The sequence below is a fragment of the Castanea sativa genome, chromosome 1 (assembly GCF_040712315.1).
Source record: "Castanea sativa cultivar Marrone di Chiusa Pesio chromosome 1, ASM4071231v1".
Lineage (NCBI taxonomy): Eukaryota > Viridiplantae > Streptophyta > Magnoliopsida > Fagales > Fagaceae > Castanea > Castanea sativa.
This window is the reverse complement of record NC_134013.1, coordinates 28,584,338-28,656,426: the sequence shown is the minus strand read 5'-3', so window position 1 is coordinate 28,656,426 and position 72,089 is coordinate 28,584,338. Positions and strand designations below refer to the sequence as shown.

General features: G+C 37.8%; 4 protein-coding genes and 1 pseudogene across 4 annotated transcripts; 4 read left to right on the top strand and 1 right to left on the bottom strand.

Annotated features, from left to right (window-relative positions):
* Positions 1 to 4,266: 4,266 nt before the first annotated feature.
* On the bottom strand, positions 4,267 to 5,047 carry LOC142624266 (uncharacterized). Its single transcript, XM_075797795.1, has 2 exons — positions 5,033 to 5,047; positions 4,267 to 4,902 (listed from the first exon to the last, which is right to left on the bottom strand). The coding sequence occupies exons 1-2, from the start codon at positions 5,045 to 5,047 to the stop codon at positions 4,267 to 4,269; spliced, it is 651 nt and encodes a 216-aa protein (XP_075653910.1).
* Positions 5,048 to 40,994: 35,947 nt separating this feature from the next.
* LOC142638151 (uncharacterized) lies at positions 40,995 to 44,854 on the top strand. The gene is made up of 7 exons (XM_075812159.1): positions 40,995 to 41,304; positions 41,992 to 42,138; positions 42,332 to 42,430; positions 42,612 to 42,803; positions 42,927 to 43,046; positions 43,556 to 43,627; positions 44,314 to 44,854. The coding sequence occupies exons 1-7, from the start codon at positions 41,047 to 41,049 to the stop codon at positions 44,536 to 44,538; spliced, it is 1,113 nt and encodes a 370-aa protein (XP_075668274.1). The 5' UTR covers positions 40,995 to 41,046; the 3' UTR covers positions 44,539 to 44,854.
* Positions 44,855 to 48,360: 3,506 nt separating this feature from the next.
* LOC142628364 (uncharacterized) lies at positions 48,361 to 49,797 on the top strand. Its single transcript, XM_075802480.1, has one exon. It carries the CDS (start codon positions 48,470 to 48,472, stop codon positions 49,574 to 49,576), a length of 1,107 nt encoding a protein of 368 aa, XP_075658595.1. The 5' UTR covers positions 48,361 to 48,469; the 3' UTR covers positions 49,577 to 49,797.
* A 6,889-nt stretch (positions 49,798 to 56,686) lies between these two features.
* On the top strand, positions 56,687 to 65,610 carry LOC142638924 (uncharacterized; annotated as a pseudogene).
* Positions 65,611 to 68,914: 3,304 nt separating this feature from the next.
* On the top strand, positions 68,915 to 70,728 carry LOC142609921 (uncharacterized). The gene is made up of 2 exons (XM_075781648.1): positions 68,915 to 69,509; positions 70,253 to 70,728. The coding sequence occupies exons 1-2, from the start codon at positions 69,048 to 69,050 to the stop codon at positions 70,577 to 70,579; spliced, it is 789 nt and encodes a 262-aa protein (XP_075637763.1). The 5' UTR covers positions 68,915 to 69,047; the 3' UTR covers positions 70,580 to 70,728.
* The last annotated feature ends 1,361 nt before the right edge of the window (positions 70,729 to 72,089 follow it).

Below are 72,089 nucleotides of genomic sequence, written 5' to 3'. Positions count from 1 at the left end.
AAATGAAACTCCTCCGACTGGAAGTGTTTATGGGAGGACAAAGTCTAAGAAAGAGTATGGTGTTGGCAGCAGTAAGAAAGATAAATCCAAGTCTTCGGTGATTGTGCTGCATGATTCTCTGGTTAGGGACACAAGTCTTGCTCTCACAACTCCAGCGGTAGAGGCTGTTAGGCCTTCATCAGTGTCAATTGTTGAAATTGTTCCTTTCTTGAGCCCAGATTTTAAGGTAAAGACATATAGGAGAAAAAGCACTGCTCATAAGGTGAAAACTGTTGGACCTGATGTTGGGAGCTCCTCCGGTGAGGTAAATACTTAACCATTAAACTCCTTTTTTTTTATACTAACACTTTTTTTTACGCTGTTAGTTGCCCTATCAGCCTAGTGACAGTGAGATGACCCAATCAGAAGAGCGTGGGGGTGACTTTACGGACACCACCGTGGATTCTGGTAACCTTCTACCACTCGTCTCCTTATCATCCTATGTTTCTGCTGCTGCTAATGGCATTTCTATCGCAGGTAAAGTTGTTGATTCCTCAATGGTGGGCAAGGAAACCATGGAAATTGGTGAGATTAGGGATGTTGATGACCATTTGCTGGCGCCTAGCATGGTTGTTGATGCTAGTGCAGCTGAAGGAGAGGTTGATGTGCCTCCGTTAGTCCTTGAGGAAGTTGCTGGAGGTGGTGCAGCTGGAAGGGGTGTTGCTGATCCTTTGCTGCTACATGAAGGAGTTGCTTGTGTTGGTGCGGTTGGAGAAGGTATTATTAATGAACCTACCATGCCCACCTTTGACCTTGATCCTTCTAAGAGCAGAAAAACCACAGGTACAACTTCTGTTGCCCACACTTCAATAATGTATAAAGATTTACCTTGAGTTTACCTCATAAAGAAAAAGCTTCCTTTTTGTTTCTTTGTCAAATAAATTAATTCCACCAATCTTGTTTGAAAGTTATGAAGGAAGAGTCATCGGGTGTTGCATTTCATAGGGTTAATGTTCAAGATTTCATGGAGATGTTTAATCAAGAAGGGGAGAACGACAAATCTACTGAGGATTTTTATACACTTTCCGGAGTCACAGTGAAATTCCAGCGGTTTGATGTTCCTGTTGAGGGTCTGCCACTGCTGGAGAAAATTCTATTAAAGCATCCGGGTTTTATGTTTAGATGCACATATGGTAATGCTATGAGGAAGGTGATGTTCCAATCCTTAGTTGCAGTTTTGCTTAACATGGAGCGCACACCTCTTAAGAGTCTCAACTTGCACAAAGTACTTGAGTGGAAGAATGTACTTAGTGAGTTACAATCCATGAAGTTTGTTGTTGAGTTCTTTCTTGATTGGCTCAAAACTACTGCTGCATCATGCATCATTCGCGATGGCGAGATAAAGTTGGTCGAGCTTGCGGTGAAAATTGCAGATTTAGAGAAAGAAATTGCAGCAAAGTCAACGGAACTATCTTCTTTGACATATCATAGGAATTCCATCATGCTGTCCTCCTCCACCAGCGGTGGCTCCTCCTTCACGGAAACCTTTGGCGAAGGCTTGTTGGATTAGGCTACTTATGCTTTAGTTTATATTACTAGTGTTTTGTGGGTAACTCTGTTGGGATGTAATATGTATCTAATTTGTTACTATATGTTTTAAGACTCTCTAGTTATAAAGACATTTTTTTTTTCATGTAATAGGAGGAAAAACTCTTCCAGTGGTAAGCGTTTTTACTATTTATGTATGTGAACTTGTTCAGCTATAGAAAAACTTAATTAGTTGTGACTTGTTCAGTTATAAGTGTTGTTATTATTTGCAAAAAGAAACTTAGTCAGTTATGAGTGTTGTCATTTTTTGTGCAAAAGGTCATTCAATTGTAGGTACCAATATTACATGTAAATAAAAAAAGGCTACTTAACTTTGGACATTGTTTGTAAAAAAAATTCATGCCTAAAAGAATTTTTTTTTTTGGGTATAAAAACGGTTGTTCATTGTCATTATTTCATGTATATATGTGTCTTTCCTAACTGTTAACATGAAGATATCGCATTGTTCATGGCAGAGGACATCTCCAGCTGTAGCCACTGTGTTCCTTTTTTTTTTTTCTGCAAAAACCATTTTTAAGCCAAAAAGAAAGGAAAAAAGAAGAAGATGTTTTGTGACAAAATAGTGTCTATTCATATATATATATATATACACACACACATGTATACAAACGTACGTATATGCATTATTATTATTATTATTATTTTTGCTATTTAGGTGTAAACATTGTACTTTTCATGGAAGAGGACACCTCCAACCGTAGCTACTGTGTTCCCCTTTTTTCTGCAAAAATCATTTTTTGAGCCAAAAGAAAGGGAAGAAAAAAAGTTTTGTGATTTCGAAAGAAATAAAATAGTGTCCATTCATCTACACATGTATACAAACATACGTATATGCATTATTATTATTATTATTATTATTATTTTGACTATTCATGTGCAAATATTGTACAATTCATGGAAGAGGACACCTCTAACCGTAGCTACTGTTTTTTTTTTTTTTTTTTTTTTTGCAAAAAACCATTTTTAACCTTAAATTTTTTTTTTTGGTTATTTCGGAAGAGAGAAAATAGAGTGTTCACTCATATATATATATATATATATATATATATATATATAGAACAACTATGATTAAAAAAAGAAAAAAAACTTAGTACTTTTCAAAAACATGCATGACTATGGCAAAGACAATGCTTACTTCTTTATTTAGTAGTAGTTGTGATCTTACAAAGGAGTGGCAAAAGACCACATAGTACAAGCATGGTAGATTAAGCATAATACAACTTAAGCCATTTGCCGTTAATAGGTTCCGCGAGGACTTCGCCATCCGCTGTAGCTAAACGATAATAACCACTATCATTGGCTTCCCTTACAAAGTATAGCCCCTCCCAACTTAGGGCAAATTTAGAGGGGGCAGAGAGGTTTCTTCTCACATGGTCCGTTGCCTTCAAAACCATTTGCCCATTAACAAAAGTTCTAGCCTTCATGACCTTGTAATAGGCATTGGCCATTTGTTGTTGGTACTGCTAGATACTGCTAAGGGCCAAATTCCTTGCTTCCTCTAAGGTTTCAAGGTCGGAGACCTTACATTTTGCATAGGTGGCTGCATTCATTTCAATTTCTTGACCATGAATCACCCTAGGGGTAGGAACTAATAGCTCGACCAGTGATATAGCCTTGGTGCCATACACAAGAGAAAATGGAGAAAAGCCAGTAGCGGTCTTTGCTGAACTTCAGTAGGCCCATAAGGTTTCCAACAAATGTTCACTCCATCCTCCCTCATATTCGTGGACCATCTTGCTGAGAATTCTCAATAATACCCGATTAGTTGCCTCTGCTTGGCCATTGCCTTGGGGATAGTAAGGAGTAGACTTTCTATGCTTGATATGCCGATGGTCAAGTAGTTTACAGACATCTTTGTTGACAAAGGGAGTACCATTATCGCTAATGATTTTATGGGGAATGCCAAATCTACAAATTATATGCTCACGGATGAAATTTGCAATTGCTGGACCAGTAGCTTTCTTCAAAGGGATTGCCTCAACCCATTTCGTGAAATACTCCGTAGCTAATAATATCCAAATGTAGCCATTTGATGGTGGATTGATTGGCCCTATCAAGTTTAGCCCCCCAATGTGGAATGGCCATGGTGTTGTCATGTTTTGGAGACTAGTGGGGTGAGTATGGATCAAGTTCCCATGGACTTGGCAAGTGTCACAAGTCTTCACATGCTTGGCTGTGTCTTGCTTCATGGTTGGCCAAAAATATCCAAGGTTGAGCAGCTGCTGGAGAAGTCGCTTCTTACCTTAATGGTCCCCACATTCACCCGCATGAACTTCTTGCATGACAGATTGTGCTTCGGGGGTCCCTAAACATCTTAAGGGCTTTCCATTGAATCCTCTTCTGAAAAGGAGGTCTCCTTCCATAAAGTGGCAAGTTGCCATCCTTTTTAATCGATATGCCTCATCTTGGTTGTCAGGCAAAATGCCTTCTATGAGATATTCAAGAAATGGGATTCCCAATCATTGGAGGTGAATATAGCATACGATTCTTCATAGTTGGGGATGTGTTGAAATTTTTCACACTGACTTTGGATGTTGGCAGCTTGCTTGTCCAAGTCTAGCCAATAATACCCTAACCGGTGGAGGCGCCTGTAGAGGCTTACTGTACTGCTGGAGCCGTATGATTTCTCATGGACTTCTCTTATTCACTTGCTAGACTTACTCAGGCCTAGGCACCTTGCTAAGACTCCTCCCGGAAATTTTCTGTATAACTCCCTACCACCAAAGTGTAATCTTTGAAGCATTTCAATTGCTCTTTTCTAGATGAAGATAATAGTGCTTCTTTGATGGGTGACCGCCAATCTGCTTGGTCTAGTGGTTGACCAAAAAACTCCTCTTTCAACACTTGTATGATTGGAACAGGTTTCTTTATGATTGTAAGTTCAGTAGTCGTGCCTTCAAAACTAATTTTAGCCCCCAAAATGGCTAAAGCATCAGCGAAACGGTTGTCAGACCTTTGAGAGTGTTGGATGTCAAAGTCTTCAAATGAATCTTCCAACATTTGAGCCATCGCTCTATATGGTGCCAACGATAGTTCTTTAAGTGCAAAATCTCCCTTAGCTTGACAAATAACTAGGTTCGAATCTCCAATCATCCTAAGGCATTTGATTCCTATTTCACGTGCTACCGCCAAACTCGTGAGGTATGCTTCATACTCAACCGTATTATTGGTACAAGAAAAGTCAAGTTTGAAAGACATGGCTACTGCTTCCCTTGTTTCTTTAATTGGAACAATTACAACTCCTTCTTCAGCAGCAGTGGAGGATCCATCAAATCTAAGAACCCATCTAACTCCTGCTGCCTCGACAGTTGAAACCTTTGGTAAATCTCCAGGAACTTCATCAGTAACATCCTAACTTTCTTCTCCTAGGAACCATGCTAGTAAGTCAGCTATAGCTTGCCCCTTTACAGTTGTAGGGGTGATAGGGATAATTTCAAATTCAGACAATTGCAAAAGCCATTGTGCTAGCCTTTCGAAAAGAATGGGACGCTGCAAAAGTGAGCGTATAGGGTGAGATTTCGTTATGAGGTAAACTGTATGAGCCAAAAAATAATGTCGTAGTTGTTGTGCAGCATATATGAGAGAGAGGCAAGCCTTTTCAACTCTTGAATGGGGAATTTCAGTATCCTTCAACATCCAACTGACATAGTAAATTGGCTGATCATCCCCCTTTTGATCTTCTTGGGCTATTAATGCTCCGACTGCCTCATTGTTGGTGGCCAAATAGAGCTAAAGGGGCTTTCTTGATGTGGGTGCACATATGGTTGGCAGCTTGGTCATGAGTTGCTGCAACAGAGAGAAAGCTTGTTGGCATCTCTGATTCCAGCGGTAAGGCCTTCCCTTCTTCAGTAGGGGGTGAAGCAGCGGTAAGAGCGGCTAGACCGAGAATGAACCTCCAGATGTCGGAAAGCTTACCAAGGAAACTTTTAAGCTCCTTGACTGTGACAGGCGGCTTCATGGTGGCTATAGCTTGTGGCTTGCTAGGATCAACATCTATCCCCCATTGGTGAACAAGAAAACCCAAAAACTTTCCAGCGAAAACACCAAAAGCACACTTAAAGGGATTCATATGAAGCTTGTAAAGGCGGCATATTTCAAAGACTTTCTTTAGGACATCAAAATGGTTTTCTCTTGCTTTTGACTTCACCACAATGTCATCTCCATAGTCTTCAATTTCTTTGTGCATCATATCATGAAAGATTGCGGTCATGGCCATCTGGTAAGTAGCACCGGCGTTCTTGAGGCCAAAGGGCATAATGGTATAGTAGAAATTCCCAATGGGGGTTCGAAAGGTAGTCTTGGCTGCGTCCTTAGGTGACATCCTAATTTGGTTGTAGCCACTAAAACCATTCATAAAAGATAACAAAGTATGCCCGACAGCCGAGTCTATTAGCATGTCCATGTTTGGAAGTGGAAATTCATCTTTTCCGCACGCTTTCTTAAGATTTCAAAAATCAACGCAAAACCTTATTTGCCCATTCTTTTTCTTGACAGGCACTATATTTGACAGCCACTTCGGGTGCTCAATGGGCCTAATGAAACCAGCTGCAAGGAGTTTCTGCACTTCCTTCATGATATGAGCTTCAATATTTGGATGGAAAGTTCGCATGGGCTGTTTTTATCGGCTTCACACCCGATTCAACATTAAGAGCATGTGCCACTAAATTGGGATCCAAACCAGGCATTTCATTGTATTCCCAAGTGAAGACATCAGCATATTCCTTCAAATGTGCAATGAGTTGGGTTTTCTTTAGCTGTGACAGATTTGCATTAATTGAGGTTGTTCGTGGAACATTAGGGTCGTCACTAAGATCAACAATTTCTAGCTCCATATTAGCTGGCAAGGACAAATGGGGTGTCGGTAATAACTTTTCACACAGTTCAGCAATGTTGTTAAAAGAATGCTCTGCTGGAGCTACTGTTTTAGCAATGTGGTTAAGAGAATGCTCCGCTAGAGCTGCTGTTTCTTGAGTGTAGCAGCAAGTTAGTGTTGTATTGGCATCATTCAGTCTGGGACCTTTTTGTTTGAGACAGCTAGGCCCTGCGTACCGTCATAATCGGTAACCAAGACGCCTATCTGGTAGTTGGACTTGCACACACCTTAGTTGTGACCCGCTGCTAGATGCTTCCTTAAGCTCTCTTTTCTTTTTCTTTTGATCAAGGATCCCTTTCAGATCTACCTCAGGTTCTTCCTCAATAACCTCCCAATCAGGCAACAGGGTCCCAATAGGCTTTGATGTGGCATCTTCCCCACATGGAGTGAACTCATCATAGAAATTTGCTTCAAAATGGTGGGCTTCAGACAAGTCAAATGGAGTATGGTTGGTGGGGATGCGTATGGGCTTGCCGTTGAACCTTCCTTTAACACATTGGTGATATGTGGATGGGACCAATTTGTGTCTATAGAGCCAAGACCGCCCAAGCAAGGCATGGTATGACATGGCTGAATCGATCATAAGAAACTGTAGGAAAAATACATGTTTGTATTGCATACTAAACATATGCAGCGGAAAAATTAACAGATCTACTTCATTCGCAATTGATAACATGTACTATGTAAGTTTCAGAATTTGAGAATAAGAAAGCGTACCTTAGTATGGTGAAATTCAAAACAATTTGAATATAAATACTTAGAAACACTCTTAATCTTCACTCCAATTTTACTTGATGCCCAAGAAGTATGGTCTCTCAATCAGTTTTCAAGGAGAGAATAAGAGAGTGTCCAACACTCACATACGAACCAGTTCATTTCTTGTATGATCTTTATGAAAACCCTCATGAAAACTCTTATGAAAACCTTAATAAAATTCTGTATGTTTCTTTCCTTATATATAATTGATTATCTAATTGGGCTAGCCTTTTGGGCTATTCCAATTGGGTTCTAGTATGTGGCTTGGAGTGGGACTAAAAGGGACTAATAAGACACTAGCTCCAATGGAGCTTGGGCTTTTCTGTCAACTCTTGACAAGTCCAAAGTTATCATTAACTATATTTAATACCACTATATAAATATAGTTGCACTCTAGGCCTTATCTATAAATTATATCCCAAGACTATATTATACATGCAATTCCTTCATTAAAATATTCGTAGTAATACAAAGTCATGAATATAGACTGCCACTTTGAAGATTACTACATCTTAATCTTTGAGGACCCGGTTTAATCCTTTATGTTATTCATCATATATTTATGAAGTCCAATTTCATAAATATATACTTTAGTAATTCCTTACTAAAGTGGTTGGGCTCAACACTCTGAATAACCAAACCCATTAAACTTATCTCAAAGAAATATTTTATATCTCCGTTAAGAGATTATGAATTCTATCTTGAGAATATATGTTCCATCAACACTAAATGCGGCTGCCCAACATACTGAGGTTTTGACCGTAACTAATAGATCTCACTCCTGATATATCAAAACAACCTGTATCTCATGATCAGATCCATTATCCTCTCAGGATTTAGAGTTGATGTAAATAGAAGTCGTGAGATTTATTATTCATTTGACAGTCATTAAGAGAATAATAAATCTCACAGCGGTCCAGTTTAATATATCTTAACTCTTAAAACATATCAACATACCAACTAGAAGTCTCAACTTCCATGATCAAGACAAACCATCTTAGTTGATATGCTATAGTCTTCGCAGATGAAACGCCCAATTTCATCATCGACTACGAACTACATTTTGAGTTTACAAGAAACTTGTGATTTACATCTGTGACTAAATCACATAAATCACATACAATGCATCTTATGGACTAAGATAATGTCTCATTAGTTCATTTATAGATAGTCTCATATAATTAAACAATTTAATTATTTATGACATGCCAATAAATTGAATTTTAGGGCATAAACCCCAACAGAAACCTCGTAAGTGCCATAATAAGTCCCACTTAAGGACAAGTTGTATGCTCCCAATGGTATGCTTTTGCATTCTAGCGAAACCAGCAACTTCTATAGGAGTGCCTGTGACTCAACTAAGAGAAATTTCAGCTACTTTGAGTGTGCTAGTTGGGATGAGATTCAAGGATGCACAGGTATCAACTAGTGCTCTTCGTATGTGGACATTGTTGATAGGGGTCTGCTATGGTTAGGGTGCTGCACTTCCATGTCTTCATCAGTGAAGGTGGTGGCATTAGTAGTTTCTAAAAAAGTTCTGCTGGCATGGGCTTCAGGGTTAAGGTAGTATGTACAAGAGTTAGAGGCAATGGATCCTAGTGCTTCGGTTGCTGCCTTCCATGCTTCTTCATTGAATTCGAGCTGGTTGAACAAGGCACAAAAGGCTGGGCTCCTCTGAAGTGCTGAGACAGCTACGGGTGGCAGTTCCCCGCTGTTACTCACATCATCCTCGATGTTCCCTACATGAATTAACACTGCTGTTGTGGCCTTCCCTTTATTGTATAGCGGCAGTGGGTTCTGCTAGACCTCCTGTTCTTGGGTTAAGTCAAGGGTTCCATCTGTGATCTTTTATGAAACATCCTCTGAAGAGCCCTACAATCTCTGGTCTTATGATGCATATACTGGTGATATTGACAATAATAAGGACTTTGCTTATCTTCCTTAGTAGGCTCTCGGCTTGGCTTGATGACTCTAAGGACTCTATTAGCTACCCACTTCTCAACTATCACCTTAATTTCTTCGTCAGTACATGCAATGGGAGACAGCTTTTATTGTTCTGTACCATCATCCCTCTTGTGCTTTACCCCTGCTGCCAGTTCACCGCTGGAGATGGCAAGAGCTTAAGGAGGGCTTCTTTTTTCTGTTCTAGGCTTGTCAACAACAGATGTCTTGACTGATAGGGTTGTCTTGCGAGCTTTTTGGAGTAGTTGGGCAAATTGATGAATGTCAAGGTTCTCTAAGTGTGCTCGATATTTCGGGAACATGTTGTTGATAAAAATCTCCACTAGCTCTTGTTCTTTATATTGTCCATAACAATCAAGGGCAGTATCTCTAAATCGCCGGATAAAATCAAGGAGTCCTTTGGAAGGCTTTTGTTTTGTATTATGAAGAGTGATGATGGTGACCTTCTCCTTGCCATGGAAATACTTTGTATAGAAACTTTCCATCATATCTTCCCACATGGGAATGGAATTAGGTTGAAGAGTAGAGTACCATGTGTAAGCACGATTAGTGAGGGATTTTGAGAACTCCCTTAGACAAAGCTCCTGTTTTCCAGCAAATGGACCCATGGAATCCATAAATTTGCTAACATGCTCCATCGCATTCCCTTTCCTCCCATCATAAAGGGCAAAGGTAGGTGTTTCATACTTCTCCGGATATGGTTTGCTAAGTAGCTCTGCTGGATATGGGGGTTTGCAAATATAATGCCTAGGCTCCTTCTGCTACCTGCCTCTTTTTCTCTCCAACAGAGAAGTAAGATTAGATAAAGTGACAAACTTCTGTGTAGGAGTGTCCTGTTCACCAAACTGATGATTTCCAGTTACTGATCCCTTTTCTTGTTACGTGTGAGGGTCTGGTTCTTCATGTGGTGATTGGACACCTTGACCTTAAGCCTCTTTTAGAACTCTAACAGATTCGACTAATTCAAATTGAGCTTGTTGCATTCCTTGAAACATTTCAAGGAGAAAAGCGAATCAATTATCAGAATTCTCTTGGTTGACTTCAGGCTGCTCGGATTGGTCATTTTGTGCAACTCGACCATGGTGGCTTTATGCCGCTGGATGAACATTATCTTGACTTGCTTCTTGTCGCCTATTACGCAACCTTGGAGGCATGATAGACTTTCACTTATTGATTGGCTCCATAGTGGAGTCGCCAAAATGTTGAGGGGGAAATTGATGCCTCTAAATAAAATATTGGGAAGCCAAGTTGAAACTCAACTATGGGCTCTTGAGATGATGGTCAAAGGCTTTCGGTGTGGTGATAAGCCTATCCAAGCAAGAAATAAAGGCTGCACTTGACAAAAAAGCAACAAAAGCCAAATAAAAAATACTTTGAAATACTTAATTAATACGTTAATGGTCCTATCCTGATAGTGCAAGAAAAATAAATTCTCGAGTGATAGGGGTGAAATTACACTTAAAGTCCAGCAGTTAATGATCAAATAAATTTAAGAAAGTGTTCACTCCTAAGGGTCCTTGTGTGTCTTGGTTAGGGAAATTTATTGTACTTTCAGCCATCATTACATCAATATGAGGGAAGAATTTCATTGTTACAAATACATTATATCCTTCAGTAGTAAAACAAAAAGTTAAAGTTAAAGGTTCCATGGGAAGAAGAAAGGGTTAATTGGCAAGGTGTGAAGGGAGAGAGAGATTCTAGCTCAGTGCAGCAAATGTTGAACTAAGATTTTAGGGAATACGTATGCATGGCATGAATGGGTTAGTGTGGCTATATTAAGTGAGTGGGTTTTTAGGCTTGTGGTGGTGTGATGGAATTAATGCTGGGGTTAAGGCTTTAGTGAGTAAGGAGTTGTTTGTGACTGATTAGAAGGCATTTACGGGCCGTGAATATGCAGAAGAGGAAAATGAATGTCTGGGGCTAAGTGAGTGTGGGCTAAGGGGAATGAGTTGTGAGCTTGAGGAGAGCTAAACCACAAGCAAAATGGCAAGCAAATCAAAAGTTTTAGAGGGAGTAGCTGTGTGTTTGTGGGCTGGGGTGCTTATGCTTTTATAGTAGAGTTTAAGGAAGCATTAATTAACAAAAGCCCAAAAACGTAGGATTGATCAGGGGCAGAGCATTAGGCTTAATCATCCTAGGATTTGGCCAGAAGTGGGAGATTTGCTTTTGGGGTTGCCTTGCTTCTTGGGTAATATGACACATTGTGGGTTTTTGGGGTATTTTGCATTAAATGTCAAGATTTCTAAAGCTGAGTTTAACTAATAAGATTAAGTCAAGTATCAAGGAGGAATTCTAATGCTGCAACTGAGATTTGGACCCCAAGAAGTAGGATTCAACATCCCAAGCCAGGTGTCAAAGTTTAAGCCCACTTTAGGGGGTTTCGCTGGAGATCCCTTTATGCCCTCCAAACCACATGTTCTCAATTTTTCCCCTTTAGGATTCATGGGCTTGGCACATGAACCATGTCTTGAACGTTTTTAACATTTATAGCATTGATTTGTTGAGATTTAGATAACTTTATTTCATCTCCCCTTTCGCTAGAGATATAGTCTTGAGGAAAATAATGGGGTTCCATCACTCATTAGACTTTAGCTGATATCACAACCTTTGGGCACTATTTACATTAGGTAGAGGGTGACAGAAAGTTGATGGGACAACCCCTAATTCATCTTCAAAGACTTGGTTCTCTTGTAGAGGCCTCCAACTGTACCTCGGTCAAGGATGAACAGGAGCTGGTTGTCTATTTTTAGTCCTCTGCCTCTTGCTGGAGCTCTTTGGACCGGGCTTGCTCATGTGGGCTGGTCCCTTTGGGCTGGGTTGTTCATCCTACAAAATGGACATCAACAACACATGTTGCCATGGGTTTTCATCTATCATGGAATTTTATTATTAGTATATATTTTGGGTTTTCATAGATATTTGTAATGGGTCTTTGGGCAATGAGTTGTAATATTTGAGATAATAGGATAAGTTTCAAAATGCCTTTGTGAATAACATTTACTATTTTTGAAAAATGATGAATTCAATATCATAAGTAGTGTTCATGATTTCTAATAATCACATCATAATTTAAATGGTGAGTTTGTGGGATTGAATAGTTACCCTGAGCTTTGAAGATAAATATCATGGATGTTCTGATGTAAATGATGACCACACGTTTTATGGGTTTATAATATGAGATGAATATCATAATTTTCAAGATAACTTCCCATGAGCTTTTATAAAACGATTGTCATGGTTTTTACCATAGTAATGTTTAATAAACAATGTTCATCTTTTAAATGAAATAATTCTAACATAATACTTTTTGCCAAGCGTTAATAATCTTGGGCTTTTGATAGAATATCACCAACATTGGGCTTTTGATATTGCTAGTGAGAACTGGGCTTTTTGAGGTTGCTAATGAGAACTGGGCCTTTTGACATTCATAGTGAGAACTGGGCTTTTTGATATTCGTAGTGAAAACTGGGCTTTTCGATGTTGCCAACAAGAACTAGGCTTTTGATGTTGCCAATGAAAATTGGGGTTTTTGATATTGCCAGCGAGAACTAGGCTTTTGATGTTGCCAATGAAAATTAGGCTTTTTGATAAATAATTTGCTATGGGTTTGAATCATGGGGTTGAATCCCATTGATAAAATAGTATTGTCATGAATTTGAATCATAGGCTTTAATTATGGGGTTGAATCCCATTGATAAAGTAGTATTGCCATGAATTTGAATTATGGGTTTTTTTTCAAATATTGCTAAGCATAAAAATACTTGGGCTTTAAAGATCTTAACTCACTCAATAAATAATTTAGGCTTTACAAAAATATTGGGTTTTATAGTGTTTTACATTTGTAGCCCAATTTTGTGATGGAAAGAAGAACGGTTGTGGGCTAGCATAGTAATAGTCAAAATATATTTAGGTATGCCCAATAATTTTTTTGTGGCGTTTGAAAAATAAATAGGTGTTATTTAAATAATATTAGGTGTAAAAAAAAATGTACCCTAACAACCCCCTACCATCCATTTTGCTATTATAAATAACTAATAAGTTGCCCATGCACGGATAATTTTGTGATATTTTATGCAAAAATAACTTTGAATAATGTTGTACATAAATTACAAAGAAAAAGTAAACTAAATTGGAGTGAAGAAACATATACATTTTGAGATATTAAAAATTGGTTTAGTAGCTTCACTGCATATTTGTAGCCTTCTTAAGGTAAGGTTATTATTTTTTTTAAATCATGAAACCAAAAATAAATGCAAAAGAGTAACGGGACCATGAAAATAAACTAATTTGTGTTGTGTTCATATATATCATACTATGAAATAAAAGTATGCCCAACTCTCTGACTGTCTTTCACTCATCGATAGTGTGACATTAAGACATGGTGTGGACAAGTGTGTATGCATGTGTCTTATAGATGATTTAAAATTAAACCATGGTAGAATATGACTTTACATTGTGTACCAAATATTCTCTCTACTTATATACCAAAAACAAAAACTAACTAAATCACCTATACCTAAATCATATTTAAGCCATTAATTTAAAAAGGAAAAAAGATTACCCGTAAGGGTTTCGGTGTCTTGATGGTGGTGGGAGGCCAGCATAACGGAGGTGGTGACCCCTCAGATTCCTCTTTCTCTTTCTTTCAAATGTTTTGTTAGTCTCGGGTCTTTTATTTTGGTAATATATAGTGAAATAGTGTCTTTTATATAACAATCCACAACATTTTTGTCCCTCTCTCTCTATCTCTCTCTTGAGTCTTATCTCGTTAGTTATTACTATTAGTCTTTACTTTTTTTTAAAAACAAAAATACTAAAATAGTGGTTATGCTAAAAGACATGAAGAATAGTGAAAGGTGTGGTGTAAGCTTAGACAATTAACGAGATATTAATGAGATAACAATAAAATAAAATAATGTGAACTTTTGGGTAACAATAAAAAAAACTTAATGAAAGAGGTAAAAAAAAGGCTAAATGCAAAATTAGAGTGTCACTTGGCAAGACCTCATGCACTCTCGCATGAGGTCTCTGAGAGAGAGACATTTTGTAACAACTTTTATTCTACAATATTCCTCAAAAAAAAAAAAATTTACTCATTCCTTGAACTAAATAATTATATTGGTTATGTGTGTGCAATTTATAATTGTTGTTTCACTGCATATTTATAGCCTTCTCAAGGTAAGATTAATTTTTTTTTTTGAATCATGAAACCAAAAATAAATGCAAAAGAGTAATGGGCCCATGAAAATCAAATAATTTGTGTTGTGTTCACATATTTAACACTATGAAATAAAAGTATGTCTAACTCTCTTACTGTCTTCCACTCATTGATAGTGCGATATTCAAACATGGTGTGGGCAAGTGTGTATGCACATGTCTTATAGATAATTTAAAACTATTGTAAAATATGGCTTTACATTGCGTACTAAATATTCTTTCTACTTATATACCCAAAACAAAAACTATCCAACCAGATTACCCAAACCTAAATCATAATTAATCCCTAATTAAAAAGAAAAAAAAATACCCATAAGGATTTGAGCGTCTTGATGGTGGTGGGAGGCCAATATGACGAAGGCGGCGACCCCTCAAATTTCTCTTTCTCTCTCTTTCAAATGTTTTGTCAGTCTCAGATCTTTTATAGTGAAACAATGCGTTTTGATTTTGTAGTGAAACAATGCATTTTATTTAACAATCCACAACATTTTTGTGTCTCTCTATTTCTCTCCAAGGCCTTATCTGGTTAGTTATTACTATTAATCTATAATTCTTATTTTTTTTCTTTTTTTAAAATATTAAAATGGTGGCTATGCTAAAAGACATGAAAAAGAGAAAAATGTGTGATGTAAGTTTAGGCAATTAATGAGAGACTAATGAGATAACAGTAAAATAAGTTAATATAAACTTTTGGGTAACAGTAAAAAAAACTTAATGAAAAAGGTAAAAACATGCTAAATGCAAAATTAAAGTGTCACTTGGTAAGACCTCATGCACTCCCACATGAGATCTTTCCTTATATATATATATATGATTAAGAGTTATAAAGGAAGACCATCCAGAAAAATCCAGAAATTTGATGGAGAGTTCTCCCCATAAGGAAAGGCCTTCCTCTCCAAGAAAATAAGGTCGAATCTACACCACTATATAACCCCTAAAACCCTCTCTCACAAAGGTACACACAATTTCTCTAAAGCTCATACTCTTTAGCATTGTTGGAGCTCTCTTTTGACTTAACCTCTAGAGGGTATTTGATTGGTTCTTCTCTTTTGTTTTTCTGTGCACCTATTGACACATGTGTAGACGATTAACTCACTGACCATTTTTGTGCATCATCAGTTGGCGCCGTCTATGGGAACCAAGTGATCAGCCATATCACCACTCCTAAGACAAAGAGTTGCATGGTCCAGATGATCAATGGCTACCATTAACCAAGAGACCAAAAACCCGCCCAACGCCTTGGAGAGGGAAGTGCAAACCCTCACCGCGGTGGTTGAACGAATCACCCTATAGAATCATGAGCTGGAGCAAAAGTTGGGACAGTGGAACGAATAGTATTTGAACCATCAAAATGACGAATAGGGCAGCAGTGAACGCAATAATGGCCGTGCCTTGACAAACGATCACCAAGAAAGGGACGACTAAGATGAAAGCATTTGAGTGGACCGACGAATGCTAAAGAGCATTTAAGGAACTGGAGGTATACCTCACATCTCCACCACTCCTCAATCCATCCAAACCCAATGAAGAGCTTTCCCTCTACTTGGCCGTATCCCCCACGGTTGTTAGTTCAGCTTTCATCCAAAAGGAGGATCGTGTGCAATTGCCTGTATGTTACACCAGTCGAGTGCTTAGGGGAGTGAAAGAAAAATACCCCTTCATGGAGAAGTTAGCCTTCGCTTTAATCATAGCAGCCCGCAAGCTTAGGCCACACTTCAAAGTGCACACCATAGTAATCCAGATGAACAAACCCCTCAGCCCAAGCATTAGCTGACTTCGTCACAGAATTTATGATGAACAAGGCAGAAGGCAAGGGGCAGCCCCATGGAAGGTTTGAATGGAAGGATCATCCAACAGACATACTGGAGGGATCAGAGTAGTCCTACAATCTTTTGAAGAGGACGTCATAGAATGAGCCATCCAACTCCAGTTCCTGACGACCAATAATGAAGCTAAGTACCAAGCTGTACTAACGAGACTTAACTTAGCCAAAGCAGCTGGGGCCTCATCAGTTGTCATCCATAGCGACTCCCAAGTTGTTATCAGGCATATCAACGAAGACTACGAAACCAAAGGAGAGCGAATTAAGAAGTACCTTAGCCTTGTCAAGAGACGGACATATCAAAATTTTGCAGCAGAATTTGTACAAGTCCCAAGGGAAGAAAAAGAACATGTTGATCGATTGGCCAAGGTTGCATCTACAGAACACATGACTATTGGTCGTCATTAAGGAACTGGAAATATAAGTGATACCAGCAGGTATTGGTTGGACGATTCCAATCATCTTCTACCTTAAGAATGGGACACTTCTAGAGGACTACAACATGTCTCGAAGGTTGAAAGTTTGGGCATCACACTTTGTGTTGATGTGAGAGCCTTCTCCCGACCATACCTAAAGATGTTTGATCCCTGACGAAATAGACTACGTCATGAGGGAAGTCCATGAAAAGGTGTGTGGAAACCACTCGAGGGCGTGATTATTGGTCCATAACCAGTGGCCTACCATGCAAAAGGATGCCCAATTCTATGTAAAAGCATACAACAAGTGCCAACGCTTCAACAAGACCTCATGGCTAAACACTACAAAAGGAAGCCGACGGGCACCTAATCCTCATCCCAATGGGATGGATTGACAACCAAGAATGTCCACAGTCACCTAATTCTCATCATTGTGGGATGGATTGACAACCAAGGGTACCGACGACCAAGGATGCCTATGGGCACCTGATTCTCATCCAAAACTAAGTCCTATCTACAGGATTGACAGACGATCAAGGATGCCTCTGGGCACCTTACCCTTATCCAAAACTAAGTCCTACATATGGGAGGAAGGACGAACTAAGCCACTCACAAGTACCTTGGTCAAAAATTTAAGTCCTACCTACGGGTGGACAAATGAACCAAGCCACCTATGAGTGCCTTGGTAAAATTATAAGTCTCCTACCTACGGGTGGATGGACAAACCAAGCCACTCATGAGTGCCTTCGTAAAAATATAAGTCTTCTACCTACGGGAGGACGGACGAACCAAGTCACTCATGAGTGCCTTGGTAAAAAAGTTTTTTAAGTCCTCGTAACCACGGGTGGACGGATGAACCAAGCCACCTACGAGCACCTTGGTAAAAAAGCTAATTCTTTCTACCTATGGAAGGATAGACGAACCAAGCCACTCATAAGTGCCTTGGTAAAAAATTTAAGTCCTACCTACGGGTGGACGGATGAACCAAGCCGCCTATGAGTGCCTTGGTAAAAATATAAGTCTTCTACCTATGGGAGGACGGACGAACCAAGTCACTCACGAGTGCCTTGGTAAATTTTTTTTTTTTAAGTCCTCCTACCTACGGGTGGATGGACAAACCAAGCCACCTACAAGTGACTTGGTAAAAAAGCTAATTCTTTCTACCTATGGGAGGACGGAAAAACCAAGCCATTCATAAGTGCCTTGGTAAAAAAAATTTAAGCCTTACCTACGGGTGGTCGGATGAACCAAGCCACCCACGAGTGCCTTGGTAAAAAATCTAAGTCTTCCTATATATGGGTGGGCAAACGAACTAAACCACCAATGAGTGCCTTGGTCAAAAGTCTAGGTCTTCCTACCTACAGGAGGAAGGATGAACTAAGCCACTCTCGAGTGCCTTGGTCAAAAATCTAAGTCCTTCTACCTAAGGGGTGGATGGACGAAACAAGCCACCCACGAGTACCTTGGTCAATAGTCCAAATCTTCCTACCTACGAATGAACTAAGCCACTCACAAGTGCATTGGTAAAAGATCTAAGTCTTCCTACGTACTAGAGGACGAACGAAACAAGCCCTTCACAAGTGCCTTGGTAAAAAATTTAAGTCCTTTTACCTACGGGTGGATGGACGAACCAATCTACTAATGAGTACCTTGGTAAAAGATCTAAATCTTCCTACCTACAGGGTGATGAATGATCCAAGTGACGAATAATCCAAGTGATCCTCCAAAGATGATTGATTGAAATAGAAATCATCGAACCAAGTCGCCAAGGTGACAAATGACCCTCCAAAAATTTACTAAATCCATAGAATGGACAGATACAAACTAGTATCCAAAGTTTACTAAGTCTATAGAATGGACAGATCCAAACTAGTATCTAAAATTTACTAAGCCCATAGAATGAACGGATACAAACTAGTATCCAAAATTTACTAAGTCCATAGAATGGGTAGATACATACTATTATCCAAAAATTTACTAAGTCCATAGAATGGGCAGATACAAACTAGTGTCCAAAATTTACTAAGCCCATAGAGCGGACAGATACAAACTAGTATAAAAAATTAATAAAAGCCACAAAGTGGACAGATGCCAACTCATGTTATAAGTTGACAAGATGGATGGTTATATGAACTAAGTCCACAAAATGAATAGATGTGTCAAAAAGCATCCAAATTTATGTCCACAGGATGGACGGTTACATTAACTAAGTCCACGAGGTGGATGGATGAAAGATATATAATTAAGTACATCTAATTATTAACAAATCCACAAGGCGGACGGATGAAAGACGTATAATGAAACGTACCTAAATCATTACTGAGTCCGCAAGAAGGACAGGTGAGGGATACTTGAATGTATCTGATAATTACTGGGTCCACAAGGTGGACAGATACACATGAAAAAAGGTATCCACATCAACTACGTCCACGAGGTCGAAAGATACACGAAAACTTATCTAAAAGTGACGGGTTAACGGTTCCCAAAAAAGAAGAAGAACAAAGCTAAAAAAAAAGGGCGGATTAAAGCACTTAGGAATTTTTCATGGCACAAAAGAAAGAGGTCAAACACAAATATATAAGGGTGACAGAAGCAAAGAAAGCTCAAAAAACCAATGAGCGGCAGTCGTTATCCTTACAAAAAGCCATCGTTCTCAAAAGAGCTTAGCATATATGAAAACTACTGTTCTCAAAATAAACTTAAAAGTAAAAATCCTAAGGCTGATCAGCGGGTACATTTTCTTCGACGACCTCAACGCCACCAGGACGGGCCCTCTTTGCCTTGGGAGAAGGACCCTAGGCCTTATGAGACTCCTGCCCACCTTTAGTAGCTTCACCTTGGACGGGAAAATTCTCACCAGTAATGGCCTCCTCCTCTTCCTCAATGGTTCTGGCTGGAATCAGAGTAGGCTTTGTATACAAGTTGACCTTTCAACAAATCTAGACTGGGGTATAGAGCAACCACCTAGTCATAGCAGTCCTCAAAACCCTCGAGGAATGGAGCGTTGAGCTTATGGATGTAGGCGTCAGAGACCTTATAGTCAGTGACGACGTTAACCTTCGCCTGTTCAACCTTCACCGCCATCTACGTCTCCTTATTAGCCAATATCTTACAGAGTTCAGCCACCATCTCCTTATCAGCCAATATCTTACACCGTTATCCTTGAATTGATTCATTTCCTGGATGGCATAGTCAGACTTCTTTTGAAGACGGGTGGCTAGCCTTTCCTAATTCATGGAGCATTGTTAAGCCTTTCACCCTTACCATGGCCTAAATAAGTAAGAGTATGTTTCTTGGATGACCTCCTTAAGTTTCTTCACGAGGGATATTTGTCACTTCAGGAGGGACGACCTCCTTAAGTTTCTTGGACTAACAATCTTCCTAACCCCTAGTCTTCCGCTTTGGAACGGTCACCTGAACGACCGGATCCTTGACGGGGGTGATGGACCCAACCGGCCTTTTCTTGTTGGCGCTCAAGGGCCATCTTCTTCACCAAAGCCCTCTTCTTTTCCTCATTCATTTCTACTTATAAGAAGACGAAGATGAAAAGTTAGCAAAAGGACTATTAGAAAAAAAGGCCAAAGGCAAAGGGACGGATTGAGACTGAAGTCTACGGGCAGTAATTGTTGGGGTTTATGCCCTAAAATCTAATTTATTAGCATGCCATAAATAATTAAATTGTTTAATTATATTAGACTATCTATAAATGAACTAATGATACATTATCTTAGTCCATGAGATGTATTGTATGTGATTTAGTCACAGAAGATGTAAATCACAAGTTCCTTGTAAACTCAAAATGTAGTTTGTAGTCGGTGATGAAATTGGGCGTTTCATTTGCGAAGACTATAACATATCAACTAAGATGATTTGTCTTGATCATGGAAGTGGAGACTTCTAGTTGGTATGTTGATATGTGTTAAGAGTTAAGACATATTAAACTGGACCGCTATGAGATTTAATATTCTCCTAATGACTGTCAAATGAATAATAAATCTCACGACTTCTATTTACATCAACTTTAAATCCTGAGAGAATAATGGACCTAATCATGAGATGTAGGTTGTTTTGATATATCATGAGTGAGATCTATTAGTCACGGTCAAAACCTCAGTATATTAGGCAGCCGCATTTAGTGTTGATGGAAGATATATTCTCAAGATGGAATTCACAATCTTTTAACGGAGATATAAAATATTCACTTGAAATAAGTTTAATGGGTTTTGCTATTTAGAGTGTTGGGCCCAACCAATTTAGTAAGGAGTTACTTAAATATATATTTATGAAATTAGATTTCATAAATATATGATGAATAACATAAAGGATTAAACCCGGTGCTCAAGGATTAAGATGTAGTAATCTTCAAAGTGGCAGTCTATATTCATGACTTTGTATTACTACGAATATTTTAATAAAAGGGTTGCATGTATAATAAAGTTTTGGGATATAATTTATTAATAAGGCCTAGAGTGCAATTATATTCATATAGTAGTATTGAATATAATTAATGGTAACTTTGGATTTGTCAAGAGTTGACTGGAAAAGCCCAAGGCCCATTGGAGCTAAAGTCTGTTCCCTTTTGGTCTCACTCCAAGCCACATACTAGAGCCCAATTGGAATGACCCAAAAGGCTAGCCCAATTAGATAATTAGTTATATAAAAGGAGAGTAAACATACAGAATTTCAAGAGATTTTTTTTTTAATGTGGGTTTTCATTAAGATCGTACTAGGAATGAAATGGTTTGTAAGTGAGTGTTGGACACTCTCTTATTCTCTCCTTGGAAACTGATTGAGAGACCACACTTTTTGGGTATTAAGTGGAATTGGAGTGAAGATTAAAAGTGTTCTTAAGCACATCTATTAAAATTGTTTTGAATTTCACTGCACCAAGGTACGCTTTCTTGTTCTAAAACTCTGAAACTTACATAGCACATGTTATCAATTGTGAATGAAGTAGATCCGTTAATTTTCCGCTGCGTATGTTTAGTATGTGATACAAACATGTATTTTCCCAATAGTAGTGTCATAGCAACAGGCTTTTTTTGTTGGCTCGTAACCTTTACAATACCAGTGAAATGTATCAAGGGTGACAAGCTCTTTCCACATCATTTTCTCCAAAGGTATACAGAAAACTTTCTCCAAAAAGTTCCACTGCTTGATAGACACCTTTGGGCGGTCCTAAGCTGCAAACAAACTAGGAATGAAATGGTTTTTATGTGAGTGTTGGACACTCTCTTATTCTCTCATTGGAAACTGATTGAGAGACCACACTTCTTGGGCATTAAGTGGAATTGGAGTGAAGATTAAAAGTGTTCCCAAGCACTTCTATTTAAATTGTTTTGAATTTCACTGCACCAAGGTACGCTTTCTTGTTCTAAAACTCTGAAACTCATATAGCACATGTTATCAATTGTGAATGAAGTAGATCCGTTAATTTTCTGCTGTGTATGTTTAGTATGTGATACAAATATGTATTTTCCCAACAGTAGCAACAGGCCTTTTTTGTTGGCTCGGGACATTCACAATACCAGTGAAATGTATCAAGGGTGACAAGCTCTTTCCACATCCTTTTCTCCAAAGGTATACAGAAAATTTTCTCCAAAAAGTTCCACTGCTCGATAGATACCTTTGGGTGGTCCTAAGCTGCAAACAAACAGGGAGGACAACGTTAAACAAAGCAAACAAACAAATAAAAGGGGACAGATAAGTCACATGGACAGACTCATACCAGAGTTTGGCATTATACCCTAAGTCTTATCATAGAAAGGCATATTTTGCCTCTCGTCGGAATGACAAATCCAGTTCTCCCCCTGGACGAAGAAGTACCGGCTCTTCCAGTCACGGTTGGAGTCAAGGGTGTCATACAATAGTCTAAGTGACGGTTTTCTTGCTAGTAAGCTGTAGATCCCCTTGGACTTGGTAATCTCCGACAGCCTATAACAGTGAAAAAACTCCTCTAGAGTTAGACGACGGCGGCCCTTGCTGAATACTCTATATAGTACCTTAGCTCCTAGGAAGATCCTCCAAGCATTCAGAGCGATTTGGGTGATGGCGACTACTAGGTACTGGGCTAGGCGGCGGTTGGTGGTGAAGATCACTCAAAGGCAGCCTAAGGCTGACCTTTAACATCTGCTCATACATCCTGACGTCAGATGTCTTTTTTGAATAACATTTTTCGTACTTCCCAAGCAAACGAATAGGAATATCATTGGGAATTTGGTACCGATCCCGTAAAGTTTTGAAATGAGGGGCCTTCATGGTCAAATGAAGTTGTTGACCGTCCATAAAGGGGGAAGGACGAAGTTTTTGAGGCCGTCAGGGTTGACGACAGTCTTATAGACGGACTCGTCACTCTCCTCACCATCCGAGCTACTATCATCACCATTTGACCCTTGCTCCTCATCATCCCCATCCTTTTCTTCCTCCTCGGAAGGTGGATTGGATGACGGTTCCCTTTTTAGAAGCGGAGTGGTCGAACCTGTATCCCTATGACCGGATGAATAAACTTCATTGTAGTCCACTCCTTTGCGAACACACTATTGTTCACTCATCGCTTCACTAGACATCGAACCACCTACAAGCAACGAGTAAAACCCTAAATACTACTGGTCTACTTATGCGACGACCACATAGACATACAGATAAAAAAAAAAAAATTAAAAATTAATCATAAAAAGAGAGAAAAGAAGAAAAAGGGAGGACGGAAGAAGTGCAGCGAACGGAAGCCAATGGACGACGAGCAAAAGTTTGGAAGCAACGGATGGGCTAGAGCTAAAAAAATTGAAGTTAATGAAGAGGAATGAAGGAGGAGGAGCAGTATAAATAGAAAAAATTTGTGCGGTAGACAAAGCAACGCCTTAAAAAATGAGGCACCCACTAAGAATGCACCACGTATACCCTCAACTACCCCATCAATCAAAGCGTAACTCCCAAGGAAAGAGACGACAGCTGCAAGAATCTATCACCCATGAGTCCATTCAAGGTGAAACTGATGGACCCATGTGCTGAGGGGCAGCTGATAAGGGTATTTTTAGACCTACAAGATTGACGAACACATTTCCATGGGCTGATGGATCTAGAGGAAGCGAACCTCAGTTAGACGGACCTCAATATGGACGGACCCAACAAAGTGGACGGACCTCAGGCGGACAAACCAAACAAAGGGGACAGACCCTAGGCGGATGGACCCAATAAAGGGGGATGCACGGTACTCATGTGGCTGGAAGTGCTTATCAAGAATCCTGATATGGAAAAGCCTTGCACTCTACGCCCAACCATAATTGAGGGTTATCTACAAGGAAGACCATCCCAAAAAATCCGAAAATTTGATGGAGAGTTCTCCCCATAAGGAAAGGCCTTCCTCCCCCAAGAAATTAAGGACGAATCTATACCACTTTATAACCCCCAAAACCCTCTCTCACAAAGGTACGCGTAATTTCTCTAAAGCTCATACTCTCTAGCATTGTTAGAGCTCTCTTTAAACTTAACCTTCGGAGGGTATTTGGCCGGTACCCCACTGGTGCCCTTTGATTGGTTCTTTTCTTTTGTTCTTTAGGTGCACCCATTGACATATGTGTGGACGATCAACTCATTGATGATTTTTGTGCATCATTAATATAGATATATATATATATATATATATATATATATATATATATATATATATTGATGATTATTATTCTTTTATAACTCCTAATCACTAATCAACATGAGTTTAAAACTTTGTGATAAGACTTTATCATACGTACAAAATAAGCATAGATTTTTTTATCTTTATTATTATTATTTTTTTTTTATAAAAAAGTGTAAGGACACAATTCAAGTTCCCAAACTACGACTGGGAGAAAAATGGGCTTGAAAGACCTTTCTTTACAATGAATTTGTAGAGGATGGGCTTGTAATTTAGATTTCAAGGATGGTTTAGACAATTACAAAAAGAACGGGCTTTGGGCCCAATAGAACAGAACAAAGAATCGTTTGCAAAGAGTAAGACTGAGAAATCGTCCTCGGATTGTGTCCGAGGATGGTTTCTAATGATATTTCTCAAGTTTGGATACAAGTGTTGATTATCATTTACTATTGGCTCTATCTCTTTTACTCAGAAAAGTCCCCCCCTTCTTCGTATGCCTTTCCTCCTATTTATATCCTTTCCTTTCCCTTCATCACCTTCCACTTTTCTGGTTGCAATCCCCCTTTTTGGATACTTGTCCCATCCATTCTTCCCTAAAGCCCGCTGGGATTAGGGACCAAGTTCCAAGCTCGATGTTCAAGTCACATCCTTCCATCTATACGGTCGGTGTATCAATTTACTGAGCTTTTAATGTATGGGCGGTGGTAGCAGCTTTATTTTTAGACATTCCACCGTTCTTTCTCTCGCCCTCCACGTATACCGTGCATCCCCATAATTGTAGGACTCATTATAATATAACCCAGGGATACCAAACTTCTCTTTCTATGTCCTCGGCCTTGAAATCCGAGGACAAATCTACTCCTCGGACGTGTTTGGATATGTAAATAGTCCACGACCATTTTGATGTCTTCGGATTTTGGGTTTCCAGCCCAAAATACTTCGTTGGGCCATCCTTCATATGCTATTGGGCCCAATACCCCTACAATAGCCCCTCGAGTTTCTTTATTTTTTCACCTCGGGAGAAAAATAGAATCTCGACTTAAAAAGAAACTGTTACCTGCGGACTTTTGGCAACATTGTTGACAGAGATAACTTCTGAATCACCCATCGCGTGTTCCCAATGCTTCGGTATGCGAAACGCCCCCGAATTGATTGTTGGCGCTTCTATGTCCCCCACGTTTCATTAATATGACACATATCCAACGGTCGAGAGCGATTCTTGGGTTGAGGCGGGAATTCGCCCGCTTTAAAACATCTTCTGACATATAAATACTAATTTTCTTCAAAATTCTTCACACTACGAAACCTCATAACGTACCTGCCACACTTTTCATCTCCCCGTACTCTCTCTCTGTCTATCAAGTACCTGTCCGAGGTGACCGTGCTTTCTTCCTTTTTAAAAGTAAGTTCTTCAATACTCTGCCCCTCCTTATCAGCTTTTTTGTTTCTTTTGTTTCTTTTCTTTCCCATCTTCTCTTTTTCACTGTGTCTTTCATCCTCGGCATAGTTATTTTTTCTCCACACCCCGCCTTTTTTCAAAAAGAATGGGTAGATTTGCGTCCCTGGTGGATTCAAACGAAAAAATAGAACAGTTTAAGGTTAAGTACAAAATTCCCTCGGATGTATCCATTAGGTACTGTAACGAGGAAGAGTTTTATACAAAAAGAAAAACGGGGGAAGTTGTAATCCCGATGATTGCGTTCATCGAAGGGGGAATGAAAATCCCCATGGGAACTGTGACTAGGGATTATCTTAGGGCTTTTAGGTTGGCTCCCACCCAGTGTGCCCCAAATGTCTTTAGGATCTTAGGTTCCATAGACGCTTTAAATGAGAAGATGAACCTAGGGCTCACTCACCACGACGTGAACTGGGTTTATAACCTCCATCACCTAAGCAAAAAAGATGAATATTACCTAAAGTCTAGACACCCAGAAGTCAGGCTAATTCAATGTCTGCCTGAATCAAATAAGGGCCTAAAAAATGACTTCCTGATCATATCAGGAAATTGGCACGACGGCCTCCCCTGTCCGACAAGGGAAGGGACTCCAGGTGAAGTTTCTTTTACATACTTTTATCTTTCGTCTTTTTACTTACTCTTACCCACTTTTACTTGGACAACTCTGCAGATCCACACGCAGCGGATCGTCATCCTAACCGTGTGGATTTCGGGCGATTGGATAGGATCCTACAAGCCGAGATCTTCGTGCACACCGACGGTCAACTCCGTGCGGCTCATCTGATCCTCGGCTACACTCCAATATCAAAAGCCTTTCAGGCGCCGAAGTGCGTGATTAAAGCCCGCGATCCTCGTCTTCCTCGGATTAGCGTTGCTGTGGAGGGTTTTTTGCTACCGGGGGGGACTACCATTCCTCAAGGTACCTTGGTCACCCAACCAATCCAACCGCCACCATTTGTTCCAGTTGGGATTCCCACAGTTCCTTTCTCCACAATTTTAACCTCTGGTGAAGCCGCATCTTCCTACCTTCTTGTAAAGGAAGAAGAAGAAGAAGAAGAAGTTGACGTACCGAGATTCCGAGGACGAGTTCGAGGTTTTTAATCAACTCCACTCTCCTGAAGACTCAACTTCCATCCTCGGCACTTCTACCCAAATCTCAAAGGTTACTACTGAAGAACTTGACGTTATGGGCATTCAACGAAAGATTAAACCCAGCCTGAAAGATGTCCTTGAGGGCGCCGACAAGGACCCTAGAGTCCAAGAACCTCCAAAAGAGGTGCGCCCTCGGACTCAAGAAAAGGGTGCTGACAAACGCCCTGAAGCTAGGCTTCCTCCTCCTCCTCCATCCTCCCAAACTCAACGTGCCACCATAGCTGATCTCAAAAGAAAAAGGGATCAGCCGAAAGGGAAGGAAGTTGTGGAGGTAGGAAAGGGTTCGTATCCAAGGAGCCCGAGGTTGAAAAGGGTGCAAAGCAAGCCCGCACCATACGTACTAGGTCGGAAAGACGACCCGACCAACCGGCGGTCGTACGCGCCCCTGTATGGCTTCCTGACCTTTCTATGGACGATGAGGTCATTACCGTGGATGCGTCCATTAGAAATTCCGATGAAGGGACAGCGGCATGCGTCGCAGATGCTTTGGAGCAAGCACTGTTACTCCCCGAGGATATGATTGAGCTGAGAAAGAAAAGGGACCACACCGTCTTCATGACTTTGAAGAAGGAGCTTGCAATGGTGAGTTTTCTCTAAAACCTTGACTTTTGTTTTTATTTCCTATATATATCTATACGTCTAAGGTTTATATGTTTTGTTTGTAGGCCGTTCAATCGCCCATAGGGCGGAAGAGATTGCCATTAATTCCTATAAGTCTCCGAGGGCCGAGGAGTCCGGCGTGAAACTGCTCAAAAGATCGCGGACCTTCATAAGAAGAAACTGCAGGAGGTCACTGCAAAATTGGCTAAGGCTGAGAGTGCTAAGGCGGGCTTAGAGGCTGATCTGAAAACGACGACTAAACAGGCGAGGATCAGTGCCTAATGCTTCGCCAAGCCGAGGATAACCTCTTAGTAGCACGAAGGCTCGTAGAGGATCTTAAGAAAGATCCGCACGAGTCCGAGAAGGCCAAAGAAGAAGCCATCAAGGGCAAAGAAGAAGCCATTGAGGAGAAGAAAAAGGCCGAGAAAGCAAAGGAAGAGGCCGAGAACTCGAGGGACCAAGCCGAACAAGACGGTTATGATATAGGCGTGAAGGAGGTCACTGAAACCTTCAAGGCTCGGTTCCCGAGGTATGTAGGCACTTCGCCTCCAAGTGTGGAATGAGGCACTTTCCCAAGCCGGGGTTGATGCCTCTTCCACTCTTTGGAAAGCAGAGAGTGTCTACTATCCTCCCGCAATTCGCGCTTCTTCCATTCCTCACACCGCACAAGAAGGCGCCGGTGGATCATCCGAGGATAAGGGGGTGATTTGGCCGAAGACTCAACTCTTCCCGAAGATGCCCCTGAACAACTTGACCCTGCACAAGAAAAGGCAATTGAAGACGTACAGCCTTCAAGTGATCTTCGGGAATCTTCAAAGGATGAGTTGGGTGATCAAGCTAACCCAATAACCTTGATAGATGATCCCAAAGGCAAAGGAATTGCCGTTGAGTCCTCGGCTCAGCTTCCATCTCCTCAAGACTCCAAAGGCCCTCTGAAGATTAAGCTGAAACAGTGACTTGCTTGTTGTCTTTCCTTTCTTTATTTTTATTTTGTCTCCAAGTGTAATACCTAAGTATAGGTGCAAAAGTACTTTTTTGGAATTTAATACAAGAATGAATGTTTGTTTTTAGATGATTCTTATACATATATTTTTTTTGTTTTTATGCTGATCATATCATTCCATAAATATCATCTTCTTGTCTTTTACCAAAGTTACTAGCAACAACTTGAATTGAAATTTGATACTCCAGGAGGGTTTAATTATGCCGGGAACTGCATTTAAGTTTTTTTTTTTTTTTTTTTTTTTTTTTTTTTTGAGTATTTGATTCTTCATTTTGGATCTCTAGTTTGAACTATGTAAAGATAAGGCATATGGTCTATGCAAATATCTGATGTTTATGTCAAAAAAAAAGAAAAAAAAGAACAGAAGTATTAATTTTTCCCAAGTAATTGATCCGAGGATCGAGGCATACCAAGTTTCAGCTTGACACTTAGATGAATAAATTTAAAAATGTTAATTTTCCCAAAGTAGATGATCCGAGGACCAGACGTAACTTAGGTTATTTTTAACACTTAGTAAAGAATATCAATTTAGACGAGGTATGTGGTCCGAGGATCCAGGCATACCAAGTTTCAGCTTGACACTTAGATGAATAAATTTAAAAATGTTAATTTTCCCAAAGTAGATGATCCGAGGACCAGACGTAACTTAGGTTCTGTTTAACACTTAGTAAAGAATATCAATTTAGACGAGGTATGTGGTCCGAGGATCCAGGCATACCAAGTTTCAGCTTGATACTTAGATGAATAAATTTAAAGTGTTAATTTTCCCAAAGTAGATGATCCGAGGACCAGACGTAACTAAGGTTCTGTTTAACACTTAGTAAAGAATATCAATTTAGACGAGGTATGTGGTCCGAGGATCCAGGCATACCAAGTTTCAGCTTGATACTTAGATGAATAAATTTAAAGTGTTAATTTTCCCAAAGTAGATGATCCGAGGACCAGACGTAACTTAGGTTCTGTTTAACACTTAGTAAAGAATATCAATTTAGACGAGGTATGTGGTCCGAGGATCCAGGCATACCAAGTTTCAGCTTGATACTTAGATGAATAAATTTAAAAATGTTAATTTTCCCAAAGTAGATGATCCGAGGACCAGACGTAACTTAGGTTCTGTTTAACACTTAGTAAAGAATATCAATTTAGACGAGGTATGTGGTCCGAGGATCCAGGCATACCAAGTTTCAGCTTGACACTTAGTTGAATAAATTTAAAATGTTAATTTTCCCAAAGTAGATGATCCGAGGACCAGACGTAACTTAGGTTCTGTTTAACACTTAGTAAAGAATATCAATTTAGACGAGGTATGTGGTCCGAGGATCCGGGCATACCAAGTTTCGGCTTGATACTTAGATGAATAAATTTAAAGTGTTAATTTTCCCAAAGTAGATGATCCGAGGACCGGACGTAACTTAGGTTGTTTAACACTTAGTAAAGAATATCAATTTAGACGAGGTATGTGGTCGAGGATCCGGGCATACCAAGTTTCGGCTTGATACTTAGACGAATGAAGATAACGAATATAATGTAGTTTACAACAAAGAACGGCCGAAGTGCCCTTTATTTAGTAATAGTACCTTCGTAGATTATTTACATTCCAGGGACGTTGTACAACATTCTCGTCCAAATCTTCCAGATTGTAGGCCCCTATTCCTGCGACCGAAGTAATACGATAAGGTCCTTCCCAGTTGGGCCCCAATTTTCCCCACGCAGGATTCTTCATCGTGCCCAAAACTTTCCTTAATACTAAGTCACCTGGTCCAAGAGGTCGAAGTTTCACATGAGAATCATATCCCTGCTTGAGCTTATGTTGATAATAAGCTAGTTGAACCATGGCGCTTTCTCGCTGTTCCTCAACTAAGTCTAAGTTTCTCATTAATAGATCATCATTGCTATCTGAAATAAAGGAGCTTTTCTTCAGAGTTGGGAACCCAGTTTCTAAGGGGATTATTGCCTCGGCTCCATAAGTCATGGCGAAGGGTGTTTCACCTGTGGATCTTCGTGGTGTAGTTCTATACGTCCACAAGACATGTGGCGATTCTTCCACCCACCTCCCCTTGGCGTCACCCAACCTCTTTTTGAGTCCGCTCACTATTACTTTGTTGACGGCTTCGGCTTGCCCATTTCCTTGGGGATAAGCCGGAGTGGAATATCTATTCGTAATGCCCGGATCACGGCGGTATTTCCGAAAGGCTTTGCTATCAAATTGTAAACCGTTATACGAAATGAGAGTATGAGGGATGCCGAACACGGTAACGATATTCTTCCATACAAACTTTTTTGCTTCCGTGTCTACGATGTTTGATAATGGCTCGGCTTCAACCCATTTGGTAAAGTAATCTGTTCCCACGAGAAGCCACCGTCGGTTTCCCGTTGCTTTGGGGAAGGGTCCAACAATGTCCAAGCCCCATTGGGCAAAAGGCCATGGGCTAGATAGAGGATTTAGGACTCCACCTGGTTGATGTATGTTTGGAGCGAACCTTTGACATTGGTCACATTTCTTTGCATAATCTTGCGCTTCTCTCTGCATATTTGGCCACCAATAGCCCTGAGTAAGGGCCCTGTGAGCTAAAGACCTTCCTCCTGTGTGACTTCCGCAAATCCCTTCGTGTAGCTCTTCCAAAAGTAGCTCTGTTGCCTCGGGGTGTATGCATAGCAAATATGGTCCCGAAAAGGAACGTTTGTACAATTTTTGGTCCTCGGATAACCAGAAACGAGTGGCTTTTCTGCGAACCTTATCCGCTTCAGCTTTTTCTCCAGGTAGGATGTCATTTCTGAGAAATGTTACTATTTGATCCATCCAACTAGGTCCTGTCCTAATTTGAAGAATTTGAGTGGAGTTACCATCCGTCCCAGTGGGCTTCAACAGATCTTCAACGAGGATAACTCGTGGTAGACTTTGTGCCGAGGACGTCGCGAGCGTGGCTAATGAGTCGGCATGGGTATTGCCAGATCTGGATACATGCAATTGTAGAAAAGACTCAAATTTAGATTGCATAAAGCGACTGGGTTAGGTATACTCCCATTCTTGACTCCCTTGCTTCTAGCTTCCCTTCTACTTGGCCTACCACCAATAGTGAGTCCGAGAACATTTGCACCGCCTTTCCTCCCATTTTATGAACCATGTTCATCCTGCGAGGACCGCTTCATACTCTGCTTCGTTGTTGGTGGCCGAGAATCCTAATCTCGGGGATTTCTCAAAAGTAATACCCTGCGGGGATATCAAAACTAATCCGATACACGATCCCCTACGATTTGCTGCTCCATCAACATGGACTTTCCATAACGGAGGCCCTTCACACGAAATCATGCCTACTGATTTTTTACCCATGCCTTCTTGATAGTCTTCTAACGAAGGCTCAGCAAACTCTGCCACAAGGTCCGCGATGACCTGCCCCTTTATAGAGGTGCGAGGCATATACTTGATATCGAAAGCTCCTAGGACGAGTTCCCCATTTGGCAATTCTTCCCATATAATCGCACTTCGCAAAATTGATTTGAGAGGGAGTTGTGTAAGAACAACAACCGTATGAGGCTGGAAGTAATGGGGAAGTCTTCGTGTAGCATGTACCACGGCCAAGATAGCTTTTTCCGGTGGCAAATAACTCGGCTCGGCCTCATGCGAGAGATTTGCTTACATAGTACACCGGTCTCTGGATGTTATTGTCATCTCGGATAAGAACCGGACTAGCTGCATGTTTAGCCACCGCAATATATGCAAACGGAATCTCATCAACCTGCGGTCGAGACATAGCGGTGGTCGCGAGAGATATTCTTTTAGCTGTTGGACAGCTGTTGCCCACTCCTCGGGCCATTCACAACCCTTCCATTTATTTAATAAGCGAAAGAAAGGCCTGCATACGTCCGCGGACCGAGATATAAATCGGTTGAGAGCGACGGTCATACCTGTTAGTCTTTGCACCTCTTTAGGATTCCGAGGTGGGTGTAAGCTGCTTATTGCCTTAACAAGAGCAGGATTCACTTCAATTCCTCGGTGAGTCAACATATATCATAGAAACTTGCACGACCCCACACCGAAACAGCATTTAGAGGCATTGAGCCGCAATTTATACTCTCTTAGCTTCGAAAAGTGTTGCTCGGATCTTCCGGATGTGCGAAACTTCTTTACTCTTTACTACAATATCGTCCACTTATACCTCAATATTTTTTCCTAGCTGTGCCTCAAACATCCTCGTCATCATCCTTTGTTAGGTAGCCCCTGCGTTTTTCAAGCCAAAAGGCATTACCTTATAATGATAATTTCCCGTAGGAGTGACGAATGATCTCTTCTCCTGGTCCTCAACGGCTAAAGGTATACGGTGATAACCTTGGAAAGCATCAAGAAAACTCATCCGAGGATGTCCAACGATAGCGTCAACCGGTTGATCAATCCGAGGCATCGGGAATGAGTCCTTTGGGCAAGCCTTGTTTAAATCTGTGAAATCTACACATACTCTCCACTTCCCATTCTTCTTTTTCACCACCACGGTATGGGCTAACCATTCGGGATAAAACACTTCTTTGATAGCCCTGCCGCTTTGAGTTTGAGCACTTCCTCTTTGACGGCTTCCGAATGTTCCTTTGAGGACCTCCGAGGTGGTTGCCTCCTCGGCACTACATTTGGATTGACCCTTAAATGATGACATATGAAGTTCGGATCAACCCCAGGGGCCTCATACGCGTTCCAAGCAAATACATCCATATTTTTCTTTAAAAATAAAATCAGCTCTGTCTTCTCTTCTGCGGCAATTGAACTCCAACCTGGAAGAACTTTTCGGGATCATTGTCTATGATAATTTTCTCCAATTCTTCACACGTTGCTTCATCTACCTCGGCTATGGGAAGAGACTTTGATTGCTATGCTTCACCGTTAGCCGAGGACGGGGAGTACGGTTCTGGTCGACGCGAATTGCGGCCGTGACACCTTGTCGAGCCACGGGCCCGACTCCCAAGTAACTCCACCACGATCTCCGAGAATGAAATTTGATTTTGACATGCAAGGTTGAGGAAACAGCCCCTAACGCATGCAGCCAAGGTCTCGCCACAATAGCCGTATAGGGAGAGTAGGCATCGACCACGATGAAATCTACGTCTACTACCTCGGACCTGATTGCACGAGCGGTCTAATCTGTCCCTTTGGAACGACGGCTCTCCCTTCGAAGCTTATCAAGGGTGAGTCATATGGCATAAGATCTTCAACTCTTAACTTCAAGCCTCTAAATAGGTCGGGGTACATGATATACGCACCACTACCTTGATCAACCATTACCCTCTTTACATCATAGTTCCCAATTCGAGGGTTACCACTAAGGCATCATCATGAGGCTGGATGGTCCCCATCTTGTCCTCTTCGAGAAACTTAGGACTGGCGGGATACTTGCCTTGATCCTCTTCGGCTGATCCCGTGACTCCTCGGCCAATGTTCGAGCAGCGACATTACCACGAAAGGAGCCGAGCCGGTCCTACCGGGTGCCGCAAAAATGACGTTGATAGTGCCTAGAGGAGGTACGGATGAAGGACCGTCGTGGTTTGCCACTCCCGATTGGTTTCCTCGCCCGTTGGGTTGGTACGAAGCTGCTTCGGCTTTCCCTCTTTAACCAATTGTTCCAGATGATTCCACAAAGTGCGGCAGGTCCTCGGTGGTATGACCTCTCTCTGGTGATAATGGCGGTGGAGATTTTGGTTGCGTCTCAAAGGGTCCCCTGCCATTTTATTTGGCCATTTGAAAAAAGGCTCATGCCTTATTTTCTCCAACATTCTGCACCGGCTCCACGAAGACGGTGTTGACCACTTGTGGGGGTATGTGGCCAGCCTGACTGGAAAAATCCCGCGTAGGCCTATTGTTGTTGTATCGGTCCGACAAGAAATCCCTCCTTTCTTGTGGGATAACCTTCGCCTTGCCCTTTCCCTGCTGCTGATCTTCCTCAACCCTTTTGTACTCGTCGATGCGATCCATCAGTCGACGTACGCTTCTGACAGGTTTCTTCGTTAAGGATTTCCTCAAGTCATGCTCTGTTGGTAGGCCGACCTTGAAGGTCCTTATTGCTACATCGTCAAAGTCTCCGTCAATTTCGTTGAACATTTCCCAGTACCGGTCCGAATATGTTTTCAGGGTTTCCCCTTCCCTCATGGCCATGGATAGTAAAGAATCCAATGGACGAGGAACTCTACTGCACGTGATAAAGCGAGAACCAAATGCCCTAGTAAGCTCTTTGAAAGAATCAATGGAGCCTGCCCTTAAGCCGTCAAACCATCTCATGGCTACGGGCCCTAGGCTAGAAGGAAAAATCTTGCATAACAAAGTTTCATTCCTGGAATGCACTGCCATTCTCTGGCTGAAGTGGCTTACGTGCTCTACAGGATCCGTCCGACCATTGTAAAGAGTGAAGGCCGGTTGTGTGAAGCGCCGAGGCAACCTTCCTTCTTCCAATCTGCGCGCGAAGGGTGACCTGGAGATTTGGTGCAATGCTCTTCCCATTGCGTCATTTCCTAAGCCCACAGGGGGTAGTCTCTGCCACGTCTCCCATGCAGATTGTCTTTTTCGGAAGAGGCATATTCACCTGCTGGAGTTATTGATCTTTGCCGTAATTGTCATCCTCGGATCCTTCCGAAGAGGGGTCGAGAGGTCGGAGGAGTTCTCCTTCGCCTCTCGTGGCGCAATCTCCTCTTTAGGCCGTCAATCTCCTTCGCATGGCCACGGCATTTCTTTCATAAGGAGCTCTGCTTCCTCCTTGCGAATGACTTGCACTTCGATGGTATGTGTAGTATGTACACTTCCCTCTCGGTTCTCTCCGTGATCGGGATGCAAGGAGAGATCCTCACGGCGAGAGCCCACGGACTCCGCCTTTGCGTTGTGGTCACGATCCTACCATGATGTCCTAAACTTCCTTAAAGACTAAATTCCCACGAGACGGCGCCAATTGTAAGGACACAATTCAAGTTCCCAAACTACGGCGGGAGAAAAATGGGCTTGAAAGACCTTTCTTTACAATGAATTTGTAGAGGATGGGCTTGTAATTTAGATTTCAAGGATGGTTTAGACAATTACAAAAAGAACGGGCTTTGGGCCCAATAGAACAGAACAAAGAATCGTTTGCAAAGAGTAAGGCGAGAAATCGTCCTCGGATTGTGTCCGAGGATGGTTTCTAATGATATTTCTCAAGTTTGGATACAAGTGTTGATTATCATTTACTATTGGCTCTATCTCTTTTACTGAGAAAAGTCCCCCCCTTCTTCGTATGCCTTTCCTCCTATTTATATCCTTTCCTTTCCCTTCATCACCTTCCACTTTTCTGGTTGCAATCCCCCTTTTTGGATACTTGTCCCATCCATTCTTCCCTAAAGCCCGCCGGGATTAGGGACCAAGTTCCAAGCTCGATGTTCGGGTCCCATCCTTCCATCTATACGATCGGTGTATCAATTTACGAGCTTTTAATGTATGGGCGGTGGTAGCAGCTTTATTTTTAGACATTCCACCGTTCTTTCTCTCGCCCTCCACGTATACCGTGCATCCCCATAATTGTAGGACTCATTATAATATAACCCAGGGATACCAAACTTCTCTTTCTATGTCCTCGGCCTTGAAATCCGAGGACAAATCTACTCCTCGGACGTGTTTGGATATGTAAATAGTCCACGACCATTTTGATGTCTTCGGATTTTGGGTTTCCAGCCCAAAATACTTCGTTGGGCCATCCTTCATATGCTATTGGGCCCAATACCCCTACAAAAAGGATATTGCTATTTTGTTCATCCTTATAAGAATTTAAGCATAGATTAAATTTTCATTATTTTTGACAATTTTTTTTATTCCTTTATAATTTATATATTGTGTTGGTTTAAATGAATTTTTTCTCAAGCTTTCAAAGGATGGACTTTAGATAAGATGTTCAACTTTTATACGCTAAGCATTGACTGTAAGTCTTGTACATGGAACAAATAGAGATAAGAAATTAAGAATATGGTCCATTTTGGTCAGCCTTAGCTTGATTTGTCTAGACATCAATTTTCTCTCTTGCCAAAAGTTCGACTTATTTTAGGTAGAAGTTACCTTGATTACTACTTGTATACAAAATTCTAGGATCATTAAATTGGAATAGGTCCCTTACTAACCTAACCAATTGGAATAGGATGAAATTTCTTCCCATCCACACTAAACGATGTATACACTCCAAATTTTTTCTGCATCTCATAATGATACGTTGTTGATAGGTGTCATCCAAGTCCAACATGATTGAGAGTTGTAATTGAGACTATGGCCTAGAAGCTTATTATTCAATACTTTGCGAGAAAAATTAAACACTCATTTGATGGAACAGGAGACTATGAAATTTGACACTGTATACAATGGGGTTTGTTCTTGATGTTGTGAAATTGCTGTAGGTACTAAAAACTCTAGTTTGATTAGTTGGCCAGTCATGTGTCTTTAATCATTAAAAGTCTACAATGAAAAACTTTTATGTTCTTACAATAAATGTTTTGGAGAGAAAATTGTTAGCCCTCTCATCCTATTGGGATCCCCTATTTATACAAAGGAAAAATGGTCCAAATTCCTAAATGTGACTTAGTTACATGGAATTTTTGTGTGCCTAGATTGCTTTTAAAAATTTAATTATAATTTTAAACTCTAATATGGTGATTTTTATATGATTTTGGTGGTTTGATTTTGATTCAGTAAAGACATATTAGCCAAAAGAAATGAAGGTAGAGCTATTAAAGAAATCTGTACTTTTAGATTAGCAATTACAGATGGTTAATGCTGTATTATCATTTGTGGTTGTGGTATGAATAAGCGGTATGTTGTTTGGGTGACTGATTGAGGCAAAACAATTAACCATATTAAAAGAGATTAGCAACTTTTTCTTTCTCCTTTACCATTTGTGGTATGTATATGCCTTTTTCATATATGCTCAAGTGAAGTACCCATTAAGATTTCTCTTAATTATGATAAACATAATAATTTTTTTTAAAAGAAGTTCTATATTTATTAAATTATATGTGTGTGTGTGTGTGTGAACATGTGTGTGTGTGTGTGTGTCAAGGGCCATGTAGCTAAATTGGCACCTCCTCATACACATGTGTGTGTGTGTGTGTGTGTGTGTCGAGGGCCATGTAGCTGAATTGACACCTCCTCATACACAAAGTGTCTGGGGTTTAAGGGAGAAAATGTTCAAATTGCGGGAGTCAGGAAAAAAAGGTTCAAGTTGTAGGGTTAGAAGCATATTATAATTATTTCTAAATAAATAAATAAAAGATATAGAGATATATATTGTTTTCCTTGAACTAAAGCAGTTGCGATGGAAGTGGGAGTGGATGGTTTTTTTTTTGTCCTTGAGTATTTTGGATTGTTTCAAATGAGTATTGGCTCCTCTTAGGCTCCTAAAATTTTTGGTTTATTGATTTTGCTATCTATAACTTTGATTCTTCTTTACCTAATAAAGTTTGGAATTTTCTGTAAGTACATTTTTTCTTCAAAAAAATGAATAGAAATATCATTTCATATTCATCTCATGTCAATGTTCATATTTGTATATTTTGCAATATTCAATAAGTTGTTTACTCATTTTGTGAATTATCAATTGTAGTTAAGAACAAAAGTATAGACACAATACTATTCAATTAAACTAACGTGAAAAATTAAATCTATTAGATTAAAAAAAATGGACAAGAAAATGAAAAATTCACAAAAAATTTCTTAAATAGAATTAAAATAATTTTTACTCAATATTGTTTATCAAGCTATCATGTACTAACTAACAACATTCCAATCATTATGTGCATAACGGGGTGATGAAATGGTTGTTCAGTTTATTTAAGGCATGTGATCTAGCTAATAGAAATTAAAAAAATACAATAAATTTCATGCGTAGTCATGAATTATACCTTTACGTATATCTTATGCATTTTATGAGTTTTATTTTATATAAATGTATTTCAGAAAATTAGCAAAATTTATCATAAAACCTTTCATTGTATTTTTTTAAAATCACTACATAAAAATGAAAGAAGTTTTTTTTCCCAAAAAAAATGTTCTTCAGTCATAATATTTACCAAAAAAAATCATACCAAAAAAAAAATCGTGCAACGCATAGGCCAATAACCAGTCTATATATATAATATATAATTAAAGCCAAAACTGAGAGAAAATCTAATTAGATTCTAAACTAGATTCCAATTGTTGTCTAATTTTGCACCATGTGTCCAATTTAAGGTTCAAAAAAAAAAAAACATTGATTCCAAATGCCTATGGACTCACCATTCCAAATACATTGCAATATACTAACTTTATTTATTTATTTATGAGATAGTGGCTCCTAAAAATGGGCCATATACATATATGGGACTGTGATCTCATGAACAACATGTAATTTTAAATAGAGTGATGGTAGGTTGCAATACATATACATACATATATATATATATATATATATATATAGCCAAAACTAAGAGAAAATTTAATTAAATTCTAAATTGAAGTCTAATTTTGTGCCACGTGTCTCATCTAATTTTTTATTTGTGTGTCAAGTGAATTATTAGATGCAAAAATCAAAGAGTCTAAATTCAATTAGATTCTAAATTAAATTTTAATTGGAGTTCAATTTTGCCCCATATATCCCATCTGATATTTTAATTTTTGTAGCAAGTGAATTATTTCGTACAAAAATCGAAGAGCCTAGATCCAATTAGATTCTAAATCACACACACACACACACACACACACACACACACACACACACATATATATATATATATATATATGTAATTGTGATTGTTTTTAAATGGACATGTACATATGCATGGAGTTACACACTATTTTTATTAAATGAATGTATCAATTTTTAAACACAAAATAAAAAAATAATTAGGAAATTGATTTATTACCTTGTTGACATGACATGAATTATATTCATTAACATGTTAGCTTACAAGATTTTTATAATATAATTGGTAATAACTTTTGTAAGTGCACAATTGTACCCGGACCCAAAGACAAACGTGGGCTCAGGCCCAATGAACCTTAAACAACAAGATTTGTATAGTGTGAATTTGAAATCTAGGTTATGGATGTTGGAAGCTTGATAAACAGGCTAGAATGCTACAACCTTTGCAAATGATAAACAAATATGATAAGGGAACCTCCTCGGACGTAAGCCGATGACGATTTGTACATTGCTTATCTTTCTATGCCAAAAATTACAGTTCTTCGTTCTTTTTTTTCGCCCCCTGACAGATCCCCCCTTTTCTTCTTAAATATTCTTTTTCTTCCCTATTTCATCCATGTGTCACCCAAATCTTATCCTTAGATACCTGCCTCTTCCACCATCTTCTTGAAGTCTTTAAATAAGAGCAAGAATGTTGAATTCTACTATTTAGGGGTCATTTCCCCATTAATGCGGCCAGGAAGGTAGATGCAGGGTCTTTAATGTGGAGGTAGCAGCCTTTTTCTGAGATATTTCTCTCACACCACTGCTTCTAGAGAATACTTAAATCCCCCTCTTACCCAATAGTTTTTTCCAGAAATCTGCCTTAAATCTTCTTGACAAGTTCCAGGGCCATCATCGGGCCTGTCCGAGGAGACATTCATTCTCGGATAACTTCTTGGACCTTCGCAGTGTGGGCTGACTTGTGGGCCTAGAGGCCTTTAGTCAAAAACGAACTGGCACCCGTCAATAAAGCCCAAGGCCCAAATGTTTGTTCGGGAACTTTTACCCTCCACAACTTTAATTTCTTTAAAAAAAATGATAATGTAAAAAATTGACATTTGGCCTTAGTTTTCTTAAAAATTTCATTTTAAATTTAGGTAATTTTTTTTTAGATGATGTTCATGAGCACTTTAACTAAAAAGTCAAGACTTAAACCCCATTTGGTTGCCGAGAAAGCAGAGGAAAATAAAAGAAATTTTCAATTTATGCTAATTGTGGAAGAACGAATCTCTCCGACACGAGAATGTATTGTTTTTTTCAGAAGTTAATTCCTCAAAGTTTTGCTCAGTCCCACATCGAGGAGAGACGTCTCCCACATGTGCCTTATAAGCTTGAGCCAAGGTCACATATGTACTACTACTACTCTTCCACATTAAAAGGCGGTCACATATGTACTACTACTACTCTTCCACATTAAAAGGCGCCTTTTAATGTGGAGGAACGAATCTCTCCGACACAAGAAGGTATGTAGTAGTGGTATACATGTGACCTTGGCTTAGGCTTATAAGGTACATGTGGGAGGTGTCTCTCCCCGATGTGGAATTGAGCAGAACCTTAAGGAACCAGCTTCCGAAGAGGACAATACCTTCTCGTGTCGGAGAGATTTGTTCCTCTACAACTATAGTGAATCTCCACTAAGAAAAATATTTCCTGTAAATAAATTAAAAAATAAAAAAAATTAAATTTTATGTCAAAATATTTGTATATTTTTTTGATTTACCATTTATTTTCAAAAATTTCGAAAAAGAAAAAAGGAAAGACCGAAGAACAAAAAAAAAGGTCTAAGACATAACACGTTTGCTTTGTATTATCGTGGGTGAACCGTATCTAAGTTTAGAACTTGTACAACTTATTTATTAAGTTTCGGCAATGCTGGCACAAACCATTACCAGAGGCTTAAACCAGAGACTCTTCACTTTCCACACCCAGTTCACTCCTCTTCTTCTTCCTCTCATGGCTACTAGGGTTTCCGCTTTCTCTTCCGCCGGTTCTCCTAACCAGGCGCCCTTAAAGCGCGTTGGCACGCACAACGGCAGCTTCCACTGCGACGAGGCCCTTGGTTGTTTCATGATTCGTCTCACCGATAAGTTCTCCAACGCCGAAATCGTTCGCTCTCGCGACACCCAGGTCCGTTTTCTTTCATCACTTTCCCTGTTTGTCCGAGAAAACCAAGGAAAATTAAACCCCATTAGAAAGAAAATGAAAAAGTTTACATTTTTATTTATTTATTTGTTTAATCTGCTGTTTATATGATTTTTTTTGTGAATTTCATGAGCTTAACGTTTACTCAGTAGCTCAATGGAGCATCACTTTCTTCAAAATCTAGAGGCCAAAATGCACTGTTTGTCTGTAAACTTTAGTTTATGAGAGACTTTTGTCCTTATTAGAGTATAAAGTAATCACTTTTAGTCCCTAGATTACTTAAAGTGAACGCTATTAATTCCAAAAAAACTTAAACTGATCATTTTTAGTCCCCTATGGAGTATTTTTTGTGTCAATTTTTAGTATGGCCAAGGCATTTACTCTACTAAAACTAGAAGTGATCACTTTAAACTGTAGGGACTAAAATTGCTCATGGGCTAAGATTTAGAGACCAACTGCATATTTGAGCCGAATCAGAACTTGAAATTCACTCCAAGCTTTCTTTTGTAGTGGGTCTGTTTTATGGATGGTGATGAAGTTTTGTTCAATTGGAGTTGTAGGATTACTAGTTTTTGATGAGGTTGTCTATTATAGAGGAAATGGGGGTGTTTGTAATGTATGAGTGGCTGGCTCTATGTGAGGGTGATGTTTGAATTGGTTTTGAGTTTGCAGGTATTGGAGGGCCTTGATGCTGTTCTTGATGTTGGGGGTGTGTATGATCCGAGTCGGGATCGGTATGATCATCACCAGAAGGGGTTTGATGAGGTTTTTGGGCATGGCTTCTCCACAAAGCTCAGTAGTGCTGGTCTTGTTTACAAGGTAATCCTTTGTTTTAACAGTGGTTATTGTTAGTTAGTATGTGGGAATTGAAAGTGTGTTGGGTTTGATTTAATTTTGTTGGTGCTGATGATTTGTTTGTGGTTTGTGTCTGTTTGTGGTTAAGAATCTAACTTGTATTTCTTTTGTTTTGTTGTGTTTTTTTTTTTGGGGGGGGGGGGGCGGGGTGTTTTACCATTTTGGAAAGGAGATAATAGCTAAGGAGCTTCAAGTTGATGAGGAGCATCCAAATGTTCATCGGTTATTTTTGGCCATCTACAAGAGCTTCATGGAGGTACTAAATGTTCCATGTAGGATAGGGTTATTCCCATTCCCAAATTTTGACTACTTTCTCAGTTTAGGCTAATATAGTCATCTGCTGACAAGTGAGGTATTTTTTTTTTTTTTTTTTGGGTTCAATTCACATAAACTGGTGGTTAGTGAGATTTTCCTAAGATTCTTATTTATGCTTGCAGGCAATTGATGCTGTTGACAATGGGATAAATCGGTATGATACAGACAAGCCTCCTAGATATGTGAATAATACACACCTGTCTTCAAGAGTTGGAAGATTAAATTTGGATTGGATAGAACCTGATCAATCACCTGAGAAGGAGAATGAGGCTTTTCAGCGAGCAATGGCTTTGGCTGGCAGTGAGTTTTTAGATGTGAGCATTTCTTATAGTCAGTGGATATGCATGACTTTTTTCCTTTTTCATTAACTTATTTACTTTATCAGAGATCTGCAAGTAACTAAGATTTAAATATAACACTTCTTTTTTGTTTTTCAGAGGGTCCGGTATCATGCAAAATCCTGGTTACCAGCACAATCAATTGTATTGGAGTGTCTTACAGCGAGACAAGATATTGATCCTAGTGGAGAAATTATGGTTTTGACTACATTCTGTCCTGTAAGTTGGCAATGCTTATCTTCTTCTGGACCTACGGAATATTGCTAGTCTAACGTTGCTTCATACCCATGTTGAATAATACCTATCGAATGCTTTCATTCATTTGATCTTTTCTATACACCTTCTTCCCTCTCCTCTCTATTATATATGTTTGAATTTATCTAATTCTTTTATGGGTAAAGTTAACGGGCCATTGATTTAGGAAATATTTTTGAAAGAAGCAATTGACTTTCTGATACCTTTTTATATTTCTCATGAAAGTGGTATCAAAACTTTCCCAAAATGATCCATGAACAAACCCTTCTTTTATTTTATATCCTATTTTAAACTGGTAGTTGGTACAGTGATTTAATAATTTTTGCAAATGATATGCTTTCCATTTTCCATGAATAAAAGTATGCTGCTTAGGATATCAGCTATATTATGGTGATTTATAATATCCTCATCAATGATGTACTTGATGTTATGAAGATTTTAATCTGATATATAAATTTTTTTTTCCCTTACAGTGGAAGCTTCACTTATTTGAGCTTGAGGAGGAGATGAAGATTGAACCCACCGTCAAATATGTTCTCTATCAGGTATTTATATTTTATCTTCTGCAATTTTTGTCCTGTTTTGGATTTTTCAGATGGATGTGGTTGTTTCATTTATAAATAGATTGGGTAGCATGGTAATCTTTTATATATATTTTATTCTTATCAAAGTAAAGTTTGACGTTAAATACTTTAAAAGAAGGAAGTCTTTTTGAGTTTTCCGTAGCAAATAAATTGTCGATCATGAGAGGATGTGCATGTGAATAGAGTTGGGTAATTTACTTGCAATGTCATTATTCTGGTGCTCTTCTCCACATTACACTTGTATACTTGATCTTAGCCAAATTTTTAGCACTGTCTCCTGGTCTTTGGTCTCGGTGGTTAAGAAAGAAATGCATTTACTTCAAATGGAAGGCTGCTATGATAAGTATTAAGTATGCCCTCTTCAGTATGGTGGTAGTTCTGTGTTGTACGACTGGAGAGAGTGTATTTTTTTTGTCAACTAGTATCATCAGCCTTTTGTTCTTGGTCTCTATTGGGGCCTGTCTCCCCAATACTCAAATTAATCTCTGTTTATCATCAAGAAATATGTCAAAAATACTGTCACTAACCAGTTTTATTTATAGCATCTCATCAAAACTCATTTATATGTAACTTTACCGGTATGTCTTCCGAATCCTGATTGCATGTTTTCGTGAGGAAAGTTCTGAATATACTTGTATAATGTCCAGGATGACAGGAGCAAACATTGGAGAGTGCAGGCGGTGGCAGTATCTCCTGATAGTTTTGAGAGCAGAAGGCCTCTCCCTTCTCAATGGCGAGGTCTGAGGGATGATGAACTCTCAAGGGAAGCAGGTATCCCTGGTTGTGTGTTCGTCCATATGAGTGGGTTTATTGGTGGAAATCAAAGTTATGAGGGTGCATTGGCCATGGCAAAGGCTGCTTTGAAGCTTTAACTGAAGAAGAGCAATATGCTATGTCTATGTTATTGTTAGTTTGAATAACAAGATTTTTAAAGCCATTTTAAAATTTAGCACAATCAATATCAATCGCTCATGACCATTCTTCCATTTTGTGCTTCAGGGCATTAGTTTTGTAGCTCCTATAGTTCTTCTCAGATCTTGTTTTAGCTGGGATTCTCCCATATAAGATTGTTTGGAAGATTATATATTGAAATTTACTGAGTCAAAATACACTGGAAGCAGATTGGTAGATTACTTTTTATCCATTTCCCGTTTAGAAAGATATATAACTTGTTCAATTGTTTTGATATACTCTTCTCAACAGAATTTTCTTCAATCATGTATTTTGTATTAACACGAGCTGGTATTCTTCTGGAATTAACAATTTGATGCTGTCATGTTGCTGTTACATAACATAAACATTAGGCAGTTTGTCAAGTCCTTTTTCCTTTTATCTCTTGAAAGGAAAGGACTATATAATGCTATAGCTAACTAGCACCAAAGCATTAAGACAGAACGACCTTGTTTCATTGTGCTGGAAGCTGTGCCTTCTTTCTTCTTTAGCTAAGAATTGCCAAAGCTTTTGGCCATTATTTAGGTTCCAGTGCATGGCTACAAAGGTAATATTAATTTTCACTTTGAGGGAAAAGCATGGATAAAAAAGGGTAAAACTTAGAAAAACATAGATTGCACGGCTTATGAAAATAAAATGGTATAACTAAAGAAAATGTCAATACGAGTATAGAAAATACAACACATTTCGAATTTTCTCTCTCCAAATTTTTTTAAAAAAAAATCCCGAATTTTATAATAACCTTAGAAAAGAAGATGGTTTTTGTCTAAATTTTCTGTCTCACTCTTTTTACTCTACAAATAAAAATGTCACATGTCCATTTAATTTATTAAATGCTAAATTTTTGTCATTTATTATTTCAATTATCTAAATATGATGAGTTTATTTATTTATTTTAAAAAATTAAAATAATAGAAAGTATAAATTTAGCATTTAATAAATTAAATGAACAATAAAACAAGTGAGATAGAAGATTTGAACTAAAAAAAAATCCACGTGCACACGTGACAAGTGAGGTATCCCATTTCTTATAACCCTACTCAAAAAAATTTACAGTTTACTTAGTTTAGTAGTCCAATTACTTCTTTTTTATTTATTTATTTATGAAATAGTAGTCCAGATACTATTAATTATTAACTTAAAAAACTAATAATTATTAATGAAAAACTAACAATCTTATTTAATCTATATATATATATATATATATATATATATATATATATATATATATATATATATATATATATATAAAACCGAAGCTCTGCTAGCTCCACAATTTTCTACGTCAGCATTTTTAATTTATATTTTTTTTACACTCAAATAATCATTAATTAGACTATAATAATCATTAAGAAGACTCACGTTAGGATTCAAAAAACTATCCCTCAAAACCCTAGCAAACCTATCCCTCTCTCAAGTTTAAAGACTCACGTTATAACTCCTTTCTTCCCACCTAAAAACCCTAGCAAACCTATCCCTCTCTCACGGACCATTCTTGCAAACTTTCTCTTTCCAAACGTAGGAAAAATGCTCTGTAGCATCACCCAATTATGGCTTCAAGATTTACCACACTTCATACACATGTTAAGTATTTTGCAATCCATCTTTTGCTTATTAGATCCTTGACGGAAAAAAAGAATATAAAATATATTTGCTAGGTTTTCGTTTGTGATCTAATTCAACTAATTGAGATTAATAAAGTTAAATTTCTTGACTGCATTTGCTAGGTAGTGATCTTATTTCATTATATATTTGCTAGGTAGTGATACTTTGATCATTATAGTAAAAAAACGTTAAATGTGTGGATGGGAACAATTCAAAATAGGAGTAGAAAAAAAAAAACAAAGAGAGAAAGATTAGAGATTTAATAAACTGTGGAGAAGGAAAAAAAAAAAGAAGAAGAAGAAGAAGAAGGAAAAAACAGAATCAACTTGGGAAATTTGAATAGTATAGGAATTTAAAAACCTTTTCACAACCGAACAACTTAATTCAGCCAAACCAAGAATTTTCAAAAAAAAAAAAAAAAAACTTTCGGCATGAATGGGTTCTTTTGTTTTTTATGTTGGTAGTCTTTCTCCTGTTTGGCTTGTGGCTAAACAGGGTATACTTTTTACTTGTAAATTGTTTGGTTATTTTCAATAAAGTTCCATCTCCTCCCCCCCAAAGAAACCTTTTTTAACCAACTATTTACCCACTCTCACATACTCTTTAGTGTCTTTGATTTTTTTTTTTTTAAATTATAAAATAGGTTGAGTCATATTTTATATTCTACATTATTTTCTTTTCATATTAATAACTTAAAAATACTTCTTTTGCAGGTCTTACTCTCATTGTCAAATAAAATGTTGCGAAGGACAAGAGTAGGGAAGTGAATGAGAAATCTGAGAAGAATAGAATAGCAGTTGTAAAGTATGTAAAGAAAATTTTCATTATTATTGTTGCTACTATTATTAATGGTGTGTGAACTTTTCAGTATTTAGCCAAAAAAAAAAAAAAAAAGACTTACAAATATCAGTTTTGGAAAATGTCTTACTCTCATTTTCAACAGACGCATTTTTGGTCTGTAACACCCCAAACCCATACCAAGGATTTAGATGTATAACCTGTCTTATAAATAATCAACAATAGTATAATGGAACATAGCGTAATTAAATATCCACAATAAACTTCAAACTTTTAAAATCTTTCCTATGAACCCCATAACAACAAAAAGTTTAACAATAAAGAGGGTGTTTGGATGCAGCTATAAGCTGCATCCACGTTTTCCCCTGTTTTTTTTTTTTTTTTTTTTTTTTTTTTTTTTTTTCGCTGCTGTGGGGGACAAGCGTGCAGTGCGCGCACTGTGCGCGTACTGTGCATGTACTTTTCTAACAATTTTTTATTAAAAGTGGGTTCCGCAGTACTATTTACATATTTAAAAATTATTTTGCTACAGTGTTTTCAGTTTTCAGTTTTCAGCAATAAGTTCTATCCAAACGGACCCAAAGTCTCCAAATACAATCTCAAAGAGTTCCACAAATATCAAACTCACTATCCTAAAAAAATATTAAAACAGTTTATCAACTAACATAGCTCCAAAAGAAGTCTTCAATCTATGGCTCCAATGATTTACCACCAAAATATATTTCACCAAGCTTGTGAATATTTCAAATTTAAGTGTACGTGGCTTTGCCACGTCCATCAAGTGTTAACATCATGCACTTGCATTATTTATTTTATTATTTTATATTTAGTATTGATTGTTTATTTTATTATTTATATTATTTTATATTAAGTATTGATTGTTTATTTTATTAATAGTGCTATCTTTTTTACAGTTCTTTTGATAGTAGTGATTTTAAATAGCTGTGCATATGTTTTGTGGTTTACAATGACCATTATTAATGTTTTATAATTTTAATTTACATTTAGCCTTTTGTTTTGTTTCTCTCTTTGTATTAATATGAGACTTTTTTTTTTTTTTTTTTTTTTTTTCTGTTTGGATATAATTTAAACTTATGAGTTTTATTTTTGTCGTTGGATGGGTTAGTATATTTGCTATTGTTTTGGTTCATCTTAATTAATTAGAAATATTGAATAATTTGTTGTTTAAATTTGTCTTTCATACATTTATTAAATAATTAAGAATATTAATCCTTCGTACTCAATAATTTTTACGTGCATCACACAGATTAGCGACTAATTAGCAACCAGTTATTTTAAAACTAGAACTTTATGCCAAAGTCATTTATTAAAGTTCTCTTCTCGCCTTATTTAAAAAAAAAAAAAAAAAAGTCTCCTAAAACCTCTGTCTTCAATTAAATTCAACATTCATCGGAGATTCGAAAGTCTCAACTCTCAAAGACACAAACCATGGCTTCTCTCAATCTCAGCTATTTCACCACCGCCACCACCACCACCTCCATTTCCTCTCTCTCAACTCTCAGAAAGCCAAAGCCAAAGCCTTTGGCTTTCACTTCCAACATTTCCCCCAAATTCTTCAAATCCCAAACCTTCAAAACCTTAACCCCCCTCAAATCCAAATCCAAATCCACCACTACTCACTCAGATCTCTCCCCCATAGACTCCACCACCACAATCACTTCCCCAAACACAAACACAAACACAACCAACAACCTCAAAAACCTCAAATCTCGTCTCCACAACAACGAAACCTTGTACGGTATCTTCTTCCTCACCTTTTCCCCAACCTTAGCCGAAATCGTCGGTCTCTCCGGCTACGACTTCGTAGTCGTCGACATGGAACACGGTCCTGGTGGCATCCCCGAAGCGCTCGCGTGTCTCCACGCGCTGGCCGCAACAAACACCCCAGCGATTCTACGATTGCCAGAGAGCTCCGCTGCATGGGCCAAGAAAGCCCTCGATCTCGGCCCACAAGGCCTCATGTTTCCCATGATCGAAAGCCCAATCGAAGCCCAAGAAGCCGTCTCTTATTGCCGGTTCCCGCCACGTGGCGTCCGAGGTTCCGCCCACACTGTCGTGAGAGCTTCGAACTACGGAATCGACGAAGGGTATTTGAGTAACTACGAGGACGAGTTGCTGATCATGTGCCAGGTGGAATCCGTAGAAGGCGTGAAACACGTCGATGAAATCGCGGCCGTTGATGGAGTCGACTGCGTTCAAATGGGGCCGTTGGATCTGAGTGCCAGTATGGGGTACTTGTGGGACCCAGGGAACAAGAAAGTCAAAGATATGTTGAGAGTAGCTGAGAGAGCTGTGTTGAATAGCGAAGGTGGGAATGGTGGGGCCTACTTGTCTGGGTTCGCATTACCTTACGATGGACCTGATGATCTCAGAAAACGAGGGTACCATATGGTTTCTGGTGCAGTCGATGTGGCACTGTTTAGGAGTGCGGCTGTGGAGGATGTGAAGAAGTTTAAGATGGCTTTGGCGATGGACAGCTCTGACGATGAGCAGGAGGATCGTCAAGCTGGTGATGAGAAGTACTGGAGCGAATGAGGGCTGGGCTTGGGCCTGGAGTCGATGTTTTTCTTACATGGATTTAGATTTTTTTTTTTTGGTTGTTTGTAAATAAAAATGTATGCGGTGGGTTTCTTTTTTTCTCTCTCTCAAAAGTCTTGGTCTGGCCAATTGACTAGAGGGAGTGAATTTGTGATGTAATTTTCACCGGCCCTCGGGTATTTTCTTATGGAGAAATGAAGAGTTTGGACTTTGGACTTTGATAGGTCTTATGCTCTTTTTTATTTTATTTTTCAATATTTGAACTGAATCGAGAATGTCCATATTGGAAATATTAGGACTAACATATTGAAAAAAATATTAGGAATCAATATTAGGGGGTGTTAGTTAAGTTATAAATATCGAAAATATAAAAGGAGGTCTTGGTGGTAAAATCTATAGGTAGTTCTCTCTTTAATAACAAGGAAGCAAACTATAGCCAGCCAACATGAAGAAAATTCAATAGACAAAGGCTCCCAAAACAAGATTTGGTAGCCCATTTGACTAGTTCATGTGCGGCTTTGTTATATTCTCTACTCACCCACACTTGAAGGAGGGTTTGAAAGAGGATTGCCCTTTTAACTTGATCTTATAAATATCTTCTACAACTTGAGCTATTTCCCAATTGGATCTATTCTTGGGATTGTTTACAACATACCTTACAGTTAGAGCATCTCCTTCTATAATCTATATTACAATTGTAGTTCGGCATTAGTTGCACGCTCTGTGCCCAATTAACTCCTTGAGTTTCAACTTTCAACCACTAAAGCAGACACTGTTGAGAATGTTCTTATCCATGCTTTCAAGCAATCATCTGCATAACTCCTCACTACTACTGCAATGTACCTTTACCATTTAACCAAGCAGCATCAACATTTGCTTTCCACCAAAATAATGAGGGGGTCTTTCCCACTGGAGCTGTTTAGAAGTTTGTTTGCAAAGTTGGGTATTCAAAGCCAAATGTGTGCAGAGCATGAGCATCACTGATTTCGTCTCAAAATTCCAGGTCATTAGCATACACATCTTGCATAATTTTCAAAGCTGTTTAAAACCATTTTACAACTTCAAGTGTTCTCCTCCGTATTAAAGTAGCTCAGATTTTAACCATGCAGTGTAATCCCGTAACAATCTGATGAGAAATAATGTATCTTTACCATTCAAGCAAAGCAAAAATTGTCACAAACAACCAAAATTTCAAGAATCCAGATGAATTTTGCCACTCGGATAAGGATTGTTCATATAGTCAGTCATGCTGTCATACCCCTTGAATAATTTTCTTGTTTATTGTCCCACACTGCTTAGATTACAACTAGCATATAACTTTATAATAGGTGCCACGTGCTCTCTGGAGCACCGAGCTGGGTAGCGCTGGCTTATAACTCGAGCGAGGGTACTAAAGAGACGGAACAATGATAAGACTCACTAGGCAGGGTCAATAAGTGCAATTACCTGGCTCGCCCGTTCCAAGTTGAGAGTTGAACCATGTGACTTCGGCGAAGGCCTGGGTCTTGTGGTTCCTAACGTGGAGGGCACAGCGTGAGGCTGGTTTCACAGAGCAGCGAAGACCTCCCGCTCTCAACAGTGGAAGGATAACGAGCTGGTGTGCTTCTGAACCTAAATTGCCTGGTGAGTCGGGCTCGATTGAACCATCTCTTTTTATTTTTTTAATATTTTGAATTCTATGATCCTAATAGTCTAAGAAACAAGTAGGGGAATTATTCAATAGGTGCTGCTGCATTAATGGGAATGCCACTCTGGTTTCTACTCTGCCTTCAATGACATGGTTACAACATTTTAATGGGACATGAATTTGCATAAAAGAATTATGAACCAGGAAATAGGATTTAAACATGTAATTATCCAACTTTCCTTTTCTTTTCTTTTCTTTTCAAATCTCCATTACCTTATGAATTGCCTTTGCTGCTGCAAGCAATTTATTGATTTCTTGGAGTTTAAACGATCATTTTCAATAAAAGTTAATTCCAACTTCAATACCTAATCTATATATGTATGAACCACATTTAATTTCTCGACTCTATTTGAAGTTATCTTTTCTTATAATAAGCATTATTATTATAATTATTATATTTGCACTTGAAATAGTCTAAACTTAATTATGACCTTGTTTGCTATGACACAATGATTTAAGGTTTACATCCTTTCAATGCACATTCATGATGTACGTTATAGATTTTTATATTGGCAGGGCAATGTTTTGATTACTTGTTATCCTAGTAGTTTATCTAAGAGACATGATAACTCAAATGCATAATTTTGGTACCTAAAACTCGTAAGTCAAGGTGGAAGACCAGCTCATAATAACTGAAGTGGATCTGATTACTCATATGCTTCATTTTGGTACCTAAATTTATCCTATCACTTCCTAAAAATTAGGAAAGCTCTTTTATTGATAATTCCTGTCCCTAATATTATTAATCATATAGACCAAGCCAGTCTTCATCACTTATCCCAACAGGTGTCCTCCAGGCAAGACCGGGTCATAACAGAGTCGGTATTGGTAGTCATAGCAATATGTGAATCTTCAAGCTTCCATGTGTGCTGAACACCCAGCTGCAAAGTTTAAATTTCTGATAGTTCAAGTGGATTTTTTTTTTTTTTTTTTGAGAAAGTCCAAGTGGATTTGATGAATCAGAATCAGGAAAAATTATATGGTCCTCATAGTGGATCACGTCATATGTTCACCATTCCAGTAAAAAACTTCCACCTATTTAAAATTGCCAAGTCAGTATTCAGTTTTTATTTAAAATTCCACAATTTTAAACAAGTGAAAGTTTTTTACTAGAATGGTGGACCACATCACTTGTCCACCATGAGAATCTTATAATTTCTCTAGAATCAGACTACCTGCATTACTATAAGTAGTTATTGCTACAAGCTGATATTGAATGATGTATTTATTGTTTAAGTTTGTAAAAAGTATTGTGAATAGCAATTAGCAACTGAGAATTTTTTTTTTGAACCAAGCAACTGATAATTGATCTTCATAAATATTGGCTAATCTATATATTATTCATAAATATTGGCTAATCTATATCTATATATTACTAAAAGCTGAAGTGTAGTGTTTAATGTTATTGTGCTTACGTTGAGCTACATCAGCATCCACGTCATTATCTTTGTGAGGTGCCGAAGACCCAAGAACCCGAGTACCCGAGGAATGGAAGCTCGAGACATAGTAAGCAAGGGAGAATAAAGGAATAAGGAAACTTACCCGAGGATACCCGAAGATGAAGTGGCACGGGCGTTGATGACATAGGGGACGTATTGCGACTAGCTGAATGTGGCAGGATAACTTAGAAGGTTGCATTAAATGTCCGGCACCAACCTTTCTGGCCGCATTAATTAGAAAGTATCGACTTTATCCGTTGCATTAATGTAGACGTGACCTGAACAGTACAGAACGCAAAGTTAGGGCTTTGCTCCATTACCGACGGACAGGTGTCGGGGGAAGAAGCTTAATAGATTGTAAGGTGTAGGGCTGAGATGATAGGAGCCAATGATATAAATAGGAACCGGAAGATACAGAGAGGGGACTTTTTGTTGTTGGACCCTCTCTATCAAATATATTGTATTCGGATATTTAGTCAGGGAACTAGCAGTGATATTCTAGGTTGGTTTATGATTTTTTGGTCCTTACAATCTTTTTTTCTTTTCCAATTTTTCTATAATTGTTTTTTAACATTTACTTTTTTTTAATAATTGAACTTTCTCCAATCTTTCTCATACCTTTACTTTTTCATCTTCCCACTACTCTCAACTTTAATATCACTTTTCATCTTTCTTTATTTAGTCTCTTCATCTTTTCCTCTCTTACCTTTTAATCTCCCCACTACCCTCAACTTTAATGTCACTATTCATCTTTCCATTCATTCCCCTTTATTGTCTCTTCATATTCACACCATCTTTTATAAATTTGTTATTCTCTCTTTCATTCTTTGCATAGTTTTCTATCACAAAAATGTTGTTTCTCCCTCCCTCCCTCCCTCTCTCTCTATCTCTCTCTCTCACACACACACACACACACACACAATAATTTTTGGAGTATTTTTTTTCCTGCATCTCTGCTTAAGTTGATAAATTTTTGTGTTTGTTATAACTCTACATTGGGTTTGTACGATTTAGTTTTGTGTTTTAAGTTTTTTTTGTTCTCTTTGATTGTTAAATATTATACTATTGTGTTATAAAAAATTAAAAAAAGATAATAGATAAGAATATGATATATATTATTCTATTATATAACATGATTTGGGTAATTTGGTGTTTATTGTTTTTTATATATATATATATATATATATATTATTTTTTTAATCTTTTAATCTTATTTTATTCAATATTTAAACTCAGTCACATCCTCCATATAATTTAATTATTTATATTTTCTTTTTAATTAAATATATAATATTTTATTTAAATTTAAATAAATTAAATTGTACTCACTTTTTTTAACATTTACACTTTTTCCAACCTTTCTCTTTCCCTTTACATTTTCATCTCTCCACTACCCTCTCTCTTAATATCACTCTTCATCTTTCTCTTTATTTTGTTTCTTCTTATTGTTATCCTTTTAGTATGAATTTGACATTCTCTTTTCCATTATATGCATAATATTTCTTCACCAAAAAAAAAAAAATTTATCTCTCTTGCTCCCTCAATTTTTGGTGATATATATATATATATATATTGCATCTCTGCTTTAGGTTGAGAAATTTTTGTGTTTTTTAGAACTCTACTTTAGGTTGATGCAATTTAATTGTGTTTTAAGGTTTTTTTTTTTTCACTTTGGTTGTTAAATTTTATAATATTGCATTGTAAAGAATTAAAGATAGTGTATAAGAATGAAATATTATAATATTACATAATATGATTTAATTAATTTGGTATTTATTTAGAGACAATCAATTTGGTGTTTATTGTTATATCTTTTATTTTTAATTTTTTTCTTCTCATATTATTTTATTCAACATTATTATTTTTATTATTATTTTTGAATTAATATATTAGATTGTATATTTTTTAAAAGTCAATATATTAACTTGAAAGAAAATGAAAAACCAACTATTAACTAATAATAACTAAAACAAATAATATTATCACGCGCGACGTGTGGGGTCTATGACTAGTTAATTTATTATACTTGAGTGTTTTTGGCATTTGGGGACTTCAATTCTAGATTCATGCTTTTCTCAAAGGCTTTATTATGTTGACATGGTCTATTAACAAGAGTGGTGCTGGTGATAAACTTTGGATGAGTAAAATCTTGAAAATGATGTATGTGGGGTACAAGCATTCTGAGTAAGGTGATCACGCCACGTGTCACGCTTGGCCGAGAAGGACAATTAGTGGGCTGAGGAGGCCACGCCTTCAGATTTTGTGATCACGTTGTCAATGTGCCATTAGAGGAGGCTCTACTGTGCAGAAATGGCTTTGGGAAGGGGGATGACATTGATGTGATTGAAAAGTTAGAAACTGTCACCACATTTAATGTATCCCACTAAACCTTCTGACCACATTTATGTGGAGAAGACCCTTGAACAGTGTTGCCTCGGGGGCCGCATCTCATAGGGACTCGAAGAAGGTGCTAGATGGGACTGGCACTTGGGGGATGACTACACCGCCACAGACCCAGCTCCGACCACGGCAACCCCCACCATCACCACCACCACATCAGTCACAAATCCAACCATACCCACACTCATCAAACCCACCACCACCAATATCAATCACCACCTCCACCACCACGGCAACCCCCACCACCACCGCATTAGTCACAAACCCAACCACACCCACACTCATCAAACCCACCATTACTAGGAAAAAAAGAAAAAACAAACATTGGCAAAACCCACGGCCAAAATCCATCACTAAGAGAGTCATAACCCATGAACCATAACCGGACTAAGCGGACTTGAGAGACCCACGAGCTAGAGGAGAGAGTTGGACTTGTGAGACTAACGACAGATCCACCCACGGAGAGAAGACGAAGGTTTGGCCTGTGATGGTGGTGGGTTGCAATGACTTGTGATGGTGGTGGGTTGCAGTGGCCTATGACAGTGGTCTAGCCATGGTGGCTTGGTGATGGTGTTCCACCAAGGGTTTTGGGTTTGAAGGGGAGAGTGCAGAGCAAAAGAGAGAAGGAAGAGAGAGAGAGAGAGAGACTGAAATGAAATAATGAGAGAGAGAGAGAGAGAGAGAGAAGAAAAATCAACCAATAATTTGTATATCTATAATTTGGTTTTGAAAAAAAATATAATATTGTTATACTAGACAATAATAGGCTATCATGATGATTGAGAAATTTTGTTTAGTCAGAAGATAAATTTGTATATATATAATTTGGTGTTAAAACAAAATATTATTGTTACACTAGATGATTATTTTCTATCATGATGATTGCGAAATTGTTTTAGTAAAAAAAAAAAAGTATAAGTATAATTTGGGGTTAAAAAAATCACTTGTTAACACTAGACAATTATTTACTATCATGTGGCGACGGCGGTGGAAGGGTCAGTGGCACTAGTGGCGGTGGCGGTAGTGGCAGCGGTAGCGGTTGGAGGTGGTTGTGATTGTTGTTTATTATAGTGGATATATTATTTTATTGTAGTGGATATATTATTTTATTGTGATGTTTGTAGTATTTTATTGTGTTGAAAGCTAAAATAGATTCCCTGTTGTAGCATATTTTGTAAAGCAAGTAGGTAAAATAGATAAATTAACTTTTTGTAGTACTAAATAGCTAAATTTTTATTGTAACTCTTGCCTGCCCCGATTGCTACCTCACAAATAGATAAAGTAACTTACTATTACTCTTGCCTGCCCCGGTTGCTACCTCATAAACTGAAATTGTAAAAATTACCAGGCCAAATTCAAATGACTGAATGAGAAATACTATAATAGATAAAAAAAACAAATGTGTACATAACATCACTCAATCCAAATTATCAAACTTTGTCACTTGCGAACTATGCACTACTTCCTCTCATTCATTATCCTCAAAGAATCACAGGCTCACACACATAGTTCACTACAACATAGCACCCCAACACAGTACACCACACCACATTTCACTAAACAAAGAAAAGAGTCACAACCATGGCCTCCTCAGACACACCCAAAACCCTCAAAGCTCGTCTAAACAAAGCTAATGAAGAACGCCTCTATGGTCTCTTCCTCCTCAGCTTCTCTCCCACCCAGGGATGACTTGATGCATTTGGGGGCGTAAGGCGAAAATTGATTATCTTGTTTTAGATGTAAAATTACTACTAATTAACATGAACTACCTAGAATACTTTCTTTTTTAGAAATTTTATAGACAAAAAAAAATTTTGACAAACTTTTTCATATTTGTTGTTGCGGTAGATTGATAGTGGTAAGTAAAAAAGTGGTGTTAGTAGTAGACTTAGATGAGAACTAGTAAAAGTTTACTAACTGAACTCTTATTATTATTCTTATTTTTTTTAGAAGTGTAACATTCACAATATTTTTTTACAACAAATCTTAGGTTTTAAGTTGCTTTTTGCTTTCTATCCGAAAATATCACTATAATTATTTTTTTGCCATCAATAATAGGCTGTAACAATCTTCTACCTAACATAGCTGTAAAAGTGTTGTGAAAAATATTGTAGACATTGTATTTTTCTCTATTTTTTATTTATTTTTCATCTATTAAAAAAATATTATTTTATTTATTGATTATAAATAACCCTATTGGTTAAAACTTGGGGGCCTTTTTTTTTACTTGGGGCCTTAGGTGACCGCATCTCTTGCTCCACCATTCAGCTGCCCCTGCTCCCACCCTGGCTGAAATTGCAGGCCATGCAGGCTATGACTTTGTCATCGTCGACATGGAACACGACCATGGTGGCATCTTGAAGCTTTTTCTTGTCTTCAAGCCCTGGCTGCTGCTCAAATTCTAGCTATCCTTAGACTCCCTGAGAGTTCTGTAACATGGGCCAAGAAAGCACTCGACTTAGGACCATAGGGCATCATGTTTCCCGTGATCGACGACCCATAATTGGCCAAGAAAGCTGTCTCCTATTGTCGGTACCCACCAAACGGAGTACGTGGAGCGGCCCACCCCTGTTGTGAGAGCCTCCAAGTATGGTATTGATGAAGAGTATATAAACAAGTGTGAGAAAGAGTTGTTGATTATGTGTCAGGTTTTTTTTTTTTTTTTTTAATATAAATAATTTCTTTTTTTTGACAAAGTAAAAATATTTAATTTCCAGAAAAAAGGTTATTTAAAAATATATATATATATATATATATATTTAAAATTTGTAATACTGAACTCATCTCTTAAAAGACAACCAGAGAATATAAAGGCCCGTTTGGTACGTGTGTTTAAACAACTGTTTTCAATTTTTTGAAAATACGTGTGGGTGAAAAAGTGTATGAAAATACGTGTAATGTTGTTTAAAAACTGAAAACATGTGTATGAGAGACCTCGCTGAAAGTGCCCTAAAAAAAAGAGATTTTTGGGTGTTTTTTCTAAGACACCTCTCTTTTTGGGTAAGTAGTGTGGAGTCGCCACTTATTTTTTTATACAAAAAAAAAAAACTAAATACAAAATACATGACTGAATTGTTTCGTTCTCATTGATTGAATATAAAATACATGTTTAAAAATTACATGGCTTTGGGTCCTATTTAAACTACTAAATAATTATATGGTTTTTTGTTCTAGTTACATTCTACCCAAAATAAAAATAAAGACGAGACTTAGATCTACTTATCCAAAGACCTAAATTCGAAGGTTAGATTACGGAATGGGAAGGTGTTAGGCACCTATTCTGCCTAGACGGAGTTTGGTCTTCTAGACTTTTATGACCAATGTACCATTTTTATGCATGCCATGAATGATATGTTGTGTATACACACGAAAGACTAAATTACATAAGTTTATTTATGAATGCATCCTCTTCTTTGTTAAAAATTCAGATTTGTTTTTGATAAAAAAAAAAAAAAAAGGTTTTTAGTTTGTAAAAAAAAAAAAAAGGCTAGATCCGTTTTGTCATAAAAAAGGTTTTTGGAGAGAAAATTCAGATCTATTTTGGTGATTAAGAAAATTTTCATTTTTAGTTTAGGAAAATCAAATATGTTTTTACAACTAAAAAAAATAGTTTTACCATTGTAAAGATCAGATATGTTTTGTGATGATTAAAAAAATGGTTTTTGATAATAAAAAAATCAAATATGTTTTTATATGTTTAAAAGAAAATATAAAAGATTTTTTTATGAAGATAATTTCATTCATAACATAAATTTATGCTACATGAACTAAATAAAACATCCATGACTACAATTGTGCATAATATTTTTCTTTGTTTCAAAATCTGCATATGTTAAAAAAATCAAATCTGTAATAAAGAAAGATACAAATCAGTTTTTGATATAAGAAAAATTCAGATCTACATCTAATAAATATGCAAATTCGTTTTTATTTGAAGAAAAATTCAGATCTACATCTAATAAAGATGTAAATCTTTTTTTTTTATTAAGAAAATTTTAGATCTACATCTAAGAAAGATGTAGATTCGTTTTTATTTATTTTAAAAAAAATTCCAGATCTACATTTAAGGAAGATGCAGATCTGTTTTTTTTATTATTAAGAAAATGAATTGGTTATATGAAGATTAGAAAGAGATTATAACAAATCAAGATTATTTAAGCAAAGGTTAACAATTCATATTAGGAATAAAAGATCAAGTGATTGAAAACAACTTTTTGCATGCGCACTCCTTGTTCTTGAGAGGATGTTTTAGGGTTCAAAGAAATTTATTCAATTATCCTTGAAACTCAAAAACCTTAATTTCAGTAGCAATTATTAAAGAGGATCAGCAAATATCAGTACTTTGAGAGTCAAAAAACGTATGCCTCTAAGAGCACAAAAAAAAAATCCCCGAATTATGAGATCCAGTCCCTATTTATAGAGGCCAGAAAACTCTAAAAAATGAGCTTTGATGTGTAGAACATGAATCGGGACTCATCCTTCTGCAAAAAGATCAAAAAATGTGTGTCTTATCATTACCCGAAAATCTTTGGGCCAAAGCCCAAAAGAGGCCAATTTGGCACTTTTAAAGTGCTGTTTGGCACTCCAAAAGTGCCAAATGGTACTCTGGACGTCGAACGCACTTTCGTGTTCGGGTGACGATAAGGACTCTCTTTCTAGGGTTTTTTGATCCGGTCTTTGTATCTAGACGTGCTTTCATCCTTAGTCTATGATTTTTTTTATCCCTTTTCAGGATAATTCAGACTATTTAGAAACAATTATCTTGTAGATAAATCCCTTAAAATAAATCTCAATAAAATTTAGATTATCCACAATTTTATTGTTATCCAATCACCCCTTTTATTCCTATGCATGCAATCCTATTTCAGACACTAATTCTCAACCAATCACACAAATATTTATCTAATTTTAATTCTTTAACCAATCAGAATTAATTTAAATTAATTGTGCATGGTCGACTCTTCCTAGACATAATGCATGTTGACCGTGAAAACTTGATCATGCGATATCTTTCGATCCGATGGCTTGATTTGAAAACCGGACACATCTTTGTGACTATTAGAATCTCTAAATCATTTTTATGATATGCAATGAATAAATTGATGCATGTAATGCAAGAACAAATTGATGCATGTAATACAAGAACAAATTGATGCATGTAATGCAATCATAATTTTTGGGGTACATGGATAGTGATTCCTTTATTAAATTATGGGTGCAAAATCGAGTATCTACAATGTGTTTAAACATGTGTACCAAATGTGCCCTAAATTTTTTGGTGAAAAACTGCTCATGTTTTCGGTAGAATTCTTGTCTCTTTAAGGGAAACATTATTCCATGTTCCAAGGTATAATAATTTTATAATAACTTTTCTCACATGAATACTTTTTTTTATATAGGTAAGAAATTATTATTAAGACAAAATGGGGGGAACTGGCTTTTTAACTTCCTTACAAAAGACCCATTGAGGGATGGAAGAGATGAGTTGGGGTCCCCAATTTGAAGAAAAAGAAGCCCAACGAGCTAGCATATGGGCGAGTTCATTAAGCTGCGAATATCTATGATGATTGACAAAATTTCCCAAGGGGGATTAGCTGATGAGCAAGTAATAGAATCAATGACAAACTTTGCATTGCCTTCAAAAATCACAAACTTATAGCCCAAGTTTAAGGCAGTGGAAATGGCTAGGAGGGCAGTTTTGGCTTTGCCCTAGGCAGGGGATTGAGGAGGTTCTTTGGCAGTACAAATAGAAATAATTTGACCATTGGGATTTCGACCAACAATAGAGATGAAGGAGGCATGTGGGGTAATGGCAGCATCGAAATTGAACTTTATCCAACCATGAGAAGGGGGAGACCATTGAGTAAAGGATGTAGGAGACTTAGACAACCATGCATTGGAATGAGATTTATAGGCTCGGTTAATTTCATCAGCAAGCTGATTGGGAGGAGAGGAAATATATTCAAAAATCAGTTTATTCTGACTCCACCGAAGGTGATCACAAGCTATTGCAGCTAAAAGGGGAAAGGATAGGCCAAAAGATGAGCAAAGACCAAGGAGATTTATCGGGTTAAGGATAGACTTGACCCACTCAGATGCTAATTTTGGTGGGATGGATGAAAGGTTGATGGGGATGCTTGTGTGCCACCAGACTACAGTGGCAAAAGGGCATTCAAACAGGATGTGGACCACCGATTCTTGGGGATGGTGGCAACGGGGGCAAGAAGTTTCCAAGTTGACACTATAGCCAAGGAAAGCTTTAGTGGGGAGAACATCCCACGTAATTTTCCAAAGATGGTATTTGTGTCTCTCATTAAACTTCATCAACCACAATTTCTTCCATTTAGAGGCAGTAAGGGGGCCAGAATTTGAAACTCTAGAGGTTTGGTCATCAAGATTAGCCAACTTAACAAAGAATTTGTCACTTGAGTTGATTGCCCAAAAAATGGAGTCTTCTATTGGAGAAAAAGGGATGTGAATTTTTTGAATGAGAGAAGTTGTGTCTTGGTCAAAGAGATTATGGAGGAGGGCATGGTTCCATTGCCTAGTTTTAGGGATGATAAGATTGGATACAAGATGATGGTCAGGCAAGGAGGATGGAGGGGGAGGGGTGAAGGATGGGATAAAGGGAATCCAAGGGTCATGCCAAATATTCACAGAATAGCCCTAACCAATTGAGAAATAGTAGTCTTTTTTTCTTTTCTTTTTAAATTTTTTTTTTTATCATAGGGATGCTTTTATGAAGGCTTTTCCAAATGAAAGATGAGTTTTACTATGGGGTGGAAGATAGAAATGGGTGATCTCGAAGATATTTGGAATGGAGAAGATTGGCCCAAGGTTTATCAGCACTAGAATTATCCAGCCAAGTTTGGATAATAAAGCATTATTGAGGTCATGAGCATGACGAAAGCCTAATCCCCCAGATGCTTTAGGCTTGCACAAAGAATCCTAAGCTTTTGGATATATATGGTGGCCAAGAGTAGTAAATCCCCAAAAGAAGTCACGAAGCCTAGCATTAATCTGGCTGCAAGTTGATTTTGGAAGCTTAAAAGAGGACATCCAGTAGGATGGAATGGAAGAGAGCACATATTTTATTAAAGTTGCTTTGGCTGCCTGAGATAGGATCTTTGCTTTCCACCCAGAGATTCTGCTAGAGATCTTTTCAAGGATGGTGCTGAATTGAGCTTGGTGGCTCCTTTGGATATGAGAGGGAAGGCCAAGATAGAAGTTCTTGGAGGTTGAATGATGCAGGCCAATTAGGTTGCACAGATTGGTTTTGGATGAGTTGGGAACATTTTTGCTAAATTTTATTGTTGATTTCCTCATATTGATAGAATGCCCAGACTAGGTCTGAAATTAAGATAAGCATGATTGTATTGCCTGAAGGTCTTCTTGGTTAGCACGAGAAAAAACCACAAGGTCATCAACGAACATGAGATGTGATATCGGAGGGCAATTCCTTGCAATCTTGATGCCTTGGAGAAAACCATCAGTTTCTTTTTGTAAAAATAATCTAGACAGTACATTAGTAACCAAAATAAAGAGGAATGGAGAGATGGGGTCACCTTGACGAATTCCTCGGCTAGAAGTGAAGAAACCTTCTGCTGATCCATTGATTAAAATGGAATAAGAAGGAGTGGAGATGCACTGATTGATCATTGGAATCCATTTTTCAGAAAAACCAAACTGCTTGAAGATGGAGACCAAGAAGGGCCATTCAACCTTGTCAAAAGCCTTTTCCAAGTCAATGTTCAGGGCAACCAATCTAGAAGAGCTAGTGTGTTTTTGGTGAAGGGTGTGGAAGATTTCGTGTGCGATGATTGGGTTGTCTTGGATGTTTTTGCAAGGGATAGAGGCAGCTTGCTATGGGGTGATGAGTTTAGGGAGGAGAATTTTGAGGCGGTTGGCTAAGATCTTGGAGATTATTTAGTAGGATAAATTGCACAAGCTTATTGGACAGAATTGATGAACATAGGATGGATTTAGGGTCTTAGGGATGAGGGTGATAAAGGTGTGGTTCATCTCATTCAACATAAAACCACTAGCAAAAAAAGACTGGACCATGGCAATGACTTTTTTGCCAACTGTAACCCAATAGGATTTGTAAAAAATGGTTGACATTCCATCAGGACTATGGGATTTTTAAGAAGCAAAACTGAATGCAACAGATTTAATTTCATCATTAGAGGGAATGACACATAGGGATTCATTTTCTTCAGGGGAGATGGAGTGAGGGATGAGACTAGAGAGGTCAATGTGGTGGCAAGGTGAGGATGGTGGGATGTAAAAAGATTTTTGAAGAAGTTGACAAAGCAGTTACTGACTTGTTGGTGGCTAGAAAGCCATGAGCCAGAGTCATCTTTTATACAATCAATTGCATTCTTTCTTCTGCGAATGTCCCTCCACCCTTGAGGATGCCCCCACTTTCCACCCTGGCTCTATCCTTAAGCTAAACAAACCCAAACACAAGTGGAAAAATCTAGCTAGAACCAAAACACATACCCCACCCTTTCTTTTGAACTCTACTCTAATTATCCCAATGGCTGAGGAGGCGGGCCTACCCATGCCCCCTCCCTCCCCATGAAGCTTCTCTCTTGGAATTGCCCTAATTTTGCCCAAACTATGGCAATCCAAAAATTCAAGGGCCTTTTGAGAGATATCAACCCTAATTGTATATTTCTCTTAGAAACAAAAATTCCAAAAAAAAAGAAAAGAAATGTCCCCTCTTCTTTCTCAACTTGGTTTTGTCAACATCATCTATGTCAATCCTATTCGAAAAGCTGGCGGGCTCTACTTTGCTTGGAAAAATGGCTTCGATATAGAACCCCTCTCATCAAAGAACAATCTCATTAATGTCCTTGTATATTCTAACCCCCCCCCCCCCCAAACACTCCCTAGATGCTCTCTTTAGTTTGTGGTCCTCCATATTCCTCTCCCAAAGCTAGCTTCTGGCAAAATCTCGAAACATCAATAAATTCATTCAGTGGTGCATGGGTTGGTATTGGTGATTTCAACTGCATCCTCTCCCAATCTAAAAAACAGGAAGGTCGCCCCTTTGTATTGTCCTTTGATAGAGGCTTTTCTGGTTTTATTACCAATAACGGCCTCATTGATCTTGGCTTTCAAGGCAATAAATTTACCTGGTTTGACAATCATCTTATTGGTACAATCAAGCAATGCCTTGACAGAGCAATCGCCAATGATCTCTGGAGACTTATGTTCTCTCGAGCCATTCTTCAACACCACCCCATTTTCGAATTTGACCATGCTCTGATCATCCTTTGTACCTCAGGGGCAAATCGTAACACCCCCAAACCATTTCGCTTTGAATCAGTGTGGACTCGTGACCCATCTAACTTTGCAGTTGTTAAAAATGCTTGGTCCAAATCCTTCTTTGGCTCACCAGCCTTTTGCCTTTCCCAAAAAGTAAAAGAATCTAAATCCTCTCTGAAAAAATGGAACAGAGACTTTTTTGGCAACATCCACTCCAAGGTCAAGATCCTCACTGAAAAAATAAATAAAGTCCAAGGCTTGCCTCCCTCTACCTCCAACACCTCTACTGAGAACACTCTTATGTGTGAACTCAATGAATGCATGATCCGTGAAGATTTGCATTGGTGCCAAAAATCAAGAAACCAATGGTACACATCATCAATTCTCACATGAATACTTGAATAACCATTCCATTGAATTTAATTAGTGTGATTTACAGTATATTATTATGTTAGATGAGAAAGTACTAGGTATTATACTCTTAAAATATTAGTATATAATAGAGTAACAGAAAAAAGTTTTCCCCCAACTTATTACATGTCCAAAGTCACACAACTTATTAAATAGACCATGTACTAATTAGAGATATTTACCTCAAAACTGGATTGGAGATAAACTTTTATTCTTGTATAATTACAGCTCGCCATGAGAATACTTCTAGATGGGAAAGGAATATATATCCCCCATACACTTTTTAAACCAATTGTAATTAACAAAACAATTTTTGAAAATAGGGCTTGTTTGGTAACGTTATTCTAGTAACGTTGTTTGTATTTTTTGAAAATATATGTGAGTAAAAAAGTGTGTAAAAATAAGTGTAATATTGTTTAAAAATTGAAAACTATTACTTAAAATGCCATACCAAATGGTCCCAAAGTTATTAAGCAACAACTAGCCTGCTGCGGGTTGAATCCGTAGAAGCTGTGAAGAACATTAAGGAGATCGCGACCAATGAAGGGGTTGATTGTGTTATGCTGGGACCGTTCGATTTGAGTGTCAGCATGCGGTGGTCAAGGGACCCAGTGAATGAGAAAGTAAAGGAGGTGATGAGGGTTGCTGAGAAGGCTGTGTTGGATTCTGATAGGGAGACCTACTTGGCTGGGTGTGCAATGCCAAATGATGGGCCTGATGAACTTAAGAGACGTGGATATCATATGGTGTGTGGTGGAGCCGATGTGCGATTGTTTAGGAGTGCCGCTGTTGATGATGTGAAAAGGTTTAAGATGAATTGATCACAGACTAAATAATGATCATGGCCCCCAGTGCTTTGTTTTCTAGTTTGTGTTTTGCTTTTGTGTGTGTAATTTCTTGGGTAAAAAGGTTCAGAAATCCTAGATTTCCAAGTTTCGGACTTCCTGCCGTGGGCCATGGTAAGTTTAATTTGTCACCAAAACTAACATGAGAAACGAAGAGTAATGTTAGAATATTTGGTTGAAATGATGTGAATATTCAATAAGACCCAAGAAATGAAAGGTTTAAATCAATATCTTACCAATAAAGAAAGGAAAATGGTCCATCAATGCTAATAATGTAGTCTTGTATTTATTTTGCTTGATTAGAACCCTCTTCTTTACTTTTGTAAGTTTGTCATTTTCCTCAATTAAGATGCCATTTTAACTTGGTCTCATATATTTTCTACAACTTAAGCTATTTCCCAGCTCGATCTATTTTTTGTATTGTCCTCAACTTGTATTGAGTTAGAGGCTTAGAGCATGTCATTCTATAATACCATTGTAAAGTTTGGCATCAATAGCACACTCCACAGCCATCTAACTCCCTGAGTTTCAGCCACTAAACAATTGAGAATGTTTTTACCCAAGCTTTCAAGCAATCATCTGCATAACTCCTCACTACCACCGCAATGTACTATTACCATTTAACCAAGCAGCATCATCAAAATTTGTTTTCCACCAAAACCAAGTTGGTCTTTCTCACCGGAGTTGTTTAGAATTTTGTGGAGTTTAGGGGTCCATCAAATCTTTGATAGTCCAAATGTATTTGATGAATCACACTACCTGCATTAACATAAGTTGTTATTGGGTAGAATCAGATATTGAATGATTCAGGGCCGCTGGCTCAATACATTTTAGAGCCTAAGATAGGCAGATTTTAACGAATTTTTTAATATTTAAATATATGCGCGCGTGTGTATATATATGTATATATATATTTGAGATACAAAATTGCTAATATAACTTTTGTATATAGATTTTATTAATATATCTTTTATTAGGATGATAATACGCTCGTAACAAACTCATAACAATTTTTATTTTTAGTGTGAAACAATTTAGGGTTTTAATTGTGTTGGATTTCTATTGGCTCAATATTTTAATGGCTTTCTTGAAAATTGAGAAAGAATGAAAAATCCACATATTTTTTCTTAAAAAAAATTTAGTTATCATTACAAAATTTTGAATTTTTTAAAAACAATTTTGAGACCTTTTTTTTATTTAATGAGTGCCTTAAAACCTTCGAGATTTTTTTTTGGGGGGGGGGGGGGGGCCTAAGTTGTAGGCCTTGAGCTAACACTGGAATGATGTATTATTGTATTAACCTTTTAGGTTTGTAATAAGTATTGTGAATAGTATTGTGAAAAATAAACTTATGCAAGATTAAAGAAGAGAGAACAAAAATAAAAATAGAGAACAAAGAAAATTTCACTATAAAATAGGAAGATTACAATAGTAGCACACAAGACCCCAAAGAGACAAAAAGTAGAGCACCCTGTTGGATTTGCACTAGTCTTGTAGCACCAGTGCACCACACTTTCTCACACATTACAATTGACAAAGCCTTAGCACATTCACCATATATATATATATATATATATATATATATACACATACATACACATATAAGTGCAAGTTACTGAGTTAGCTAGAAGAGTCCTAAAACAACTAGGACTTAATTTGCAAGTCCTATTACTACTTGGTTTATACTTGACACCGTCACTATTGATCATGTAAAAACCACTGATTTAACGAATCTCCACTTCGGCTTGAATTGGTCAAGCCCCATGAACTAACACATGATCTGTTGCCGCCACTATAGCCCTTTAGGGCTATCACAAGCTACAAACATTGACTGAGTCCAACCAATGCTTAAACTTTTGTTTATTTAATGAGGGCCTTAAAACCTTTTAATTTTTTTTTTTGGGGGGGGGGGGGCTTAAGTCTTAGGCCTTGAGTCGACACTGGAATGATGTATTATTGTATTTATCTTTTAGGTTTGTAAGAAGTATTGTGAATAGCAATTGAGATTTATTTTTATTTTAGCTGAGTAAATGAATTTTATTATCAAAAACACAGCCATGATCCTTTTTTTCTTCCTTCTAGCAGAAAAGAGGGAACAATGGAGATGGGGATGGTTCCTTCAAGGCTTCAGCACAAGAGATAAGAACCAATTTCGCACCATTGAGAATGGCATTTGAGAATTGATCCTTAATTATAAATCTTGGCTAACCAATTTATTATACTCGTGCGATTTTGGCATTTGAGAACTTCAATTTCATTTATTATACTCTAGAGTTTTTGGCATTCCTTTTTATAGATCTAATAATATTTGAAATTTATGGAGTTCACTTCATGATAATTGCTTTTTATCATTAGACCAAGATATCAATTGGTTTTTGTTGTAAACAGAGATTGAATATTAAATTTCTTATTTAGCAATAAAATATTTTACTAGTTAAGTTAACTAGAATCCCGATCATTTTTGGCATTTAAGGACTTCATTTCTAAATACATATTTTTCTCGTAAGTTTTATTATTTAACATGGTTTGCTAATAAAAGTGGTATTAGTAATAAACTATGGTTATCCAAGTAAAAACTTAAAAATTATGTACCAATTAGTAATTACCAATATTTTGAAAAAAGAGAGTAAAAAATATTGCAGCATTACTTATTAGAAAACATTGCAAAGGGGGGGGGGGGGGGGAATCACTATTCATTAAAGTTCACACATCCCATCATATTAGAAAGCTGTCTTATCATGGATAGACAATTCATTTTCCATCATCCATAATATGTCACGCGTATTATTTAAATTTTATTTTATTTTATTTTTTAAGTATTGCTTATTTTCTAGAAAAAAAAAAAAAAGATGTATGGCCGCATGACGATGATAATGACAACAATCATACAGTTGATCCAAAAAAATAATCTTAGTCTCAAATTTTGTTTGAGGTCAATTACGAATACTCAATAAATTAGCTAGAGTCTGTCATATATATTCTTTCTTTAGTAAGAGATGTCCTAATGAATATCTATAATGTAACCATCTATAATAAAATTACTAAATTTTAGGCCAACCATCAATCTACTACGACAACACATTCTCAAAAAAAAAAAAAAACTACTGCAACAACATAGTTGGAGGACAATTAGACACAAGATTTTTTCATTCTCAAATCTCAAGTCTCGACTGCCCTAATTACAACCTCACAAGCTGAAATTACCGCACAGTCCCGGACAAAAAAAATCACCCATACAAGACCAAATCCAAATCATCAAACTTTGTCACTTGCCAAACACTACTTCCTCTCAATGCTCTCATTCGTTATCAAGCTCAGAGAGTCATAGAATCGCATAAAGTTCACTACAAAATAGCTCCCCACTACACCACTGAACACACCACATTTCTCTAAACAAAAAAGTACTCACAACCATGGCCTCCTCAGCCACCCCTCAAACCCTCAAAGCTCGTCTAAACAAAGCTAATGAAGAACCCCTCTACGGTCTCTTCCTCCTTAGCTTCTCTCCCACCCTAGCTGAAATCGCAGGCCATGCAGGCTATGACTACGTTGTCATCGACATGGAACACGGCCATGGTGGCATCTCCGAAGCTCTCCCTTGTCTCCAAGCGCTGGCTGCAACTCAAACCCCAGCTATCCTTAGAATCCCTGAGAGTTCTGCAGCATGGGCCAAGAAAGCACTCGACTTAGGCCCACAAGGCCTCATGTTCCCCATGATCGACGACCCTGAGTTGGCCAAGAAAGCCGTCTCCTATTGTCGGTACCCACCAAATGGAGTCCGTGGAGCGGCCCACCCGGTTGTGAGAGCCTCCAAGTACGGTATCGATGAAGAGTATATAAACAAGTGCGAGAAAGAGTTGTTGATTATGTGCCAGGTTGGTTTTTTCTTTTTTCTTTTTACTTTTTTCTTTTGGTGGGGGCGCTAAATAAACATTTAAAATTTTTTTGAGAAAATTACATCATTTGGAAAGTATTGTAAGATCTGGTTTTTTTTGGTTGAACTCCTCTCTTGAAATCTTATTTCAAAATTTTGAGTTTCACTGTGAATCTTTAATAAATTAATTAGGAAGTGTGTGTGTTTATCAAATAAAAAAAGTAATTTGCATATACAATATAAATATTTTAGTGAAGTTTAATTCATGTTTTCAGTGGCATCTATCTCTATTCTTTTTAAGGAAAAAATTATGCAATACTTTAAGAGTATAATAGTGTTGAAGACCATTTTCTCATTTTGTCCACGGAGTTCACCATAAAATTAATTAGTGTAACCAATTATTATGTGAAAAGGAAGTTATATAATTAGGATTGGATGAGTCCATTAATGCACCCAAGTTTTTCCCATAAATCAAGAGAATAGTTATATTTCCAAATACCTTTTAAACAATTTTTTTTTAAGAGAGTTTCAACTTATAACGTCTACTTCTAATGATAGTTCTTTATCATCTGATTAAGACATCAATCGGTTTTTAATATAGGTAAGAATTGAACCCCAAATCTCATATTCAATTATTAAAGACATTACCAGTTGAGCTAACTAAAACACACCCTTTTAAACAATCCTAATTAAGCAAAATAAATTTTTTAAATAATACTATCATTAACCTAAATTAGCTTGCAGGTTGAGTCCATGGAAGCTGTGAAGAATGTTAAGGATATTGCTGCTATTGAAGGGGTTGATTGTGTTATGATAGGGCCGATGGATTTGAGTGTCAACATGGGGTGGTTGAGGGAGCCAGTGAACGAGAAAGTGAAGGAGGTGATGAGGGTGGCTGAGAAGGCAGTGTTGGATTCTGAAAGTAAAACCTACCTGGCTGGGTTTGCAATGCCAAATGATGGACCTGATGAGCTTAAGACACGTGGATATCATATGGTGTGTGGTGGTGTTGATGTGGGCTTGTTTAGGAGTGCTGCTGTTGATGATGTGAAAAGGTTTAAGATGAATTGATTACAGACTACCTGTTAATCAGGGCCCAAGTTTGTTGTTGAATAAATCTAAAGAAAAACTTAATGTAATACGCTTAATGGCATATCTAATTTCACAACTTATTGACTTGTACAAATATGAGAAATGGACATTTTATGTCCCTTAGTGAATTGTGCGATCTACTACTTTTCATCAACTACCACACAAATCCACAAATTGTGAAATTAGACCCAAAAAAAAAAAACCATGGTTTTTTTTTTCTTCTTCTTTGTGTGTGTGTGTGTGTGTGTGTGTGTGTGTGTGTGTGTGTGTGTGTGGCTTTTGTGATTTTATGCGTTTTGTTTTGTAGTGGTTTTTGGGTATAGAAATCCTAGGTTCTGTTGATGTGGGGTTCTACTTCTTTAGCAAACCAGGGTCGCAATCGAAGTTTAGGACCTATTGCCATGGGCGGCCATGGAAAATTTTGTCACAAAAACTGAGAATAGATAAATAAATAAGAGTTGTGGTAGTATTGACTATTGATTGAAATGATGTAAATATTCAATAAAACCCATAAAATAAAAGTTCTTTATCAATATCTTACCATTGAAGAAACAAAGTGGTCCATCAACACGAATAGTGTATTCTTGTATATTATTTTGCTTGATTGGAACCCTTTTCTTTACTTATGTCTTTCTCCTCTCATTTCAGATGTTACTAAGTTTTTCCAGTGTGAAAATTTATTGAAATGCAAATTAATTGGATGACTTCTTTTTTTTTTTTTTTTCCAAATCATGCAAATTGGAGGACTAACATCTTATATTGTTTCGGGTAAAGTATAATGTATCTTGTAGACGACTAAATTTATTAGTTCGAAATAAATTAAACAAGTAAAATAGTTTCACAAATACGAATTTGTATTGATAAATGTGTGGTACAATTCTCTGTAATTACAAAAGAGTGATCCTCTGATTCGATCTCCTTGAAAGATTTATTGATTGGAATTGTGGTAATGTGATTTTGATTTGAACATAAAATATTCTTGAATTTGGCTGAGGAATGGATCGAAGATCTTTGAAAATGAATTACAATGAATCTCTGGCTATGAGCTTGTTAGAAATTCTTTGTTCTTCGTGTGTTCTTCGTGTTTGAAGGTTTGTGGTGGAAATTCTTCGGTGCTTTAGAGGCTTAATTCCGTAGAGCTTCATTGATTTATGGTTTGTTGAGGTTTCTAGAGGCTTTTGAGCTTGATTCTAGTGAATTTTGAGATCTAGACGAGTAGTTTGGATGATTTTGCTTCGAATGTTGTCTGTATTCGAGGTTGAAGTTCTTGAAATTCTTGAAGGCTTTGGAGTTTGATCCTGGCAGAGCTTTTGGGCTTCTGAACTCAAGATATCTTCTTCCTTCTCTCTGTTCTGTCCTTCTCCGTCTATGTGTCCTCCTAAATGTCTTAGGAAGGCTTCTATTTATAGGAGTTTAGGGGTAGGTGAGCGACACGTGGCGGAGTCTGATTGGTGACACTTGTCACAGCTTGATTGGTCCGCTTATGTCA

Excerpts from the sequence above, each read along its gene's own strand:
- LOC142609921 (XM_075781648.1), top strand. The coding sequence starts at position 69,048 with ATGGCCTCCTCAGCCACCCCTCAAACCCTCAAAGCTCGTCTAAACAAA. Across the intron at positions 69,510-70,252 it reads AGTTGTTGATTATGTGCCAG|GTTGAGTCCATGGAAGCTGT; the intron begins GTTGGTTTTTTC and ends ATTAGCTTGCAG.
- LOC142638151 (XM_075812159.1), top strand. The coding sequence starts at position 41,047 with ATGCTGGCACAAACCATTACCAGAGGCTTAAACCAGAGACTCTTCACT. Across the intron at positions 41,305-41,991 it reads TTCGCTCTCGCGACACCCAG|GTATTGGAGGGCCTTGATGC; the intron begins GTCCGTTTTCTT and ends TTGAGTTTGCAG. Across the intron at positions 42,139-42,331 it reads GTGCTGGTCTTGTTTACAAG|CATTTTGGAAAGGAGATAAT; the intron begins GTAATCCTTTGT and ends GGGGTGTTTTAC.
- LOC142628364 (XM_075802480.1), top strand. The coding sequence starts at position 48,470 with ATGGCTTCTCTCAATCTCAGCTATTTCACCACCGCCACCACCACCACC.